The following is a 72,089-nucleotide window of genomic DNA, read 5'->3' on the forward strand; positions in this document are numbered from 1 at the left end:
CCGCACTTATGGTGACACTTTTCCCACCCTGTGGTTATACAGAAGTATGAGTCCTCCATATTCTGCCCAAGCACCAGCTGTGTGAATACCTCTGTGATCATTGACCAATATCTTTATTTGTTATGTCCACATTAAAAGCTCAAGTGCTGCTGAGTTTGAGACAGTCGTCAGTGTCAAAGCCAAGGTCTCTACATTTCATGAAATGGCGACTTCCCTGGCCCGAAACCTCGGACATGATCTCAAAATTGAAGGTCGGTAGAAAACATGATACAAAAAAGTTATCACAATATTTTTCTTTCTTTTTTTGCATAATCACTGTCATTATATCGCTGTGTATCTATGTTGCCATCTTCAACAGGACTTGCCGAAATAGAATCCCCACCAAAAATACTACAACACTACAACAGCACTGTACATTTTAGTTGTTCAATTGACACGGACACAGCGAGGGAGGACAGGACCTGGCACTTGTATAAAAACCTTACCGCAACTATTCTCAACAACGGCAGTGTGGTGACATTGGACGACCACTGTGCCACACAGGGAAACTATTGTACTGCACTTAATCTCAAAGCGGTGACAGGTGTCTGGGCAGGCAAGTAGAAAAACCTCACCTTGCTATGTTGAATGGAAGTTAAATCCTGTACTTATTTAGTTGTTAGCTGTTAGCAAAAAATAAAACTTTCATTATTCTGCAGTCATACCATCACTTGCATAATTGTCCTGTATTTATCCTTTTTAGACGTCATGAATTCAGTTTCAGATAGTCAGAAGGAAGTTGTAGATATCTCGAAACTTGAATTGTGACAACGTCACTGACACGTGACGAAACTGAATTATAGATATCTATAATGACAGACCTCATACACATGAATGGTAAAAGTTGTTTGAATCTTAATAGTAAAACCTGAATTACAGATATCTGTAACTGTAGTTTTGACAAATAAGAATGATGTCTCAGATATCTACAATTACAATTCATACTAGTCACAATGAACTTAGGACTAGACAAAATGACGTCACAGAAATCTGTAATTCCAGACAGTCAAACTTGGCAATTTAATGTTAATGATGATGCAATGATGTCTTGATGGTAACAACTTTCCCTCCGGAATTCCTTTATAAGCCTCTGCATCAATGGAACCTTCACATATAGTGAAGCTAGTGTTGCACCTTTCTTTGAAAACTGTACAACAGTGGTTCCTAAAAACTGTGTTGTGGCCAATTTGACATCATTGCCGACATTTTTACCCCAAAAAAAACTGAAACATGGAATGGTTTCCGATCTCTTTCAGTCCACCCCTAATAAGTTTAGGCCCAGAGAACTTAATTACATTTTGTCGACACCAAAAAGCACAACAGAGTCATAAATCAATTAAAAGGAGTGTTCAGTGATACTTTACTAGTCAGGTTCTCTTTTTAAATACATTTACAAAATACAAATACAAAGAATCCCAACTTTGCTAGTAATGGGGTTTTATAGGGTTAGACAATTGATCCAAAACATGATCAAGAAAACGTTATACCCAGTGCTTTACAGATGTAGCATGTTATTTACATACATTTTTCCTGCAGGCACATATGAGTGCCATTTTGTGATTGGACCAGTCATGTACACTGCCAAGGCAAAAATTGATGTTGCCCTCTTGCCTGATGAGATCAACATGGAGATAAATCCTATTACAGTCGACTGTGCCAAAAGCTCTAATGTTAGCGTCAAGGCAACCATCGCAAGCACCTCAGAGCCTTATGTTGTTACTTGGGACTCAAATTCACTGACCGAATTGACTGACCGAAAGAACACAAGTAAGACAAGCCTACACTACTTCTCAAATTATGTCTGTCCACTGTCCTTCTGCTTCACGACCACTGATGATATTAACACAAACGTCACGTCAAAAGTCACAAAGTGGTAGTAGTATGACCATCAAACTAACACTGACATTCATTTTTATTACAGCTTCTCCTGAGTTCATTGTCTATTCTGTCATGGCTCACATCAACTGCGATCAAACAACAACTGAAGCACAATTTGTCAACATCAGCTTCAAAAACCAAGTGAAACAAGAAAAAACTGAACAATACACTATCCCTGTCATTTATGGTACCTAATAATGAGATAAATTGTTTACAATTTAACCTGTTTTGAGTTCAAAAGTAAAGCTACAGTAGAGACGGTTGCTGGAAAAATAAATTAGTTGATTGTTGAGTTTAAATCCACTGGTTATTAAAAATTAGAACGGTTTTTACTCTTTTATTGTCCAATTGTCAACTCTTATATCACCCTGTAGCATAGGAGGTTCTGGTGCTGGGGTAGTAATTATTCCACTGATGGTACCTGTATGTAAGAAGTTGTATTAGAACAGCCGATAAGAGCATCTCTAAACTGCCCCATTATTGGTCAGTCTCCCCGCATGCTAGTTTTGAGGCTGTAAACAGAGCACAGAGGAGGTATTCTTTCTCAGATCAGTTGATTTACATTATACTGAAAGGTTATTCGGATATATTGATTGATAATGACAAAAAATCTCCTGCCTACTGAACCTTTCATATATATAGTTTTTTTGTTTGCAGAAATACATTTCATTCATTAATTTGCATTGTCTTCTCTCGGATTATCTATTGACTCGTGTCCTGTTTTTACAGAGACTTCAAAGTTTTGCACCGAGGACAAATCAAATGGCCAGATTTGGCCAAAAACCCCAGATGGAACTACGTTGATTAATCGGATATGTGAAGATAACAATACAGTTGGTTATACGTCTCGCACTTGTGAGCATAGTAAATGGCAGCCAGTTTACGACTACTGTGTGAAGAAAGAGTTGTCCGAAATTTTAACAGCAGCAGATGTGAGTATGGCAGTATAGCTCAGCACTGCGTGGCCTTAGAATAATAAATTACTGATTAAGTTTGTTCCAAGAGATACAGATAGCAAAAAAAATATGCTTGCCTCTTTTTTTGCTGTTAAAAAAACCTTTAGACTTCTTCAGTTCTTCTTTCAGCTTCTCCCTTTAGGTGCCGCCACAGCAGGTCATCAGCCTCCATCTTTTCATATCCCTTGTGTCCTCTTCTTTTACACCAACTGTTCTCATGCCCTCCTTCACAACATCCATGAACCTTCTCTGTGGTCTTCCTCTTTTCCTCCTGCCCCGCAGCTCCATCTTCAGTATAGTCTCCAGTATTGTATCCAGTATAATCACTATCCCTCGTCTGCACGTGACCAAACTATCTCAACCTTACTTTATCTACAAACCATTCAACCTGATCTCTCCCAACGGAATTCTCAGCATCTTCATCTCTGCCAACTCCAGTTCCACCTCATAGCTGGTCTCACTACCATCTTGTAGAACTTCCCTTCAGACTATTTTCAAATGCGCACAGATAAATGATGGAACCTCACTTTTTTGTGAAGTGGGGTTATCTGTATTTTGGTACACTAACTGTTTTCTGTTTTTGTTTTTAGAACTTCAAAAAAGGACTGGGTTCTTCACAGGATATGGCGAAACATGTGTTTGAAGGACTAAAAAATAACACAGATTCTGAAACCACTAAATCTACAGCCAATGTTTTTGCTGTTGTCGATGTTCTAGATGTGCTTTCCACTGCATCAGACACTTTTGAGATAACAGAGGAGGTCTTGCCTGTAAGCCCCAAATGTTGTTATTTGAGTTCCATGAAGTTTTCTTAGCCTCGTTATAGTTTCCAAAGCTTCAGATCAGCAGTTCTTCAAACCAAATGAATTGTCTTTAATGACTCTCTGTTACACTGTCTTTGGGAACCAGTCACAAACAAACACAATGGATGTCAAATATTCCAAGCTAATCAAAAGAGTCAAGGTTAGATGAACTTGAATCCTCATTGTTTACTTCTTTATCCTCCACATGAGGGTCTCAGTAGCTAACATAGGTAGCGAAATGCAGGGTACACTCTAAAAAGGTCGTCAGTCCATTGCAGGACCAACATATAGAGACGAACAACCATTCACATTCACCCTCACACCTACAGTCAGTTTGGACTGCATGTTTTTGGACTGTGGGAGGAAACCGGAGAACCTGGTGAAAACCCGCACACATGGGCAGAACATGCAAACTCAACACTCAAGGGCCCTTGGTCAAAGCAGGATTCAAACCAGCATCCTTCTTGCAGTGAGGCAACTGTGTTTGCCATAAAACACCTGAATTGATTGATTTATCAGCTGAAGTAAATCTAACAATAAATATACAGTAAAAAAAAAAAATCCTCTGGAAATACATGAAGGGGTCACCAGAATATTTTTTTTTATGTAGTGGGGTTGGCTGAGAAAAGATTTAGAACATTTTGTCTTTTCTTTCCACAAAATCTACCCACTGGAGATGGTTTATAGCCATGACATGAGCCGTGGACTGGTGCTGGGCTTGGGTTGCTTTGAGACAAACATAACTTGTGCAAAACTAATATATACACAAATATGTACTTGAGCATTGATTTTTTTTTTTTTTCATTTAATCTGTTTCAGAACTTTGTTGAATCAGCAAGCAACATACTGACCAACAAATGGCAAAATGTCAAGGATTCTGATATTCAAAAAATGTCATCAACATTTCTCCAGTCTGTGGAGGGTCTGGTAAAGAATATCAAAGTGAAGACGACCAGGGATATCAGCGAAACAAACATAAAATTTCAAATCTGCTCGGATGACTGTGACACGATGGTGCTTGGCATCAATGTGAATCTGTACAATGGCACCAAAGTTGTGAAAACTGTTGGTGTGAAAAATCTAATCGACAAATTGCAAAACAACTACCGCGATTCACAACAACTCAGTGACAAAATAATCATAGTCACACAAGAGGACGACAGTAGCTCAAATTTCAAAATTTTGTTAGATTTCCCCAACAAGCCGCCTGAACTCTTTGAACCATTGTGCGTCTACTGGGACACCAATAAAAAGCAATGGTCACGTGAAGGATGCGATGTTAGTTCATCTATTAATAATGACGGCACACTCTGCGTATGCGACCACCTCACTGCATTCTCCATCCTCATGGGCAAACGTAATACACCTGACCCCAACCTAGATGTCATTACCTATGTGGGCCTTGCTGTTTCCATCTGCTCCTTGATCATCTTCCTCATCATAGAGTATCTTGTGTGGTCTGTTGTGGTCAAGAGTAATCTTTCACATTTTCGTCACACAGCAATGGTGAACATTGCCACGTTCCGTTTGCTTGCTGACTGCAGTTTTTTGGCCTCCAGCTCTCCTGACATTCTCCCAGATGAATGGTGCCTTATTTTGACCATTTGCAAGCACGTGTTTTACTTGGCCATGTTCAGCTGGATGCTGTGCTTGAGTGGGATGCTTGTCCACCAGCTCATCTTTGTCTTCAGTCCACTACGGAAAAGAGTCTTCATGTTCTTCTCCAGCATTGTGGGCTATGTTTGCCCAATTCTCCTCGTGGGAGCCAGCTACTTGTTTTGCAAATACACCAAAACTCAATACTATGATCCAAAAAGCTGCTGGCTGGTATATGACGGGCTTTTGCAGGGATCTTTGTATGCTTTCCTTCTGCCTATTGGAACTATTACTCTTACAAATTTGTTTTCCATGGTGGTTGTCATTCTCACTCTGATGAAGACCTCAGTCCCAGGTGGCGACAAGGCAAAGGACAAGGAGACAGCAAAAAGCATCTTCAAAGTGGTGCTCTATCTAACACCTGTTTTTGGAATAACATGGGCTTTTGGCTTCCTTCTGCGAATATTGGGGCTTGACGATCCTGTGTATCCTTTTGCGGAGTACATTTTCACCATCCTCAATACCTTCCAGGTAAATTGAAGCCACACACCACAACTCAATGTTGACATTGGTGATGCATCAAACTAACTTTTCTGTCCTATTTATAGACTGAGCTGCAGATATACCTTATATATCTAATTCATTTTAGCTTGTCAACAATACAAGAGACACCAAGTCTTCAAAATGCCTTTAACATTGTGACTTGCGCATATTCAACACTTTTAAAAAGAAACACATCAAGCCTTTTTGGACAGGATTGACTATGACCATGCCATGATATTCAATGGAGTTTTCCATGACTGAGAAGTTTGTTGGATTTGAAACACGTGAATGTTAAAGCAATGCTATGCAGGATTTTGACCCTAATTTAACAACTTCAGAGTCGCGTGATGGTTAAATGGCTTGTTGTGGGGAGATTGGGGGCTGTCTCCACTCCTACTGTCTGTTAGTGGAAAACCAGCCTTGCAAGTTCAGGGCCCGCAGACACAGAGTCCTCAGAATCAGGAGGTTTCGCAAAGGCTCGGGTCTCATGGGAAACTCAAATCACTTCCCCGCACTGTACACACACACACACACACACACACACACACACACACACACACACACACACAGCCCAGCCAGGTATAAACTTCAAGATCAAGGCAGTGAAAGTGTTTTTTATGCATGCAAGAGCCGGCGAAAAACAAGCAGAGAAAAATTATTGTTATATCATTGCAAAGTTCCACTTTGAGCACCTAACATGTAGTGCATGTATCAGAGTAAACATTATTGTTCGCAGTACAAATAGATAAATAAATGAAAATTCTGTTGAAGAATGAAAAGTGTTTGGAACAGATTACACTTGTTTTCCCCTCTAGGGCCTGTTCATTTTGGTAACTGGATGTTTCACAGAGCCAAAGGTAGGCTTTTAATTTCATCAACGTACAGATATCCAGTGTCATTATGTTCACATATTAATTATGTTACACTAATTATCTACATGACTGCATGAAATCTAAACAAATATTTGTGGCACAATCCACTCAATTTATACATGCAATCCTTTTGTATTGTTATCAACAGGTTAGAGAAGAACTGATTGCGCGCATTACGGTAGGTTTGCCAAGAAGAGAAATGACATCATAGCATAATGGATATGTTCATCATCATCATCATGTTTTTCTTTCTACCCTCAGGGCAAAAAAAAAAAGGCTAACATCACCCAGAATCAGACTTCAAACTCATGCGCAAATACCAAATGAAGGCAAGAGGTCAGTATGATATAAACATCATTATCATTGGTGACGCACTTGCATAATGTATGTGCTGATTCTGAAACACTTGAGCTTTTTTCTTCAGAAAGGAACCTTTGCTGTAGCAGATTTTATTTGCCAGGTGGAGGAGAGTTTGAATTGAACTGAATTGAAATGTTGGATTTATGTATCCTTTACACTGGTATGGCTATTATAGGTGTAAGGTTTTTAAATATCTTTTTTCTGCATTTCAGATGGTGTCAACACAGAGGACAATGCACATGTACACAAATGCAGCTCCACCTGTAGCCTACAAAAAACCATGTCTGAGAGTTTGGTGTGTATTAGAATATAGTTCCTCAATAAAGCTCAGAAAATGGAGCAGTGATGTTTCTGTATGTTTTACACCCTAATTGCAAGTGCTTATTGTATAGAAATATAACCATAATAGGCGAAGTCAGTTGTATTTACAAGGGAAGTCTATAAATGTACAATATTTGACTTGAACTATAATTTGAATGATTTGTTTGTAGATCAACAACATGTATGTCCACATATAAGAAAAAAGCCAAGGACTGTAGAAGTATTTTATTGTTTTTCACATGTGTGTGCATGATTTAAATATCCATTTCTCATGATAAGAATTATTTAAGAAAACCACATATGATTGATTTTGTCATACAAATAAACCTGTGTAATAAAAGTGTTTTGACTCCGTTTTCTATTATTTCTACATGCTGAATGGATTGTTTTTTTAAAAGTGACCCTTGAATTATTTACATCTCTAGGAGGAGTGTGGGTCTAGAGTTGGAAAATCACAAAAAAAAAATTTTACAGAGCAAAAAATGGATATCCTGAGGATGGACCATAGATATGCCCAGGATATTATGCTCATACATGTATTTCCTTACTGTACTTGTGCCACGTTTACTGTGACTAAATACAGAGAACAAACTCTAAAATCACTTATCACTGAGCTCTCCTGATGACAGTGAAAATGGCCAACGTCAGAACTACGGTCCCAGCAGCACCACCAATCAGAGCTCCTAGAATGCCATTGTTCATGTTGGATTCCTGACATTTTTCGCCAGTGTAGTAGGTGGTCTGGCTTGCTGCGCACCTGAAAAAGCAGCACATTTTCACTGATGAAAAAAAGCAAGAGATAGTAATGTTATTTCACTCCTGGCAAAGAAGTGAATTGTATACCAATGATGCCATGTTGATAACTGCAAACAAAGGGATCCGTTGTCTGTTGCCTCACAGCAGATCTGCAGGTACAGACACAGATCATGCACATGCACACAGCTTCCATTGTCTGTGTTTCTTTTAATAGACATCTAACCTGTTTAGTTTGTCAGTGACAGTCACAGAGTGGCTGAAACATGGTGATAAATATTTTCCAGTGCAGAGCCGTAGCCATATTAGTCACCAATATACCTCAGCATGAAACATTTTTAATTTCATATTCCTTATGTGTCTCTTTATGTGTGTTTGGCTTGTTCTGAATTTTAGGATATTATTATTTAGTAGAGTATGACCCTCAGCTACTATGACCATAATTTTAAATTTTGGGCCCCCTCTGTGTTTTTCTTTGACAGCATTGTCAACATTGTCCACAGTGAAGCTGTGTTTCCATCATGGTACGGTTCGGTTTGGTACAGCACAGTATGGTTTGGAATGGTAAAAGCTTGCGTTTCAACTGAAAACGGTACCTTTACTTGTTAGGCGGGGTGTTGGTTGTCCCTGATGGTGTCAGAGAGATAAGTAATGTGAAATCGTAAGTATTAAGTTAAAGTTTTACTTTTAAATGAATAATAGGTAATGTAACTTATTATTTATTATCATTAGGGTCCTAGCACCGAGGGTGACGGCAGACTATGACATTTACTGTGCAGCAGTAAAACAAACTTTGCAAACCCCGTTCCGATCTGAACCAAACTTCCATGGATTCATGATAGTCCAACCCTGAATAGGTCTATATGAATATATTCAATTTGCTTGAGATAACATTACGTTTCACACTTTTCCATGATGCTCTAACATGGATTGTTGTCGTATCCACCTAAAACTTGATATGTGAGACCACAGACCCGCCCTGAACCTTTCTGCAAATTGTGACTTCCCAATAGGAAGTGGAACGCACTAAACATGAAGTAAAACATTACTCTAACCTCCACAGCCTGATATGCGCTGGGACGGCGCTGATAATATCTAGTACTGCGGACAGTGAATAAATCGTGACTAAATGACGTGCACACACAAACCTGCATGAGGCTTGTCCTCCTCTTTCCACGCACACGCCACCATTAAAACAGGGGTTGGGGTGACAGGGGTCGGCGGCCCGTGCTTCTCTGTGTTTCGGAGTCTGCGCTTTCATGTCCATCTCACTGACTGGGCTCTCATCTGTGATGTCTTCAACTGATATAGCGGGTTTGACAGGGACCTCGCTTTTGATCAGGTGGGTCAAGTCTAACAAAACAAGAGGACGATAATATTTATATAATATTTATACAAAACTAAAAAAAACTGTCATGAGATAATGTATGTTGTGACGCTGCACTGTATAAAACTTGAAGTCTGTGTTTCACCGTTGAAGTCAGCAGTAATGATGAGGTCATCGTTCTTGAGGAAGCTCCTTCTCTGCAGATGCTTGTGAGAGATGAATGTGCTCCAGCCAGTGTCGTGACTGCGGAAGCAGCGGCATTTTTCATCCCACACTGTTATTGTAGTGGCCATGGGCCTGTTCCAGCGGGTGCTATTGTCTTGGGAGGAAGGCAGCCAAGAAAACACTTACTCATGGTTTATCCATCATCCACTTGATCTTCATGTAACATAATTATGACCTGTGGTTACTGATGACCAACAACGTATAATTTTACAAACCGCAGTCAGTGTCTACTAAAATATGGAATTAGATTTGGGTGAATATTTTCAACACTGTTGAAGAATCAAGCAACACTATTTAAAAAGAAAATATTGATTGGATCATTCAAAAATATTGTATTTTATTGTTGAAAATAAATGTGTTCTTTGTTCTCCCTCACTTGTTCTTTGCGCCGTGATTTTTTGTTTGCGCCTTAGGAAGCTGCCTGCTGATTGGCAGAAGTTTTGGAGTGACAGCTCAATAGACCGAAAGTCGCCACAGGCCTCTAGTCACTGTCTGTCTGGAATTAATTCCCGAAGTTTTCCACGTCAACATCTGACAAAATAATTGTTAATATATAACATTTTTCACTGAGGTTACCAAACCAATTATGAGTTCCAATAATTAGTGCTCAAGGGATTGAAATCAATAAAATGACAAGGGTGCCAACATTTATGCACATGCCTTATTTTGTTTAAAGAGCCCATATAATACCCTATTAACCCAAGTTAAACTAGTTCCTGATGCCCTAATGAACATGTCTATGTCATGCTTTAGTCAAAATATCATAAGCACAATAGCAATCAATAACCTCTGCCAAAACAGCTTTTTTCAGAATGCTCGATTTTGTGCCTGGTCATTTACATGTGAATGAGATCCAGGTAAACACACACCCACTGCTTCCAGGGGAGTGTCGATCTAATTTACTATCCACAGCCATACTGTCGCCACTTATCACCTATTGTCATGCAGCGTCGTCCCAACCCCCGCTCTGTATACCCCATAGTAATGTCCGTTTACCCGTTGTTACTGCTTTTCACCATAATGCATAGAGTGACCACGATTATAGCTTCTCGCGATCATAAAAACATTAGAATCGAAGAAAAACTATTAATGCGCCGCACGGCGCGGCATGTATGTAAATTCCTATGCTAGAAAAAGACCTTGAATGCACCAGTGTTACGGCAGCTGCAAGTGTGACGTGTGTGGATCAATAATGAGGAGAGAACGTGGAAACACGACAGAAAGGTAGCCTTTGGTTGAGAAGAAATGTAGGACAACATCTACATCTTTCTGCAGTGCTTTCAAACGCATGCTCTTCATATCGATCCACACATGTCACTCGCTAACTGCAGGCACGTAACTGGTGCGTTCATGGTGTTTTTCTAGCATAGGAAATTACATACACGATCAACAACAAAGGTCTTGTGAAGCTTGTGAACATTTTTTTCATGAATAAAATATATCCACTGGGCACACAAGTCCTCTCAGGCTAGAAGTTTGTGTAAAACACTGTGCTCCGCTGTGCAGCCACTCTTCCTCCCTCGCCTGCACTCTCATATTTCACAGGGTAAAGGAGGAGCTACGGTGGAGCTGTGAAGTACTCTGCCTGGCGGGGTGCCAACATTCACGGTGAAATGTGTCGCTATGTCGTAACTGCGAGGGGGGTTTAAACATCGCATGTTTTATCGCCTATACTTACACTAAGTGGAACCACTAAAACTTTTTTTCACATTTTGGGGACTGGTATGGCCCTCTGAGTCCCAAATATCAGTACCAAAATGATTAAAAAGTTGATTTTGCACAATATGGGCCCTTTAAATAGTTATTGCACACTTTCTGTAAATCATATAAACTTTATATAAAATCATAAAAATCACTGTGTTTGTCTCCTATATGATATATTTAACTGCAATTTCTTATCCAAACAACCAATGATTTATAAAGGAAAACCATGAATATGTACAGGGGTGCCCAAACTTTTTGCACACCACTGTAATTGCTGCCTTATTATGCTTTTATACATGGTCTAAATCAGCGTTCAGCGAAGTCACTGCTGATCACTGCTGCCTCCATCAATAAAATCAAATGGGTTATTTTGAGACTTTAATTTTTTCTTTCAGATTTACCTGTGAAACACAAACTTACCAAATAAGGCAGCAGTAAACCAGCAGCTCCAATGTCACCACAGGCTAAAAATGCGGAGTTTTTTCATGGATTTTTGGTGGAGAGGAGTGGGCAGATTACATTTAGTTGGAGAAGTCTTGCACTTGTCAATATAACCACCCAAATGGGGTGAAGTCTGCCATCTCTGATTGCCTTGCTTATGCTGTTCTGTGGCTGTGATGTTGACCTACCTGTGGTGAAGCTTCTTGTATTAGACATCCTCAGTTTAACATCAGGGTCCTGATCCATGGCAACGATTGTCACCTGTCTGTTTTGAGCTGGCCACTGCATCACTGCATCATTTTCCCCGCTGCAGAGGTGCATGGTAATGCCAACATAATCTTTGTAATTCGGTGCTTTTGGGTAAACGCTGATACCAAATGAGTAGCCCTCTAGGTTGTAGAAGCACTCGCTCCTGAGCGGAATATCATTTCCTGTGGTGAGGAGCCTGCTAAAATTATGAATCTGCCAGACCGCACTGGGGCAACTGGTCTCTGTGAGAGCGATATCATCAATTAAAATGGCTCCCGAAGAGTTGGATGATCCTCTTATGCCTTGGAAGACATAGCGGAACTTGTCCGTCACCTTGAGAGTCACATGGGCTATTTTCCAAACGTCGTTTCCATCACCTGAGAGACAAAACAGCAGGTAATTATGTTTTTTAATGGAAAAAAAGAGGACAGTGTATTTAGATGTTGGTGTAGGAACCACAAAATACCAATGATGGTGTGGATCTTCCTGACACTGCGCACAGTTCCTGTCCCATCATCACTCCTGATCCATATGACCAGTTTGTCGCCAGCCGCTCCACTCATCTTGTAAAAGAACTGCAGGCACTGCTCATCTCTTTTGGGGTACAGAATGCGTGACTCTAGCAAGGCACTGTTGCCAACCACACCAGAAGATGTGTGAAACTTCATGAAGTAGCCAGAATCTACAAAAGACAAGGGGGTTTAGGTACAGTTGCTCCCTGTCACGCTGTCAGGTCGTAATAAGGAGAAAGAGCTTTTAGAGGTCAATGGTGTCATCTTTATGGGTAACTCTTTACATTGTATGTCATATGTTTTTATTGTGAAGTCTGAATGTCAGCACTGTAAAACTGTGTACAAATATGTATGCTTCCCAGTCCTCCAGGTCATAGTCATCTTCAGACATTAGCTGTTATAGGCAACTGCCAACTTTTTCTCAAGTCCAATAAATAATTGCAAGTCTATATTAGCTGTAGTGTATGAGAGGCCGTTTGAGAAATAATTCAGTCTTGCGTTACATCATACTCTCTCACAAACACTAGTATAGTCGCACACACTTAGTATTATACTCTCTCACAAACACTAATATAGTCACGCACACTTACTATTATACTCTCTCACAAACACTACTATACTCTCTTACAAACACTATCATAGTCTCTCACAAACACTATCATAGTCTCTCACAAACACTAATATTGTCACGTACATGTACTATCATACTCTCTTTCACGCTATTATGGATGCAACAACATGATAGTGAATGTATGAGAGAATGATATGCGGTGTATGCGAGTATACTAGTATGTGTGAGAGAGCGTATGATAGTAAATGTACGCGACTATAGTAGTGTTTGTGAGAGACTATGATAGTGTTTGTGAGAGAGTATGACAGTAAGTGTGCTCGACTATAATAGTGTTTGTGAGAGACTATGATAGTGTTTGTGAGAGATTATGATAGTGTTTGTGAGAGAGTATAATAGTAAGTGTACGCGACTATATTAGTGTTTGTGAGAGACTATGATAGTGTTTGTGAGAGAGTATAATAGTAAGTGTGCACGACTATACTAGTGTTTGGGAGAGTATGATGTAACATGTGAGCGCAAGACTGAATTATTTCTCAAACGGCCTCTCATAGTAGTGTGTGACACAAGCTTTGTTAGTGGATGTTTTTCACCAAGTGAGGCCCTGTAATGGACTGGCGATCTACCCTGCCTTTTACCCTATGTCAGCAGCACTCACCATGACCCTCAAGTGGTGGATAAAGCGGTAGAAGATGGATGGGTGGGGTTTCTTTTTCAGAATTTCGTAAAGATTTACAGTAAGTTTGATGTGGTTTTGTTTACTAGTCAGATAGAACTTTACCTCTGCAGCGGCCCACCAGGGTGTGGTCAGGATCAGCTGGACTGCTCAACGTCTGCACCCAGTCTGCGTTGTCGTTCTCATTCTGGATCATTCCACAGATGTTGATCAGCTCAAATGAGCACTGGTCAAGGAGTGCGTGTGTGTTGGCTGCAAACAGATGGCTGCAAACAGTCAGCTTCGTAGCTCAAAGCATCAGCTGTCTCTAAAGGTGTGACTGCACTACTGGTATGACGAGACACTCAGCTCTGCTCACCAGATCAAGACAGGACAAGATTTTAACACTTTCCTTAAAAAGTAAACTTCAATGATATATGCATTTTAAAAAGGTCTATAATTTTCTTGGCCTGAAATTCAAACATAGCTGTGCATTACTATCTGAAATGCTGCCACACAGATGGCTTCATAGTGTTGGTAGTCTTTATCTTCCACATCTTCTCTTATAACTTCAGGTTAACACAAGGTCATGCACGCTGCTGATCAAGCATTATACTCTTTTGTGGGTTGTGAATTCTACTGGCAGTTGGTAAACTAGTTAAGTGGTACATTATAGCCAAATACTAGAGGGTGTGAATATTAAGGCCAGAAAAATGAGAATCAAAATGTACTCCCATTCGGAAGCCTCAAGTTTTGTGGTTTGATTGTCACCATGTCTGTTTTTTTGTGAAAACTGGAAATTCACAGACATTGAGTTCAACAAATCATGTATTGGACAATACTAGGCACTCACATGTGCCATGCTTTATAATCTAGTTTCCTCTAAATGGGAACATTTACAAAATGACCAAATTAACATCATGTTTTTCTAAGGGGAACCCAAAACTAGCAATTGAAACCATTAACTCCTTAGGAAAATGTTTACTGACATCGTAAAGTTCATCATAGAGTTATTTTTGCAACTTTCATAGTGGGTATTCAATAAATTGTTACCTCCTGGTTGGACTCACTCTGCAAAGTCTAGTCTATGGTTAACACATTCATATATGCAGCTATACTTCTAAGATGATTATGTTAGGAGACACTTTTGATAAGTGGCTGCACAGTCAGAGCCATGTTTTCCCTGAGCTCACTCACCCACACATGTGTGAAGAGGGCAGTCACCTGTTTATAATACACTGTACCATGTACCTGATATAACCTGACGTTAGAAATCCAAAACTATCCCTTTAACATTTACACCAATTCACACCTGGAAGCACTTCAGCTACAAAGACAAAAATGTTGCTGTGGTACCCATGTGACCATTCTTTAGCGAGGTGACACTCACCACAGTCGTACATGCGGTTGAGCCTGGTGATGTCAACAGCACTGAAGTCCAGCCGCTGACCAATGATGTCATTAAAGTATGGTATGGTGGTCGTGATTGTGGGGATGCTTGCATTCTTGTTGAAAGACAGCGGCCTGTAGTGCATGATGGACTCATAGTCATATGGTGTGTTCAGATCAGTGATGAAGTCATCTTCATACTTATTGAAATTGTGCCCCATGCCTGTGAAGAGAGAGAGAGCAACGGTATGTATGTATGTAGGTTGGTAGGTTTGTTTTTCGGAATGCATACTTGTTACAGCGAAATGGAAATATCTCCACATTTTGGAAAGCAGGGAGCATTTTCAGTGCATTTTGTGGCAGGCCAAAGTGATCATTATTGACTGAGAAATAAGCTTCAGTGAAGGACAGGATGCTGTGAGGGTAAGCTATTGTTTTTGATGCATTCATTAATTAATTCAGTGAACAGCAGCAACCAAGTTTTTGTAATGTAATGGTGCCTGTAGCTTCACCTCACACTTCCATGTGTTTTCCCAAGGTTTTTTGAAGCGAAAATTTAGAAAAAAAGTCGATATGGGCATTTGAAAATGGCAGAGAGTTTCCAAGGATGCCACTGTGAGATGGTTGATGACTGCATCTTGGCACTCTGCACTGCCCTCAGGGGTGTCAAACTCATTTTCACGGAGGGCCACATCAGCATAATCGTTACCCTCAAAGGGCCAGATAACTGTCATACAGAATAAATGTAACCAAATATAATGTAAAATAAAGGTAACATATTGCTAAATAACTTTCTGTATTTATTACTTATTCAAGTTACAAATATTATGCATTATAGATAGTAACCCGGTACGCGATGGTGTTTCGCCATGCATTGTGGGAAATGTAGTTTATGGTCAACGAATGTCTTAAGATTTAAGGCACAAATTTTTAAGGCCAATTAATCACTCGCGGGCCACATAAAATGACATGGCGGGCCACATCTGGCCCCCGGGCCTTGAGTTTGACACGTGCTCTAGAGGAAGTATTGCATAACACCCATACTAACGCACGGGGTATGTAGGGTAGTGATGGAGATAACGTTTGGGACGGACAGAATTTTGTCTAAATGGGGAGTATTTATGTGCGACTGTTTGAAACAAAGATGAAATGCTTTGACCCACCTTCTTCAATCTGGTCCCACCAGATATTCACATAGTTGTCTCTGTCCGAGCGAGACTGCTCATGGTAAAAGCCCAAAGCATGAAGGAGCTCATGCTCCACGATGGCCTTGGTGTCACACCTCGCCCCAATGGAGACATTCTGTCCTTTTTTATCATCACCGACATATGACCAGCATCTGAATGGGTAAAATGGAAATGTTGCACCATAGCCTTACAATGTAATGAGCTTTTGAAAGCTCAGCAATTCCTCAAGTTTTAAGACTTAACAGTGTAGGCAGTAAAGTTGTGCAACAAGCAGAGAAGACTGCAGCTCACCCAGACAGCTTGGTGAAGGAAATGTACGTGGACTCTCCCTCGTATGGCTTGAAATCCACACAGGATCTCAAACGGTATTCCTCAAACGCCTGTAGGATCACACCTTTGGCATTCAGTTCTACAATAAGAGAATATAAATCCCCCCAGTCAGTAAATGTTTTACCTATTCTTCAGATTGTACCGTGAGAGAAAGTGTACACAGCCTACCTAAAGAATCAGTTAAGATGTAAGGGATTGGAAACTTCCACCTCCTTGTTTGGTCGAGGATTGCGTTCCTGCTGGGCTATAAGACACTGAACACGCTGAGAATATTTTCTTTTATATTCTTGACAAGCATTATCTCTATAGACCAGGGGTCACCAACGTGGTGCCCGCGGGCACCTGGTAGCCCGCAGGCAGCCAATAAGGTGCCCGCGGGCTCACTTCACTTCACCTCACTTGCATGTATCCATATGATCGCTCAGTAAAATATCTTTGATATTGTTTATAAAAACTGGTAATCGTTAGGAGTAAGCACTGGAATTAATGTGTATGCAGTTGAATGCATAATATTAATCATTTAAATGGTAAACAAACAAAAAAATGTTAACGTGGTAGCCCTCCATATTATTTTTTACCCTTAAGGTAGCTCTCATCTCAAAAAGGTTGGTGACCCCTGCTATAGACGCTACTGAATACTTACATTCCCAGCGATGTCTCCCTCAAACAGGTGATTTAAACCTTAAAATGTGGGAAACAACACGGTTTTAGAAATTCTGATATCAATTCAACGAAGTGCATTATCACAATCTTTAAGAGGCTTTAAGAGCTCTACCTCTGTTGATGTCAGGTATGTCATCCCGAAGTTCACCTGCATCTACATTATCACCTGGAGGACACATGTTTTTGTTAGAGCTAAAAAGTGACAAACAAAAATCTTCTTTTCTGTGCACGTGACCAATAAATTTAAGGAGAACCAACCAGTAAATGTCGGCACAGCTTGCACCTAGCACAAAAAAAAAGACATACTTTCAATCATTCACTGAGACATTTTTTTCTTCAATTTTCTGGTTTTAAAAAACCTTTGGTTGAAATATTTCAGAAAATGATCTACCGTCAAAACCACAAAGAGGCCGATCAGTACAGCAGTTCTCCTCAAACAGTCTCCAGAGGCCATGTTGTTCTCCCTGTTGCAGCCGCCAGCATGCCCATGAAGGCAGCTGGAGCCGAAGAGGAACTTTGATCGGGATTATTGTGTTTAATGAGTAACAAGAATTTCACGTGTCTTCACTGTCACTCCTGAAGCTTACATGTTGTCATTCTATATGCAGATACAAGCACTAAACTGCTGACCCTGTGCTCATGCAACAGGATCAACAACAAGGTTTTAAATCCATAAAACAAGGTTTTATATCCATGTGGGCAAAGGGTTACATTCGGGGCTGACAATATAGGTCCCAGGCTGTTTTGTCTTTTGGTTTCCATGGTGGCATCCATCCAAATGTCATACTGTAGTTTAGTGTCTTCCAAAATCACACCAAAATTTTATAGTTTAGTAAGAAGTCTGAGATGTGACAAAAAATGACATCTGACAGGGACAATGAGCCCCAGTGGCCAAATGGATCCATTTGGGAACTTTCTTGGGGCCATCCCAATTTCCCAAATGTGACAAAAAGTATTTTATTATGTCGTCAAAAATGTCACAGTTTAGTATGTCTTCCAAAAAGTAAAATAAATGTCATAGTTTTGTATGTCGTCCAAAAAGTCACAAAAGTCATTGTTTCCTTCACTGTCACTCAGCTTACATGTTGTCATTTGCGGATACAAGCAATAAACTGGATCGACAACAAGGTTTGAAATCCATGAAAAGATATGCAGTTTATTGGTCATGTAAATGCCCTTGTGTTGCAGTCAAATCTGTATCAAATGTCAACAAAACGTATTTAGATGATATTCAATGAGACCTTTATCAGTGTATTGCACTGTGGTAAAACTATTTAAGAGCTGTATTGCTTTGTTTTATAGCCTACGTGTTTGTTCATGTTGTTATTGATGGTGGATGATTTTGTTTTACCACTACGTCGATTTAATATGAGCAGTTATTTTCAAATCTTTTTAAACAGTAACCTATGGTATTATTGTTGGAAATGAGCTTTGACTACAGACACAAGTTCACATGTATACTGGCTAAATTTCTTCTGCAAGTGTAACTTAACCTTGAATCCATGTCAAGCCTCAAGTCCCCAGGTTCATAGATCAGGTTTTTTAAAGTGTAAGCACTGACTGTGCTGTGTGCAAGTTCAAGTCCATGCAAGTCACAAGTTGTAAAAACCAGGACGTGAGTCGAGCTCCAGTCTGAGTTCTGGACACAGCTGCAAAACACTGGCTGCTACAAGTGTCATTGAGGTGGTAAAGCAAAGTTAATACTTACATGAAAAGTCATTGTTTAGTATGTTGTCCAAATTTTGACAAAAAAGTCATAGTTTCCTATGTCCTCCAAAATGTAACAAAGAAGTCATAGTTTAGTATGTCCTCCAAAATGTAACAAAAAAGTTATAGTTTAGTATGTCGTCCAAATTTTGAGAAAATTCATAGTTTCGTGTCCTACAAAAGGTCACCAAAATGTCATAGTTTAGTATGTCGTCCAAAATGTGATAAAATGTCATAGTTTAGTATGTCGCCCAAAATGTGATAACATGTCATAGTTTAGTATTTCGTCCAAAATGTGACAAAAAGTCACAGTTTAGTAAGTCGCCCAAAATGTGACAAAAAAGTTGTAGTTTAGTATGTCGTACAAATGTTGACAAAAAAGTCACAATTTAGTATGATGTCCAAATCTTGACAAAAAAAAGTCATAGTTTAGTATTTTGTTCAAATGTTGACAAAAAACTCATAGCTCAGTATGTCGTCCAAATTTTGACAAAAAGTAATAGTTTAGTATATCGTCCAAATTTTGACAAAAAAGTCCTTGTCCAAAAAGTGACAAAAAAGTCATAGTTTAGTATGTCCTCCAAAATGTGACAAACATTTTTTGTTTAGTATGTCGTCCAAAGTCAAAACATGTCATAGTTTAGTATGTCGTCCAAAGTCAAAATCATCCAAAACAGTGAGAATTTTAACAGTAAACTGAGGTCAGCCCTGGACTCGGTGGCTCCACTTTCCACAAAAACAATATCAATCAAACCTACACCATCTTGGATAAATACTGAAATAAAACAACTGAAAAGTAATTGCAGGAGCGCAGAGAGAAAATTGAGGCAGACAAAGTTAAACAGGCATAACTTCCCATTTTTCAAATCTCATCTAAGATAAACAGAACAACCATATATTTCTCTTCTCCACAATCGCACGTTTAATTAATATTGATTTTAAGAAGTCCTCCACAGTTCCAACAAACAATCAATGTGAGGACTTTGTAGACCACTTCAGAGGTTAAATCGTTGTCATTAGATCCACTCTTTTAGAACAAAACAATGTTGCTTTTAGGTTTTAATTATTGGTCCTGAAGGCAAAAGAGAGAAACTTTTATCAAAACTAAATGCTATTAAACATTCACAGTGTGTGAAAAACTTTGGCGTTCTTTTTGACTCAGAGCTCGATTTTATTCCACACATCAGAAATATCACAAAGATTGCATGGTTTCCATCTTAAGAATATAGCCAGAGTTCGCCCGTTTCTCTCTCTTGCCAGCACAGAGGTGCTAATGCATGCTTTTATCTCTAGCTGGTTAGATTACTGTAATGCCCTGCTCTCTGGTCTTCCAAAAAAAGAGCATCTCACACCTTCAACTGCTCCAGAACTCAGCTGCATGTGTGCTGACGAAGACCAGAAGGAGGGCTCACATTACACCAATTTTAGAATCGCTGCATTGGCTCCCTGTGCGCTTCAGATTTTAATGTTAATTTATTCGTTTTTAAGTGTCTTAACAGCCTTGGGCCTTCTTATCTGTCTGACCTGCTTTTACTGTATCTGCCCTCCCGGATCCTGAGGTCCTCCGGTAGTGATCTTTTATCTGTTATAAAAGTCATAGTTTATTATGTCATCCAAAAAATCAAAAAAAGTCATAGTTTTGTATGTCCTCCAAAAAGTCACAAAAAAGTAAAAACCTGAACTCTCCCTCCAATATGCCCATTTCTAATCTAATTTCTAGAGTGCGCATGCGTCAACCAGCGTGCAGCCTTTTACAGTCGCTCCTGTTCAGTCTTCTACTTTTTTATACTATGACCCCTCGAGCCTTTATACTTCTCCGTCGTGGTGACAGATACGCACTGCAATTTCCCACCTGATCAGTAGGGGTCGTCACGGAAGGTTGTTGTGCTTCTGGCTACAGTGAGCAATGGCGTCCGAGAGAGAAAGACTGTTGTTGTTGTTGCAGCTGAATAACAGTGGCCGTTTATCACTTTTCTGTGACACGGAACGGCGTTTTAAGATAATTTGAGGGGAGAAATTAGCCATTTAGAGTCTAAACATGTGCTGTATGTATTTAGATAAAACGTATTTATAGTTTGGCAGCGACGTTGTCACAGTGATCAGCTCCGCCTCTGTGGACGCTCGGTGCGCACTGTGGCCGGCATAGAGCAGCTTTGCTTGGCCTGTCCTGAGGACCAATCACAACCCTTGCCATCTCCGTTGTCCCTTGACGGAGTGACGGACACTTAAAAGATATTTAGTGCAGCCGGAGACGATGCAGAGGGCTCTGCGTAACCTACGTAGAGCACTTTACTCAGGAGTATAAATTGGGCTTAACACTAAAGAGGCATACAGTTCCTCCCCCCTCCTCCCACTGTGCAGGTCAGATCACAACCTGGTGCACATCACCCCTGCTATGTGCCTCTCGTGAAGAGGCAGCCTGCGACCACATGGACTGTGAGGAGATGGTCGGAGGACACCTAGTAGACATTGCAGGGCTGTTCTGAGGTGACAGACTGGCAAGTACTCTGTGAGCTCCATGCTGACGACTTGAATGGCCTTACAGAGTACAAAACGGATTATATCACCTTCTGCACTGAATCCATTGTTCCAGTTCAGACCGTCCATTGTTATCCAAATAACAAGCTGTGGGTAGCTAAGCACATAAAGGCACTCCTCAATGATAAGAAGAGGGCCTTCAGAGCTTGAAACAGGGAGGAGGTACGAATGACACAGGGACTACTGAGGGTCAAGATCAAAAAGGCAAATGAATACAGGAGGAAGCTGAAGATTAAACTCCAGCAAAACAACATGAGAGAGGTTTGGAGTGGTATGAAGACCATTACTGGTTTCAGGCCATCAAACAGCAAGGGAGCTGAAGGTGGGGAGGACAGGGCCAACAAGCTGAATTTGTTCTTCAACAGATTCTAGACTGCAGTAGTATGTCACCAAAAATGGTCAAAAACGTCATAGTATAGTATGTCGTCCAAAAATGTCATAGTATAGTATGTTGTCCAAAAATGGTTAAAAACGTCATAGTATAGTATGTCGTCCAAAAATGGTCAAAAACGTCATACTATAGTATGTCGTCCAAAAACATACTATCCTATTACTTTTTTGACCATTTTTGGACGACATACTATAGTATGACGTTTTTGACCATTTTTGGACGACATACTATTGTATGAAGTTTTTGACCATTTTTGAACGACATATTATACTATGACGTTATTGACCATTTTTGGACGACATACCATAGTATGACGATTTTTGACCATTTCTGGACGACATACTGTACTATGACGTTTTTTACCATTTTTGGACGACATACTATATTATGATGTTTTGACCATTTTTGGAGGACATACTATACTATGACGTTTTTGACCATTTTTGGACGACATTAAAGTATGACATTTTTTACAATTTTATACCATTTTTGGACGACATACTATAGTATGAAGTTTTTTACCATTTTTGGACGACATACTGTAGTACGATGTTTTTGACCATTTTGGACAACATACTATACTATGACGTTTTTGACCCTTTTTGGACAACATACTATACTATGACGTTTTTGACCATTTTTGGACGACATACTATAGTATGACATTTTTGACCATTTTTGGACGACATACTTATAGTATGACGTTTTTGACCATTTTGGACATAATACTATACTATGAAATTTCGGACTATTTTTGACCATTTTTGGACGACATACTATACTATGACGTTTTTGACCATTTTTGGACGACATACTATAGTATGATGTTTTTGACCATTTTGGACAACATACTATACTATGACGTTTTTGACCCTTTTTGGACAATATACTATAATATGACGTTTTTGACCATTTTTGGACGACATACTATACTATGACGTTTTTGACCATTTTTGGACGACATACTATAGTATGACATTTTTGACAATTTTTGGACATTATACTATACTATGACATTTCTGACCATTTTTGACCATTTTTGGACGACATACTATACAATGACGTTTTTGACCATTTTTGGACAACATACTATACTATGACCATTTTTGGACGACATACTATAGTTTGATGTTTTTGACCATTTTTGATCATTTTTGGCGACATAATATACTATGACATTTTTAACCATTTTTGGACAACATACTATACTATGACTTTTTTGACTATTTTTGGACGACCTACTATAGTATGACGTTTTTGTCCATTTTTGGACTACATACTATACTATGACGCTTTTGACCATTTTTGGACGACATACTATACTATGACGTTTTTGACCCTTTTTGGACAACATACTATAATATGACGTTTTTGACCATTTTTGGACAACATACTTTACTATGACGTTTTTTACCATTTTTGGACGACATACTATACTATGAAGTTTTTGACCATTTTTGACCATTTTTGGACGACATATTATAGTATGACATGTTTGACCATTCTTGGACGACATACTATACTATGAAGTTTTTGACCATTTTTGACCATTTTTGGACGACATATTATAGTATGACATGTTTGAACATTCTTGGACGACATAGTATACTATGACGTTTTTGACCATTTTTGGTCGACAAACTATACTATGACTTTTTTGACCATTTTTGGACTACATACTATACTATGACGCTTTTGATAATTTTTGGACGACATACTATACTATGACTTTTTTGACCATTTTTGGACTACATACCATGCTATGACGTTTTTGACAATTTTTGGACGACATACTATACTATGACTTTTTTGACCATTTTTGGACGACATACTATAGTATGACCTATTTGACCATTTTTTGTCTACATACTTTACTATGACGCTTTTGATCATTTTTGGACGACATACTATAGTATGACGTTTTTGACCATTTTTGGACTACATACTATACTATGACCTTTTTGACCATTTTTGGACTACATACTATACTATGACCTTTTTGACCATTTTTGGACTACATACTATACTATGACGCTTTTGACCATTTTTGGACGACATACTATATTATGTCGTTTTTGACCATTTTTGGACTACATACTATACTATGACGCTTTTGACCATTTTTGGACTACAAACTATAGTATGACGTTTTTGACCATTTTTGGACGACATACTATATTATGACGTTTTTTGACCATTTTTTGACAACATACTATACTATGACTTTTTTGAGCATTTTTGGACAACATACTATAGTATGAAGTTTTTGACCATTTTTGAGCATTTTTCGACGACATATAGTTTGACATTTTTTACCATTTTTGACCATTTTTGGACGACATTAAAGTATGACATTTTTCACCATTCTATACCATTTTTGGACGACATACTATACTATGACGTTTTTGACCATTTTTGGACAACATACTATATTATGACGTTTTTGACCATTTTTGAACGACATACTATAGTATGAAGTTTTTGAACATTTTTGAACATTTTTGGACGACATATTATAGTATGACATTTTTGACCATTTTTGACCATTTTTGGACGACATACTATACTATGACATTTTTGACAATTTTTGGATGACATACTTCAGCATGACTTTTTTGACCATTTTTGGACGACATACTATACTATGACTTCTTCGACTATTTTTGGAGGACAAACTATACTATGACGTTTTTGGACAACATACTATAGTATGATGTTTTTGACAATTTTTGACCATTTTTAGACAACATACTTTCCTATGACTTTTTTGACCATTTTTGGACAACATACTATATTATGACGTTTTTGACCATTTTTGAACGACATACTATACTATGACGTTTTTGACAATTTTTGGACATTATACTATACTATGACATTTCTGACCATTTTTGACTATTTTTGGACGACATACTATACTATGACGTTTTTTACCATTTTTGTACGACATACTATACTATGACCATTTTTGGACGACATACTATAGTCTGACGTTTTTGACAATTTTTGACAATTTTTGGCGACATACTATACTATGACTTTTTTGAGCATTTTTGGACAACATACTATAGTATGAAGTTTTTGAACATTTTTGAGCATTTTTCGACGACATATAGTTTGACATTTTTTACCATTTTTGACCATTTTTGGACGACATTAAAGTATGACATTTTTCACCATTTTATACCATTTTTGGACGACATACTATACTATGACGTTTTTGACCATTTTTGGACAACATACTATACTATGACGTTTTTGACCATTTTTGAACAACATACTATAGTATGAAGTTTTTGAACATTTTTGAACATTTTTGGACGACATATTATAGTATGACATTTTTGACCATTTTTGGACGACATACTATACTATGACTTTTTCGACTATTTTTGGAGGACATACTATACTATGACGTTTTTGACCATTTTTGGACGACATACTATAGTATGACATTTTTGACCATTTTTGGACATTATACTATACTATGACATTTCTGACCATTTTTGACTATTTTTGGACGACATACTATACTATGACGTTTTTTACCATTTTTGTACGACATGCTATACTATGACCATTTTTGGACGACATACTATATAGTCTGACGTTTTTGACAATTTTTGACAATTTTTGGCGACATACTATACTATGACATTTTTGACCATTTTTGGACAACATACTATACTATGACTTTTTTGACCATTTTTGACTATTTTTGGACAACCTACTATAGTATGACGTTTTTGTCCATTTTTGGACTACATACTATACTATGACGCTTTTGACCATTATTGGACGACATACTATACTATGACGTTTTTGACCCTTTTTGGACAACATACTTTACTATGACGTTTTTGACCATTTTTGACCATTTTTGGACGACATATTATAGTATGACATGTTTGACCATTTTTGGACGACATACTATACTATGACATTTTTGACCATTTTTGACCATTTTTGGATGACATATTATAGTATGACATGTTTGACCATTTTTGGACGACATACTATAGTATGACATTTTTGACAATTTTTGACCATTTTTGGATGACAGTATAGTATGAAGTTTTTGACCATTTTTGGACGACATACTATACTATGACGTTTTTGACAATTTTTGGACAACATACTATACTATGACGTTTTTGACCATTTTTGGTCGACATACTATAGTATGACCTTTTTGACCATTTTTGGACTACATACTATACTATGACGCTTTTGACCATTTTTGGACGACATACTATAGTATGACGTTTTTGACCATTTTTGGACTACATACTATGCTATGACGCTTTTGAACATTTTTGGACTACAAACTATAGTATGACGTTTTTGACCATTTTTGGACGACATACTATATTATGACGTTTTTGACCATTTTTTGACAACATACTATACTATGACTTTTTTGACCATTTTTGGACAACATACTATACTATGACTTTTTTGACCATTTTTGACTATTTTTGGACAACCTACTATAGTATGACGTTTTTGTCCATTTTTGGACTACATACTATACTATGACGCTTTTGACCATTTTTGGACGACATACTATACTATGACGTTTTTGACCCTTTTTGGACAACATACTATGATATGACGTTTTTGACCATTTTTTGACAACATACTATACTTTGACTTTTTTGACCATTTTTGGACAACATACTATAGTATGACGCTTTTGACCATTTTTGGAGTACAAACTATAGTATGACGTTTTTGACCATTTTTGGACGACATACTATATTATGACGTTTTTGACCATTTTTTGACAACATACTATACTTTGATTTTTTTGACCATTTTTGGACAACATACTATAGTATTAAGTTTTTGAACATTTTTGAACATTTTTGGACGACATATTATAGTATGACATTTTTGACCATTTTTGGACGACATACTATACTATGACAGTTTTTGACAATTTTTGGATGACATACTTTAGCATGACTTTTTTGACCATTTTTGGAGGACATACTATACTATGACTTTTTCGACTATTTTTGGAGGACATACTATACTATGACGTTTTTGGACCATAACTGTAGTATGATGTTTTTGACAATTTTTGACCATTTTTAGACAACATACTTTCCTATGACTTTTTTGACCATTTTTGGAAGACATACTATAGTATGACGTTTTTGACCATTTTTGGACAACATACTATATTATGACGTTTTTGACCATTTTTGAACGACATACTATACTATGACGTTTTTGACCATTTTTGGACGACATACTATAGTATGACATTTTTGACCATTTTTGGACATTATACTATACTATGACATTTCTGACCATTTTTGACTATTTTTGGACGACATACTATACTATGACGTTTTTTACCATTTTTGTACGACATACTATACTATGACCATTTTTGGCCATTTTTGACTATTTTTGGACGACATACTATACTATGACATTTTTGACAATTTTTGGATGACATACTTTAGCATGACTTTTTTGACCATTTTTGGACAACATACTTTACTATGACGTTTTTGACCATTTTTGGACGACATATTATAGTATGACACGTTTGACCATTTTTGGACGACATACTATACTATGACGTTTTTGACCATTTTTGACCATTTTTGGACGACATATTATAGTATGACATGTTTGACCATTTTTGGAGGACATACTATAGTATGACATTTTTGACCATTTTTTACCATTTTTGGATGACAGTATAGTATGAAGTTTTTGACCATTTTTGGACGACATACTATACTATGGCGTTTTTGACAATTTTTGGACAACATACTATACTATGACGTTTTTGACCATTTTTGGTCGACATACTATAGTATGACCTTTTTGACCATTTTTGGACTACATACTATACTATGACGCTTTTGACCATTTTTGGACTACAAACTATAGTATGACGTTTTTGACCATTTTTGGACGACATACTATATTATGACGTTTTTGACCATTTTTTGACAACATACTATACTATGACTTTTTTGACCATTTTTGGACAACATACTATACTATGACTTTTTTGACCATTTTTGACTATTTTTGGACAACCTACTATAGTATGACGTTTTTGTCCATTTTTGGACTACATACTATACTATGACGCTTTTGACCATTTTTGGACGACATACTATACTATGACGTTTTTGACCCTTTTTGGACAACATACTATGATATGACGTTTTTGACCATTTTTGGACAACATACTTTACTATGAAGTTTTTGACCATTTTTGACCATTTTTGGACGACATATTATAGTATGACATGTTTGACCATTTTTGGACGACATATTATAGTATGACATGTTTGACCATTTTTGGACGACATACTATAGTATGACATTTCTGACCATTTTTGACCATTTTTGGATGACAGTATAGTATGAAGTTTTTGACCATTTTTGGACGACATACTATACTATGACGTTTTTGACAATTTTTGGACAACATACTATACTATGACGTTTTTGACCATTTTTGACTATTTTTGGACAACCTACTATAGTATGACGTTTTTGTCCATTTTTGGACTACATACTATACTATGACGCTTTTGACCATTTTTGGACGACATACTATACTATGACGTTTTTGACCCTTTTTGGACAACATACTATGATATGACGTTTTTGACCATTTTTGGACAACATACTTTACTATGAAGTTTTTGACCATTTTTGACCATTTTTGGACGACATATTATAGTATGACATGTTTGACCATTTTTGGACGACATACTATAGTATGACATTTCTGACCATTTTTGACCATTTTTGGAGGACATACTATAGTATGACATTTTTGACCATTTTTTACCATTTTTGGATGACAGTATAGTATGAAGTTTTTAACCATTTTTGGACGACATACTATACTATGGCGTTTTTGACAATTTTTGGACAACATACTATACTATGACGTTTTTGACCATTTTTGGTCGACATACTATAGTATGACCTTTTTGACCATTTTTGGACTACATACTATACTATGACGCTTTTGACCATTTTTGGACTACAAACTATAGTATGACGTTTTTGACCATTTTTGGACGACATACTATATTATGACGTTTTTGACCATTTTTTGACAACATACTATACTATGACTTTTTTGACCATTTTTGGACAACATACTATACTATGACTTTTTTGACCATTTTTGACTATTTTTGGACAACCTACTATAGTATGACGTTTTTGTCCATTTTTGGACTACATACTATACTATGACGCTTTTGACCATTTTTGGACGACATACTATACTATGACGTTTTTGACCCTTTTTGGACAACATACTATGATATGACGTTTTTGACCATTTTTGGACAACATACTTTACTATGAAGTTTTTGACCATTTTTGACCATTTTTGGACGACATATTATAGTATGACATGTTTGACCATTTTTGGACGACATACTATAGTATGACATTTCTGACCATTTTTGACCATTTTTGGATGACAGTATAGTATGAAGTTTTTGACCATTTTTGGACGACATACTATACTATGACGTTTTTGACAATTTTTGGACAACATACTATACTATGACGTTTTTGACCATTTTTGGTCGACATACTATAGTATGACCTTTTTGACCATTTTTGGACTACATACTATACTATGACGCTTTTGACCATTTTTGGACGACATACTATAGTATGACGTTTTTGACCATTTTTGGACTACATACTATACTCTGACGCTTTTGACCATTTTTGGACTACAAACTATAGTATGACGTTTTTGACCATTTTTGGACGACATACTATATTATGACGTTTTTGACCATTTTTGAACATTTTTGGACGACATATTATAGTATGACATTTTTGACCATTTTTGACCATTTTTGGACGACATACTATACTATGACATTTTTGACAATTTTTGGATGACATACTTTAGCATGACTTTTTTGACCATTTTTGGACAACATACTTTACTATGACTTTTTCGACCATTTTTGGAGGACATACTATACTATGACGTTTTTAGACAACATACTTTCCTATGACGTTTTTGACCATATTTGGACGACATACTGTACTATGATGTTTTTGACCATTTTTGGACGACATACTATTGTTTGACGTTATTGACCATTTTTGGACGACATAACATAGTATGACATGTTTGACCATTTTTGGACGACATACTATACTATGACGTTTTTTACCATTTTTGACCATTTTTGGACGACATATTATAGTATGACATGTTTGACCATTTTTGGACGACATACTATAGTATGACTTTTTTTTACCATTTTTTACCATTTTTTACCATTTTTGGATGACAGTATAGTATGAAGTTTTTGACCATTTTTGGACGACATACTACTATGGCGTTTTTGACAATTTTTGGACAACATACTATACTATGACGTTTTTGACCATTTTTGGTTGACATACTATAGTATGACCTTTTTGACCATTTTTGGTCGACATACTATAGTATGACCTTTTTGACCATTTTTGGACTACATACTATACTATGACGCTTTTGACCATTTTTGGACGACATACTATAGTATGACGTTTTTGACCATTTTTGGACTACATACTATACTATGACGCTTTTGACCATTTTTGGACTACAAACTATAGTATGATGTTTTTGACCATTTTTGGACGACATACTATATTATGACGTTTTTGACCATTTTTTGACAACATACTATACTATGACTTTTTTGACCATTTTTGGACGACATATTATCGTATGACATTTTTGACCATTTTTGACCATTTTTGGACGACATACTATACTATGACATTTTTGACAATTTTTGGATGACATACTTTAGCATGACTTTTTTGACCATTTTTGGACAACATACTTTACTATGACTTTTTTGACCATTTTTGGACGACATACTATACTATGACGTTTTTAGACAACATACTTTCCTATGACGTTTTTGACCATATTTGGACGACATACTGTACTATGATGTTTTTGACCATTTTTGGACGACATACTATAGTTTGACGTTATTGACCATTTTTGGACGACATAACATAGTATGACGTTTTTGACCATTTTTGGAAGACATACTATAGTATGACATTTTTGACCATTTTTGGACGACATACTTTAGTATGACGTTATTGACCATTTTTGGACGACAAAACATAGTATGACGTTTTTGACCATTTTCGGACGCAATACTATAGTATGACGTTTTTGACCATTTTTGGACGACATACTATACTATGACGTTTTTTACAATTTTTAGCCATTTTTGGCGACAATGGTCAAAAACTTCATAGTATAGTATGTCGTACAAAAATGGTCAAAAACATCATACTATAGTATGTCGTACAAAAAAGGTCAAAAACGTCATACTATAATATGTTGTCCAAAAATGGTTAAAAACGTCATAGTATAGTATGTCGTCCAAAAATGGTCAAGAACGTCATAGTAAAGTATGTCGTCCAAAAATGGTCAAAAACATCATAGTATAGTATGTCATCCAAAAATGGTTAAAAACGTCATAGTTTAGTATATCGTCCAAAAATGGTCAAAAACGTCATAGTATAGTATGTCGTCCAAAAATGGTCAAAAACGTCATAGTATAGTATGTCGTCCATAAATGGTCAAATACGTCATAGTATATAGTATGTCGTCCAAAAATGGTAAAAAACGTCATAGTATAGTATGTCGTCCAAAAATGGTCAAAAATGTCATAGTATAGAATGTCGTCCATAAATGGTCAAATATGTCATAGTATATAGTATGTCGTCCAAAAATGGTAAAAAACGTCATAGTATAGTATGTTGTCCAAAATTGGTCAAAAAAGGTCAAAAACTTCATACTTTCGTATGTCGTCCAAAAATAACGTCATAGTATAGTATGTCGTCCAAAAATGGTCAAAAACGTCATCCTCTAGAATGTTGTCCAAAAATTGTCAAAAAAGTCATAGTATGTCGTCCAAAAATGGTCAAAAACGTCATACAGGTTTACCTGTAGTTGGCCTGCAACCCCCAGCTACTCCACTCTCTCTCCCTCCCCCTCCTCCTCTCTTCAACATTGCCTCCTATGTGAGACCTGACAGCCCTCAACTTCACTGACAATCAGGTCCAGAGACAACTGATGAAACTCCACTCAGGCAAACCTCAGTATCTTCAGGTTTTCAACCTTCAGCTCCACCTCCTGTCTTTTAGACAGTGCCACTGTCTCCAACCCATACATCATGCATTAAAAGGAACCTGCCACATGGTTGCTTTTGTAGCTTTCTTTATTACAACAGTTCAGTGAGACAAGCTTTATCACACATACATATTCCTTTTACATTTCATATATTCCGTGTATTATTCTGAGTTTGAGTTTACTTAAAGCAGGGACAATACATATTAATGAACATGTTACAGATTATAGCCAAACGCCTAATTTCCATCTTTAGTCCCTTTGGCAGGTTGATGTCAACAACATAGGATAGTAAAAATCAATTAAAAACAATAGTAACAACAAATAGAACAGTTAGCCTTCATGGCTAGTATGAGTAGGGGCAATAATTACAGAGAGAGAAAAAACACATTCTGATATTGTTTGTCAGAGCAGGGATCTTCCATCATGTCTTCTTTCTTTTTATTCTTGTCATCCCAACTCCAAATGTTAAATCTGGTTTCATCAGACACAAGAAAACAAGCATTTTATGTAGTTTCACATTATCATGACGTGTATATATAACGTTCAGCGGTAAAACAAAATATCTTACCTCCAATTCCTAAAATCCCCCATGACCTCACTCCTTTGGTTGAATGGGTACTTCTGTTTTAATCAGTGATGTTATGTCTGTGGACAAATACATGATCATGTCTGTTTCCTGACATGCTTCATTTTAAAATTTTTAATACACACAATTAAGGAGTTTTACAAACCCTCAAAGTCGATGAAGATGATGAGGTCATCATTCTTGAGGTAATTACGTCGCCGGAGGTCAAAGTGCTTGACAAAGTTCCTCCAGCCCCACGATGGACCTCTGTAGCATTCACAGGATAGGTCAAACTTCCCCACCTTAGAGGGATTGTCCCACATTAAATGTCCATCCTGTGCTAAGAGACAGAGAAGGACATGGTTGGTTCAGATTAAACTTTATCGTCCTCAATATGGACACATATTTGGCTTCACGCAAAAAAATAACCCTCATGAATTACAAATACAAACAACAACAAAAAGCAATTACATTTCGTTCAGCAGTTTCATAATTAAACTATTTGATTGCACATGATTTCTTATAAACATTTAAGGATCTTGGGAGTCTAAAACAGGCCACACAGTAGAACATGTGGTTCGTGTCCAGGCTCTTTCTGTGTGGAGTTTGCATGTTCTCCCCATGTGTGCGTGGGTTTTCTCTGGTTTCACTACCACAGTCCAAAGACATGTAGAGGTTAATTGGACTGCAAACCTGTGACCTCATTTGGAGGATAAAGTGGTAGATAATGAACAGGAGGCAGTCATAAATGCCTATAAATTGGGAGTGCAATGAATGAGACATCATGGTATTACTGAATAGAGAGGACATAGAATGCGTTCAGCGTTCATGCGTTTTGTTTTTCTTTCTTAAAGCTTGAATTCTCTGAGCTGTTGTCTCTAGTGTATCTATTCTTTCTGGAGGATTCTATTCCTCCTACTACTAAAATAAAGTAAAGGTCGTTATACAGATGATTATATGCATCTTCGGGTAGCATCAGGCTGTGTACATGCCTGTCTTGACGTTGCCTCAGTTCTTCTTGGCCAAATACATTCAAATAAACTCCTTAAAATGAACTCATCACAGAGTCCAGGGCCTTTTTCACGGTACTCCAAAACCTCAATGGTACACAACAAAAACGGTCTGTTTTGCTGTCTGATAATGCTATTTGAATTTGTCCTGGCAGCGTATGATCTTGTCCAGGTGTATTTCAGAGAATGTTGGGGGTCCCAGGAAAAAAAGGGATGCATAGGGCACCATATCAAATCAACTCAAAGCAGAGTAGGCAGCGGGCGTACAGTAGATAGGCAGTCTCCTGTACATAGCCAGACTGAAGATTTAATAGGATTCTCAAAATAATTTTTGCTGTAGACTAAAATGATTAGCTGCTCCTGGTGGGGGAACAGCCTTGATGCAACACCCCTACCTTTGTTTTAATCCCTGTGGTGATAATAGATAAGGAGAACTTACTCTTTCTCATATCAGTTGTGACGCTGCGAGCAGTGGACATCCTCAGCTGAATGTCAGGGTCTTGGTCCATCACCACCAACGTGGCCTGTCTGTTAACAGCTGGCCACTGCATCACCACGTCGTTCTCGCCGCTGGCCAGGTGGAAGTACAGCCCAGTGTAGTTCCCTGTGTAATCAGAGTAGGATGACCGAGGAATGACGCTGACGCCGTACCCGTAGCCTTCAGGGCTGTAGAAGCGAGGACTGTGAATTTCTGTATCGTTATCCATGACATTTGAAAAGTTCTGGATCCTCCACACAGCATTGGGGCAGCGCGTTTCCGTCAGGCTGACGTCGTCAATGTAGATGCCGCCAGTGGACGCCGAGGGGTCAGCGCGCATGGCCTGGAAAGCATAGCGGAATTTTACACCTATTTCCATTGGGACGTGGGCGATCTTCCATGTGTGGTCAGAATCCCCTAGGGAACACAGGCAGAAACAAGATGACAGATATTCCTATGGGAGGTAAAAGTCATATTAAGATATTAGATTAATATTTCAATCACAAGATCTGAGAAAGAACAATAATGCGTCACTGTAGGACTTGACAAATCAAGTCGAGGCGAGCTGGGACCACAGGTGGAAAAGGGGCTTAAAAAATGTTTTTCCACCGATCCTGTCTACTGCTAAGATAAGATGCAGTGGCGGATGATTAGCATAGTTTAGCTTAGCATTATAGGCCACATTATACTTCTCCCTAATGCGTTTTCCGACTGCGTAACCACGGAGACCCCTCGAGCCTTCATACTTCTGCGTCGTGGACGGATACGCACTGCAATTTCCCGCCCGATCAGTAGGGGTCGCTGCGCAAGGTTCTTGTGCTTTAGGCTATAGTGAGCAATGACGTCCGAAAGAGAAAGAATGTTGTTTTTGGAACAGTGGCTGTTTCTCACTTTTCTGTGTCACGGAACGCAGTTTTAAGATAATTTGAGGCGAGATATTGACCATTTAGAGTCTAAACTTGTGCTGTGTGTATTAAGATATGACGTATTTATAGTTTGGCAGCGAAGAGCAGCTTTGCTCGGGCCTGTCCTGAGGACCAATCACAGCTCTAGCCGTCTCTGTTGTCCCTTGACGGAGTGACGGACACTTAAAAAATATTTTGTGCAGTCGGAGACGACGCAGAGGCTCCTTGCGACAGGCTCTGCGTCAAAGCAGAGGGCTCTGCGTGACCTACGTAGAGCACACAGGATTATAAATTGGGCTTAAGTCTGGAAGCAGCGCAAATAAATTGCTGCCTTAATGCAAATGCAGGACATGTGGAATTTTAATGTTAGCTGCTGTAAGTCCCTACCATGGAAGGTGTGAATTTTCTTCATTTTACGAACTGTGCCTGTGCCGTCATCCGTCTTGACCCAGATCACCAGCCTGTCCTCGGGGTTTCCAGTCATCTTGTAGAAGAACTGCAGACACTGGAGCTTTCTCTTGGGGTAGAGGATACGGGATTCCAGCAGAGCAGACTCCTGTGGCCTCCCAGCCTTTGTATTGAAGTGCATAAAGTAGCCACTGTCTATAAAATCAAAGTAAAACAAGTGGGCAGATTTTTATTTTATTTTTTTTAAATTGAAACTGACAACAAACTGTGGTTGATATATATTTTTTTTTTCTTAAGAAATACTATGCAGCTCTGACCTCTGCATTTCCCCAGGAGTGTGTGATCCTCGTCACCGACTGTGCTCTTCACATGAGACCAGTCTGCATCATCATGGGAAGCCTGGATCATCCCACAGATGCTGGCTTTCTCAAAAGCGCACTGGTCCAGCAGCGTGAGAGGCCCAGCTGAAGTGAAGGATTCAGGCAGTCAAATGAAAAGCCTTTTCATTCTAATAAACTAAGAAATCTCACACAAATTCACTCATACATACAGCAGTTGTACATGCGGTTGAGCCTCAGGGTGTCCATCTTGCTGAAGTCCAGGTACTGGCCAATGATGTTGTAGAACTCTGGGATTTTGGTGGTGATGGTGGGAAAGGATTCATTCTTATTAAAGGAGAATGGCCTGTAATGCATGATGGACTCATAGTCGTATGCCGTGTTTTGATCAGTGATAAAGTCGTCACTGTATTTGTTGAAGTTGTGTTCAAGTCCTGCAGGGGAATTTCAAGATCCTTCAGTTATTGCCGCCATAGAAAATAGCATTAATAAGCACTGACACGTTATATCTCAATTCATTTAGAAATCCTAGAATCATGGAACATGACATCATACCCGGAGTCACCTGATTGAGCCAGATGTCAACATAATCATCCCTGTCTGTGCGAGACTGCTCGTGGTAAAACCCCAGAGCGTGCAGGAGCTCGTGCTCTATCACCGCCTTGTGGTCACAGCCTGACCCCAGTGATAGAATCTGACCTTTCTGTTGGTCACCAACGCTGGAGAAACACCTATGACAAACCAAAGTGTACACATTTAAAGGCAACATTATAACATTATTCCAACAACTATCAGTGTTCACATCAAAACACAAAGTTTCAAGTCCTGTTGCCAGTAGATGGTGCTGTTAGTACGCCTGAATATTGTCATGTGTCTTCTGGCCAAGTCTCTTATTAAATATGTGTAGTTTAGGCCGCAGTGGAAATTGTACAGTACATGAGAAAGGACAATGGTCTGTGTTTATATAGCGCTTTTTTGAAATCCAGCATTCTACGAAGCAGAGCCGGCCCAAGTGAACTAATAATGGCGCATTTCCACTAACTCGCCAGTGACTGTCAGAGTCTGTGCTCCTTTCACGGCGGAAGTACTGAACAAATACTTTTAATTAACTGATTCTAATGATTCAGTGACACTGAAAACAACTGCTTTACAATTCACTAGTCGCGTGTAAAAACGAAGACACGTCAGTTTCATGCAGCCGTGCAGTGATGACTCCACCCACTTTGTGGAAAACCGACCTAAACCATGCGTGACGAGTTTAAGTTATTTGGTTTGAATTTGGAGTTGACGATTGCTCATTTGATGCACATCAGTTTTTTTAAAAAAACAATCTGGTGTCTACAATAGTCAAGCACCAGTGACTCCAAGGTGGTGGGAGGGGGGGCGCAAATCAGTCCCCATAAAGGTTTGGACCGGTCCTGCTACAAATGTAATACACAGGAATTTAACTTTTCCCCTTGTTTTAAAATTATTCCACAATTCATTTTGTGTTTGTTTGAATTGAGGTTATTGCGGCTGATACGTTTGTCGACTGTATCATTTGCATTTGCTCTGAACTCCGTGGCCATTGTTTTCAATTCAGTGGATTAAGGTGGATTTAAATGAATAGCAGCCAAGCAGAACCTGAATGCATGACTAAAACTAATTTCAATAAACAGAGTCAACAAGTAAGAAAAGCGGATTATTATGTGGTTACGGTTTTAGCCTTTGTTTAATTTTTTTGCCTATTATTAAATTGTATTCAGTTCAGCGTCTGAGCACCGACTTGTGCAAAAGCTCTATTGCACTTGTGTCAAACACAAAGTCTTACACTTTTATTTGTATACCACGTCTTTACCTGTCTTAACGTGTCTTTACAAGTTACTTCCCCTGTACAAGAAATAAGCAAATGAAATGTGGACTTTGAAAACACAGAGCCGGAATCAGAGGGGGGTTATAAGGGGGCTCAGCCACTCTTTTGTATTTTGTTCCCTCTCTTTCAGCTATTAGCGTCCAGTAAAAGCAAATTATTTGCTTCTGTATATGCTGTTCCAGTGAAATACATCAGAGAAAATCAGATAAGACGGATGAAAATACTGTTGATTACAATGGAAAAACATTCAGAAGTGTTTTAATCTGATCTGGCCCTCGACTTGAACACAGTTTTGAATTTCAAACCACCTCTCTTACCAATTTTGACACCGCTGCTCTGTTTTATTTGCTCTCATTATCCTTGTTTTTTTCATCATCTTTTACTTTGTGTGCACTTCTGAGGGCCTTGCCATGAACGAAACCTCACCAAACTTGACGTCCACATGAGGACCTGCGAAAATTGCGATTTTAACAAGTTTTAGAGCAATCTGGGGACTTTTGCACACAGCAGGCTTCCACCCCCATCTCTATTCTTTTTAATTGGTCCGAAGTAACCTGCAAAGTTAGTCATTTCGCCACCTACTGACATCAGGAAGTACGTCTTCAGTAACAAATGATTATAGGTGGCCTCTCTTGTAGTCATTTTTCCTTATTTACTGACTTTCTGTCTTTTTTTACGCATAACGTGTCAGTGACCCAGTGAACACAAATGTAGAGTCATACCCCCCTCTCTTCTCAAACTTGATATAGGTCTTCTCTCCCTCATAAGGCTTGAAGTCAATGCAAGACTTGAGGCGATACATTTCAAAAGCCTGGTGGACGCAGCCCTTGGCGTTCAGATCTGACGAATGAGACAATTAGACAGCGTTCTGTAATAAAATAACATATACAAGCTTTCCAACAGTCTGAATTATATTCCGTGAATTAAAAAAAAAACTTACCCAAATCATCACCCAGAATGTAAGGGATTGGAAATTTCCATCTGTAGCTTTTGTCAACCAGGGCATTCCTTCCTTCCTTTTTATCATAAAAAAGACCATTAAATGAAACACATAATTAAAACCCAATAATAATAATTAAAAAAAACGATCACATGCCATAATAAAGAAATAATTCACAATATTGTTGTCTTACTGGAAGTAAAATGTCCCCTTCAAACAGGTTGGCATCTGAACCTAGAGCACAGTTACAAAAATCAAATGTTTATTCCAAAAAAGGTGGTCAACCTCAATCTTAAATTATTCCTTATTTCTTTTTTTTTTTACAAACAATTCTGTAAACACAACATTACTGTGTTGATTTGTAAGTTATGACGGAATAAACGACTGTAAAGCGATGCGTCTCACCCAGATTTAAGATGGGGTTCTCATCCTCGCCGTTCTCATATACCTCTGTTAAACAAACACAGACGTGATCTGGTATTTTCTCATACATATTAACATTTAATTGACAACAACTTCAATATATTCAACTGTAGGCAGTTGTTTCACACACCATGTAAGTGTTGGTGAACTGGTATCTGCATGAAAGAAAATCAACATACAAGTCATTTCAAGGTTAAGGTTTTTTTAAAGAAATTGTGCTCATGTCAATAATGAAGGCATAAACACTTACAGCATATGATGTGGCCAGAGCCACAAATCCAAACAGCAAAATCCCTCGCTCCATCATTGTGACTGCTGAGTGTAGCTGAACTCACTTAAACATGCACAATAAGGTACAACCTTTGGCCCTCGCTGAAGTTTATACCAACCATGAAGAGTTACTAAAGGACTTTGACTCAAAATTGTTACTGATTGATGCATGTTTTGTTCTTTTTTTACATTACCCTTGTGCTTGTTATCTGTCTTATTATCTGGTTTTCCTACAGCATCAGATAGCAGCCCTTTATTCAGAGCTTATCAGTAAGAAAACAACCAATTAAATGGCTCCAAACTTAAATGTCAAATGTCAAACATAACTGACACGTCACTGCACCTGTGGTGAATCATAGTTTAACATTTAAAGGCAATAATTCTTTTGAGAAAAGGCATACATGTGCTTTGCAAAACAACCACTTGATGGCGCCAAATACCAACTGTTCCTGTGTGAGCGCGACTTTGTATCATTCATTGGCCAGGCACCATGGATGCCCCGCCCCCTCTGCCTTGAAGACATTTTTGTCATGGCCACTCTGGGTACTGCAACAAAAAACACTCATGAAGCCCAAAAAAACAGTTTTCCCATTGACCACAATAGTAAAAGAGACGCATGACACCTCGACACATGGATCTTCCCAAATGCCATAAAAAGTTCAGGAAAATATTTCTACATTATTTCTATATTTTTGTGTTTATTTATTTATTTATTTATGTATGTACTCATTTATTCCGATATAAAATAATTTCTGCGCCGTGCGTTGGTGTGAAGTAGCCGTCCACGAACGAACATGGCGGTTACAGAAACATAGGACCCGGGGAACATAGGCACGGTCCTCTGGCTAACTAGCATATTAGCACGGTCTGCTAGTAAAGCCTGTTCCTCAGATGCTAACGCTAGGTAAGGAAGCGTTTGTAATGTTACGCTGTACGTTGTGGAGGAAATTCTGCCGAAAAAAACTTGAAAACATTTGTCTCGTCTCGTACATAATTGTGTTTAGGATGCAGAGGCGCACAGACGAGGTGGCCGAGTGGTTAAGGCGATGGACTGCTAATCCATTGTGCTCTGCACGCGTGGGTTCGAATCCCATCCTCGTCGGAATTTATTTAAATTTTTTTTCTGGATAATTTCTTTAAACTAGTTTCATCATTGCAATGTTGCACTCTTTTGTACACAATTTGTCATATTGTAAGCTACAAACAGCCCCACAAAGGCTTGCACAACAAATCATAATAATAATAACAATCTTGAGTCTATGCTTTATTCTCTATGTTTTACTTCAAACAGTCCTCGTCTCTTTGATAGCTTCTGTTGTGGTAGCCATCTTTTCTGTTTGTGTGGTTATCTGAGAATCTTGCTTCGCCCGTAGCTCCATACTGACTCCGATCTTGTCGAGCAGAGAGCTGGATCATCTCTCCACGACCCTCCGTGAGGCCACCTGTGGCTTTGCTGCTTGGTTTCTGACCGAGACAAATGATAAACAAGTTAATATGCATACTTATCAGAGTTATCTGTTGTTTTTCCGATCAACTTTAATGGGGACAATTTGCTGAAAATAAGCTGCTTGAAAAGTTGTACAGCAACTGCAAAAGGATGTTGTTTTTCATTTGCATAATAAGCTCATGCTCTGACTGGTTTGTGACAGACATGCCCTATATTCAATATCTGCCATAAACCCTCCTAAATGTTACGCACTGATAGACTGACATTTGATAATATAGTATTTAGGGCTGTCAAAAGATTAACATTTTTCATCAGATTAATCACAGGGTAGCTGTGGATTAATCACAATTAATCATTATTAATTACCATTCATAAATATGCCAGAACAATCCAAATTTTCTCTTTATATTGTAGGAACGGAAAGATAAATAAAGTATGTGAAAATATAAATGTAAAGAACAATAAAACAGTAAATAACTTAAAAAAAAAACTTAGAGAAAGTAACGGTTCAATAACAGCAACTACAATTGACCCCACTTACAACTGTCTTTCTTTCATTCTTCCTCTTCTCACTACCTGATTGATAACTCCTCTTCATTTTCCTTCAGCTTCATTTACAACTTGCAGTATTAGTATTATAGTCATCATGTAACAGTGCACTTCAGTTTTCCAGCTTCTACTTTACCTTGCGATCATGCTGATATTGATCTATAGCGTACTGGTATTTGGCAGCATTCAGTCCAAGTGCACCAGCAAGTCTTTCTCCAAGGAAATCACAAGCTAATTTTGGATACAAAAGATGAAAACTCAAATGAGATTTTTATACAGTTTGGCCCCAGTGTTTATTTAGTGATCCTCGAGTGTGTTTGTCATATTACATACTCAGCAGTGAAATCCTCCCAATGAGAAAGGCCATCTTTCTGAACGAGATCCTAGTCTGACAAAGAAAAACACATGATGTGACTGCTGCTAAATGCACATATACTGTAAGCTCAACGCTTGCTGTCAGTAACTGTTCCACTTTATTTTCAGTCTAAAAACAGAAACATCTACTTATTCTTGTCTCGAGTATTTTTCTGTAGACAGTCTGCCTCCTGTGTACATAAAACAAACTACATGTTTGAAACCCCTGATGTGGTTCGTCTTGGCTTCTAAACGTGATTTTAAAGCGGACCTAGACCGGAAGTTCCAATTAACGCTGTTGTTTAGTGTGTATCTGCGTCCTTACCTTGTTTAAGAAGCCCTGAAGGTTCTAAACAAACATTTCAGCCACTGCTGAGAACGCTGTGTTGTATTGTAATCTCGGGCTCAGCGAGATCTCTGAAAAAACCCTGTCCGGTTACGTAAACACCAGTTCTCCTGAACAGCTGATGGTCCTGCTCCGGGCACTAGTCCGGGGACATCCGGTTGCGTACATTGAACCGCAGAAGAAGAATAACGTCCGTTGTGGAGGTGTTTCACGAGCAACAGTGTCTTCTGACTCTGGGTCTGACTCCGGGTCAAAGTCATAAAAGGGACTGTGGCGGGGAGTCGTGAAGAAGCTATTTTTAAACATTGTTAAAACAATGTTTTGATAATGAGTAGCAGTGCATCCACCGTTCCAGAGGGGGGAGCTGCGCTTCTGAGAGCGGGTGTGCTGAATATGTCACTTCCACGTACTGGCCAATCACAAGACTCTTTGTCTTCTGGGTGAGAGAGTTGAGTCTCAAATCTCGCGGCTGGGAAACACCGTCAGAAAAGGGGATTTCTATCGGCTCGTTTACAGCAACTAGGAGGTTTTTGACCATAAAAACAAGTTAATGTATGTAAGTAGACCTCCATAACTAACATATACAGTATGTGCAACAGGACCACTCTATGTGAGCTTTAAAATGAAAATGCATGTGTGGAAGTACTTGAAAAGTATCTCACCTTTTCTGCAGGTTCCCTGAAAGGGTCTGTGTTTAAGGACTGCTCCTCCTCTTCCTCACTGTCCTCCTCCATGGTTTCACCACTGGAGAAGTAAATAATCTTCTTCTCTTTGGACGACACAGGTCCGGCGAACTCTGGCGTTTCCTGGCTGCATATTACCTGACATAGTTGACATTACATTTTTATTTCATCCCCATCAATCTTTGTCAAGCATGTTGCAATTTCAAAAACTGTTGGTGTTAGAATACACCAGACTCACAAACAGCTGCCGAGTGTTACTAAACACAACCTGAGCTAACATGACTGTTTCTCTTCCTTCACTGTTACAACACTTACTTCCTCCTGGTGGCTGCTGTTCATTCTTCAAAAACTACGTTTGGTGCTCCAATGCGACAGTTGAAGATTCTTTTGCTTTATGTTAAAGCTGCACAGCATGTCCATCCACGCTGACTCAGCTCCGTGGAGGAAAAACAACTACAGGATACAGGATGAGTGGTGAAACCTGAGACTCCAGACACAGCAGTGCAAACCTTGTCACAGGCGGGCGGTTTTGAGAGCTGCCACTGTCATGGAATCAGTTTCATTATCGGTCTAAAGGGGGCTGGACTTGTAACACAGTGTAGAATGTTAAGGGTTATTGTCAAGTAAATTATTCATGAATGTTACACGCAGTGTAAAACTGCATTTAATTACAGTGTATATTGTACTGTCTCATACTTGGATAAACATGAGGCCAGTGCCATAAAAAAGAAAAATTGTGCTAAAACAAAAGGAAAAAAATGGCATATCCACATCAAAGGACATTAAACAATTAATACCACTTAAGAAGCTCTATTGTGTACCATTTACACTGTCACGGCAGCAGGGTGTGTAGATTTTATTGTATACTAAGTGCCAAAGTTCTACTACTGTGATTGATTCATAGTGTGGAACACACACACACTGTTCAGCAATCATATAATCAACATCACAGGCTCCCTGTCACACATCTGTGTCCAAACACAAGCTAGATGTACTAGCTATAATGTATAATAGTACAACCGTGTGTTAATTATACTGTCTGTGAAATGCTTTAGGTAAAAAATATGTGTGCTATCAATGACCACCAATTGCCAGGCCATTATAACACGTGTAGTGGCGAATGTACACTTAATTCCAAAGCCACTGAAAGTCTTCAGCTGTGGTAAGGTTCTAATAGGCTTGACTCGTAGGCACTGTTTGAATTTAAAAATCATGAAGGCAAGAGAAAGTCATATGAAGGGTTTGCACATTTGTTTCCACTTGCCGTACTTCCAAGTTACATTCCTGTTCGCATGTATCAAAGCCTGTTCCGCCCATCCTTGAAATAGAAGGCCGGCCCCTCCAACGTTGACACTCAGCACAGGCTCGTTGATGCTTGAGGACTGCCTCTCGCCCTCTGGTGATCCAGAATGATCTCTGCAGCTCAGAAAAAAACGCGTTCAGGAACCTGAGTGGAGCAGATCACTATCATATTTCTGGATAAGCAGATGGGTCACTGGATGATTGGCATCAAGGACGACAGGATGCAGGAGGATGTCAACACCTTCTCGCCGTCTGAGCCGACTAGGGCTGTAATCAATCAAAGAAACTCTTGATCGACTAAAGCCCTGAAATTTCGACTAAAAATCCACTAATCGGGGGGGGGGGTGTTCTTGAAAAGAGCTGCACCCGCAAAGTACCTTAATCTTAATTTGAAAAGACCTGCAGCCGCGGCTGGAGTTCAACAGAGTCTGACGGCCCTGACAGCGTTTTGCATTACGTTCATATGGCAATACCATAGCCCGTGATATCCGAAGATAATGTAAAAAATGTCAAGTAGTAATATCAGCACAATAACTATTGAGGAATCCAGAGCGAGACTGAACACAGGAGCTCAGCTTCGCGGCTGAGACACAAATAGGCCGCGGGACGCTGCCGCCGTTGCGTGCAGGTGCGTCTGCTGTTATAAAACCAATCAATGATTATTAGACTACAACATTGAAATATGCTAATAATGCTGATATGTTCATACTCAAAACGGATGAAGCAACCTTAGCTTACCGTTTTTAAATGATATGTCATATTTGTAGTAGAGCTGTGAAAAGCAAACTGTTGCTTGCAGAGTTTGCATTCCTCAGGGGCGGAACGTCCTAGGACACCAGCCTGTGCTTATAACTCAGGGAGTCTCTCTCCCAGTGCCAACTGAGACCCAGGGTCGACTCTTGAGGGATGGTCTTGTCTTGTGCCAACCACAGGTCTAGGCTCTCCGATCGGGCCTCTTGTAGCAGGTGATTCAGGACACTCTGCTTATGGCAGGCCCACTGCCGCAGCTCGAAACCTGCTGAAGACAGAATATCTAAGACGATCCACCACCTGCTTGGCCTCCGCTGTGTTACGCACACTCTGTAGGCAGTTATCGACGTAGAAGCAATGGTCAACTGAAAACTTCAGGCTGGGTTCAGCTTGGCAATATGGCGCTGCAGTGCATACGTAGCACAACAGGGGCTGCAGGTTGTGCCGAAGGGAAGGACCTGCCACTCAAATACTCTTGGGGGCTCATCCACTTTCACGTTGCGCCACAGGAACCTCAGTAGAGGGCGATCTTCAGGGAGGAGGCGGACCTGATGAAACATCCCCTTGATGTAGGTATTTTTCGGTGTTTGCCCCAGGTATTGGTACCGTGTAGGACCGACACCATGGGCTTCCTTGAGCGCATATCTGGTCTAGGAGGCGGTCTTTCCCTTTGGCTGTCAAAGGTTATGCACCAGGACTCATAGCTGAGCCATTCTGACAGATCATGCAGGGTGTGTGAGCTCCCAGGCTGTTTGAAGTGATGGCGGTGGAAGTCAGCTCTCTGTTCCGCTGGAAGCTTGGTCAGGAGACGAGCTACATGGGAGCCGCAGTTCAGTTCAATCTCTCCCTCTGGGCCTAAGGTCTTAAGTAAGCCCACTAAGGGTTGAATCTGCAAAGAGAACCTCTGAAATGCTGCAGAGTCACCACGTCTAACTTCTGGGGCTTCTAGGACACTAGCTATCTTCTTTAAAGCTAGCTGATGGGGCTGTCCATATCTGTCATACAGAGCTCTCATGGTGTCAGTGTAGGGGGTTGGTGAATTGAGATAAGCGTCAGCTATTAGCTTAGCTTCCTCCAACTTTAGGTGATCACAAAGCAAGCCAATCCACTTATCTATGTTGATAAGAGTATTAAAATGAGGGAAAATAATGGTACAAAAAGAAATCAAGGGACATTTAGAATTGATAAAAATGTGCAATTAATTGCGATTAATCGCAAGTTAACTATGACATTAATGCGATTAATCGCGATTAAATACTTTAATGTTTGACAGCACTAATTATTAATAATATAATAACGATATAACAATATCATTATTATTATAATGCCATTTTCAACGGCATTCACATGACAGCGAACATAAAACCATGCACGTGTATATTCTGTGTATTCTTCCACACTTTAGTCAAACTACTAAATTGCACGTGTAAATATAAAAGGTATAGTATATAATATAGACATGGAACACGTAATTCACCCCCGCCCTCCGCTGCAGGTGGGTACAGAAACGAGCGCTCCCCACAGACGCGCATGTCGGTTCTCAACGAGCAATTCACTTCTAAACACGACTGAACATCCTCAAAACACGCAGCTACACAGGAACAACGTCAAACTTGTCAGAAGACACACTGTACACACACCAAAACAACATGAGACACGGCAGTGAAAACACTCACATCACCGCCGACGGCATTAACGAGCCGACAGGGCAATTAGGCGCGTCAACAACAGGAGCGGCACTTACGCGTCTCTTCATCCATTACGCACGGAGTGTGGAAGAACAAGCACAGCTGCGGACCACAGGTCAAAGTACAGCAACAAACTGAGAGCGGCAAATCTCCAACAGGAAAAAGGACAAAAAAAAGGGGGGAGTAAAAGGAGGAGAGTCCGCTGATGACTGCTGCTGCTGCTGCTGCTGGGTTCTCTTCCTCCAGCGCTCCTGTTCTCACTTCCCGCTATGTGCGTTTTGTGCCTTTTATACAGCGCAAGATATTCTCAGTACATATAATCTCAATGCCTCTTTATATCATAGCCAGCAAAGACATCAAAGTGCCCGTGGTAGCCTTTATCCTAAGGACAAGACACATATTCTATAAAAAGCTTAAGGCCAACAGTTGACATTAACTATTTACAAACAATGTAAATGAAGATTTAATTTACATCTGAAGTGGCAGCTTACTTTGCAAATTAAGAATAGCTCCAACCCACATAAATCTGATGCATAAACCAACATAGTAAAATGATGATACAGCAGAAAGTGATAGAGTGGAGATACTTTCAATAGTGTTTAAAAAAAACCTTTCCGGTACATGAAGGCCACTGTGGTTTCTCACCATCACTTATTCTTACACACGGAAACTATAAAATAACAATTCCTGAATCATTTTTGATGGCTCACTGACTTGTAACAGAGATAATTGAGCATCTTTTATTCCTAATCTGCACTCATTAAAAACATATCCTTCTAGAATGGTAGCCCAACACGGGAAAATAGAGTTTAAATGAATGATTTAATACCATTTGAAATACATTATACATGAGCGACACCATGAGAGGGAGAATACAGAACTACAGGAGTGTGTACATTGTTTATGATCATTTGGACACGCCATTTTTAATAAACATTTGGAGCTAGCACTTGTCTGATTAATGCTTCTCAATTAACATCCATCTGTCACAACTAAATCAGAAAAGGGTCTTAACCAACGGAAATACCTGCACAACTGGATAAAATATGCAAGCTTATATACACGTAGAGACATGAAATAGAACATGTGACCTGTATATTACAGTTTATACATTTTCCCAGCAATTGATAGTTATGCTTCGTCTTATACGGCCATATTAAGTGGGGGAGCAGCTTTGTAGCTGCAGCTTTGAAGTTCTCCCATTACCATTATGTTGACTGTTGACGTAAATATATACTAGTGCTAGCCCAACCTTTACCTTTTAAGGTCCAATATGCAACATTCAAATACAAGTACACCAATATTATGTTTGTAAATACAGACACAAAAAATAGGTGTTAGGTTCAGGCAAGCCGACAGTATCACACAAGCGTGTGCCCACTTAGTACAAGGCTACCTGGATACTTTGTGGGCAAGTTATGCAGGTCCCATATGGTTTTAGTAACATGGATCTTACATGTGGGTAAACACGGGTGGGGCCACCATAGAAACCATTTTGCGTGGGCCGAATATAACCCCACACAATGTCTTGAGCAAAGAGTGACGTCCCACTCCTTTGTGTGCTGTTATTGGAGCCTCTGTTTTGGCAGCCACTCTGGCAGTTGTATTCGAGGGCCCATCAGGAACACTAGACCCAGTATATAAACACGCTGCATTCAAGTGAGGTTGTTCAAGATGATTACAGGACGCGCCAAGTTGAATACTCCCTCTATCATATTCACAACCTCCTTTTTGAAAGCTCAGAGTCCTGTATGTGATGTAAAAATATGACCCCCGACAGTAAACACCGGTGGTAACAAACCACGCACAGCACAAATACGAATCGTGTTAGTGAAAGTGAGATGGCAGAAAGGAGGTCAAAGTGTCCAGGTGAAGGCGAATCTCTGGAGTAACTTATAAAGAAAGCTTGTTCTTTTGCTATAAATGCTTCAGTCAAAGAAAGAGTAACTTGGAGCTAGCCCTTCTCCTCCTGGACTCGTACGTAACTTGATGCATACATGAATATACGCATCTGTCTTCGTTGACGACGGGCTTTTGTTTGACAGGCATGCTCAACTAAAACACGTAGCGGCACATGAATATTGCATATTAGACCTTTAAGAAAAAGGGCAACAGTAAATGCACTTAAGTGCATGCACATTGTGTCAGTGACTGACAACAGCTCCCTCAGCAACTGACAGCTATAGAAGGGGTGAGCATCGTATACATCTGTGACTCTGATGTATTTACCAATACATAATGAAAATCAACATCACCACAAACATATGATTCAAGATAAATAGAACCAATTACTGCTGTTAAGTGTTTTTTTACGTTGTCAACGAAACTATCATTACATAACAATAGAAATGAAGTGAGACCTATCAGAGATGAACTCCCTGACTGGCTGCACTCATGTTAAAGAATGATTCAACATTATGCATTAATGAAAAGTCAAAGTAGAAAAAACAGCTGTCATCTAATGAATGAAAAAAATAAAAACTACTGTCATGTGATCTAAATTAAATATAGTGATTGTAAACTGCTACAGCTATAACAAACTTGCACCAGCAATAACACATGCACATCTTGTTCATTTAGTCACTGAATTCATCTCATGTGGAAAGTATTTCTGAACGTGAATCTTATTTACTCTTTGCAGATTGTTTTATCATCATCTACAGACGGGTAAGCATCTAATAAGAAACAAGTGTATGTTTTCATTCCAAATGTGGCTTTTTAAGTCAACAGGCTGATTGTTGTCTTTTAAAATCATCTCATGGGGCTGAAGAAAAGAAAAGGATTTAGGTTTACCCTGCAGCCAAAGGCACCATTAATAAAACTACATTGCCTAAAAGGCTTATTCATGATCAAGACCAAATCTAAAGCAAACATTTCAGTTGACATGTAGCCTAACTTAACCCAGGATGTCCTGTCACCGCCCTGTGACTGTTTCATGCTGCTCGTGACAAATGTCATAGACATGATGCATAACTGGCGCTGGCTAAATGCAATGATAATGTATGTTGTTTGCAAGTACAATGCAAGTGTCTTGGCGTAAATGTGAAATAACGTGGATTAATTTAAAAATACATTTTCCTATGGAGGTGTACATTGAAGGAAATATGGATGCCATCTTTACGATCAATGGTGGTGAGGCAAGAGGCTGGAAGTGATGTCTGTGGAAGGTTTAGGAGACGCTGCAGCCTGTGTCCTTCTGAGACTTCAGATCTGGCTCCTTCATCGGTTTCACCTCCTCCTCCTTGGGTTTCGCCTGGAGTTGGAGTATCAACGACACAAGAGTGAAACAACAATCCTCAGGACATTCAGCTCAACTTATTTTTGCTTCTGTTGGATGGGTGTGTTGTGTGTGTTGTCACTACACCTTATCGTTTTTGGCTCCCTTGGTCAGGTCAAAGGTGGCATAGACCTCAGGGGTGCACTGCTCTGTGAGAGGGGGCAGCTCGAACGGGATTGGTTCAGCCAGGCCGTAACTCGCCTTTAATTCCAGCACGGGTGCCTCAGCCGGTACCTTATGGAAGTATCTGAGGAAATATGTCCAGATTTACAATTTAGATGGTCCAATAGAGTTGTGGTCGCTGATGTCACATAAACTACACTTTTATATACTTTATACTAGCCAACACATAAATCAGGCAATATTTATGTTTATGTATTATGTTCTACAACTTGTCTCTTTGACCTGCTGTTCGCATCATAAAAGTGAAAATTGTGGATAGCTGTTGTTCCAAAACAGTTGGAAACTGGCTAACGGGGGAACATTTTACCAGATCCTCACAGATCCAGAGAGATGGTAGAGGTCAAAAGGTCATAAAGCGGTAGATAATGGATGGATGGATGGATGGAAGTATTATTTTCCAGTAAAACCGCAAACTAGTGTTTCATTTGAGTTGTTTGATGAGTTGACATTTATCTTGGCATTATAATGCTATATGTCTCACTGGTATCTTTTGGTTTAGTGTATTTTCAGAAAACTATAAAGATGATCAAACTGTCCAGGGTGGACCCCGCCTATCGCCCTATGTCAGCTGAGTTAGGCACAGCACGCCCTGCGAACCTCTGGTGGAGGATAAAGCGGTTGCTGGATACAGATCCAGTTTCGAGGCTACTACTACTTTCTGCTGCCACCAGCGAACTGGATGAGGCCAGGACGGAAACGAGGACTCTGTCATCCCCAAGTCTCTGACCACAACAGCCTTCGCTACAGGCTGCGACAAACCAAGTGATCCAGATGGATCCTGGCATTTAAACACTTTTTAGTCCTTATTTTTTGTAATTGTGTATTGTATGTTTTGGGTAAGGTCTACTGCACGTATGTCCATCCAGGGAGTGAATCCCTCACCTGTGGTTCTCCCTAAGGTTTCAACTTCTTTCTTTTCCCCTGTTATAAGGGTTTTTTCCCTGGTAGTTTTTCCTTACCCTGGTCAAGGGTCTAAGGGCAGAGGATGTTACCAATCCTGTGAAGCCCCGTGAGACAAACTGTTTTGTAATTGTGGGCTAGGCCATCATTTATAACCTGTACTGCAGCCAACCACCAGGGGGAGATATGGGCATATTGGCTTCATGTAACTGCATGTGGATCTATGAAAGTCTATCTATGAAATCACCTTATCTGAACTGTGCAAAATAAAAGCTTTGGCTAACACTTGATGGAGGTTTCCATTAAAGAACGACGACACAAGCACTCTCTCACTGCATGTGTGTGTTGGTCCCAACAAACTCACATGAATCCATTTTCCCTCTCACATTTCTCCAGCGTGTTTTTAATGAGGCCGCCGAGTTTGAGGAAGAACAGCTGCTCCGATGGTTTGGCTGTGGAGCCCGGGCCTTTTGTCTGTCGATACTCTTTACACAACGCCTCAGCACGGGAGTAACCTAAACAGAAACATGTCCATGTTGATAAGCTAAGAAATGCTGGCTGTTGAGGCATGCGGGCAAGCTAGACAAACTAGAATGTCTTGCAAATACATTCAAAAAATAGTCACACAAGAAACATAATGTATACAGAGGAAACACCTGCATCATGACCTACGTATGCATGCAACTCATTGTGCTCCAGTTACACACATACTTACACCTTTCAGCTTCCTGGAGAGATTTTATAGCCTCACCACACTTGTCACTTGCCAGCAGTGTCTGTCCATGGTAGCAGTAAGCCTGTAAAAGCACATGTGTGTTCACTTTTTTTTGACTGTGTATTAACTGTGTCTCAATTCAGGGGCCGTCTCTTTTTGAGGGTGGATTTGAAATATGGCTGCCATGGTTATTGCAATAATGTGGTTAAACCACACGCCTAACCAGTGAGACTCATTACAGCCTCACACCCTCTTAAAAAACAAAACAAACAAATCAGACGCACTCTCAATGAAAATGATGGCAGGCTCCTAGTGGAGTGAATAACCTGTGGTGATAGCTGCTACTTCACACTCTTTTCCTGATTTTTAGTGGTAAATATGGAGGCAACGGTGTCAACAAGAGCGGACTTCTGTCTGATCGGCTGCTAAAGTTGGGATGTCAAATGTGCATAATTCAGTCATGATAAGTCATGATGTGACTCTACGCAGCTTTGACTGTTTTTTTTTATATTGCAGGATTCATTGGGCTCCTGAGACAGATGTTTTGAAAGAGATAACGGCAGCCAACAACAAAACAGAAAAAAGCACACATACTTTCCAGGCTTCAAATTAAATAACTAACTGTAGACGTTAAAAATAACTGGCCACTTTTTTGTCATCTAAGCCTCATGCAGCTGGAGATTTATTGTTCAGGGACAGCAGTAACAAATCCTCCTCCATAGACCAGACTGTCTCATTTCAGTTCAGCCTCCTTAAACTGCATGGCCAACAAAAGGGCCACATAGGCCACTTCCTCTGAGGGAGATGGCCCCTAAATTATGAAATGGCTTCAAAAGGCTTAATATACATAAAAAGAGCCCTTAGTATGGTTTTCAAATCCCCAATGTAGGTTTGTGAAGTGCATGAAAATAAACAGGAACTTACATAAGCCATGTAAAATAGCTGCTTCAGTTGAAGATACTTCCTCCACTTGCTGCTGTACTCTGGGTCCAACGTGTTCAGTGTGTGATCTGCAAACAGAAACACTAACACTGTTTGGCCAGATATGTATTTCTTGTTTTATCTATAAACTAAAATTAAAAACTGATGTAAAAACAAATGCCAAAATAGAATGTCTTTCTGAAAAAACACCAGCTGACCAGCTTTTTGATAAAAGTTTGCCGTTTCATAAGCCAGCGCTGCAACAATTGTGGCGTTGTGCTTCAGTTCAATAGCCCTGGCAATCGTCACTGTAAAAAAAAAAGAGGTGAGATGGTAAATAATTGAAATAACACTTCATTTGGACAAATGGAACATAACATGAAAGGACAGTGCTATCCTAAGAATGTGTTCATCATTTGAAACAGATATTTGTAAACTGCTTACTTTCATTCACAAAAGCTCACAGAGAAAACAAGCTTTTTTTTTTTTTACTTGCAGGTTAACAGTCGCTGCTGGTCTACTGTTGCTTTATTTGGCAAGTTTCTTTCCCTGAGGTAAATGTGAATGAAGGCTTTCAAATGAAATGACAACGTCCTGTTTTTCATGCATTTTGACTTACACCTTGTTTGACTGAGACCCGCCAAACTGTCTGCTTTGACAAAGGCCTATAATATAAATAATTTGAATGAATATGGTCACAGATTATGATTTATATTGAGTCACATAAGTAAATGCTGCCTCTCTTTCATCTTTTAATTAGAGGTATATATATTTAGTTAGATTATCCTATAGGTTTAGCTGAATGACACTACAGAGGACATCAAGAGGACATTCTATGCAAATGTCATGTTTGCACAGTATGTGAAGAGAAATACACATTGTCTATGCAGAGAAGTTAAGAAGTCCAAAAAAAAGTGAACAGTTTCATGAGGACAGTGGGTTCTCTACCTTCTTGTGCTTCTGCTTGGCACTGGATGATATATGCGTCGATAACTCTGGGCTCCAGGTCTCTGCCCTTTTCAGCTGGGGTGATGAGACGGGGGATGTGTGTATCCTGTTTTTTGAAATATTCCAGAGAAGAATTGTTGTTTGAATTATTAATTTATTACTAAAATGCAACAATTAGCATCTGTTTTGTGTTTTTGAGTCTGAGGATTGTGAGCTGCAGTAGAAGAAAATTTGGTGCTCTTGTTGCAGTTTTTTTTTTTTTTTAATTAAACTACTAAATTGAAAAACGGTCTAATTAGAGTTAAAGATACAGTAGTAGCTTACTAAACAATAATTTGATAAAAATAAAATAATTCTGTATCCCCCAGGCAAACGTCCTTAGAAACCATTACTAGATCGACATCACTCCTAGTAAACTACAACAAACAGGTTTGTTGACACGTTTTCCGTTGCTCTGCATACATCATCCGGATCACTGGTCTAAGTGGTTGCAGGTCTATTTAATTGCGTACAGAGGCATTGCGTCTGTTGGTCACACCTCTTGGAAGCGGGAAACAACTAGGCTGTTCTACAAAGCAGATTCATAAACAGCCCTCCCAGGATACAGGTCGCTATTTTACCATAGGTAAGGACTGAAAGTACGTAGCTTGCACAGTTGCCTCGCAGGAAGAAAAGTGTTGTTTGTTTCTATATGTTGACAGAGTAGAACTCGACAATCTCTAGCAGTCCTGCAAACTACATTTTAACTCGGAATTCTCCAGAACTTTTTAATTCTCCAGCAGCCAAATATATACTATTAATGTGTACAGACCACACATATCAGAAGAAAGCAAGAGTACTCCACTGTGTCCCGCAGCTCTACAATAATTTAGTGTGACGATGTGTTGTTGTTAATTTTCTGTTGGAGCTCACCTTGAGGGTTTTGAATATTCCAGCAGCAGCCTTCAGGCTCCGGTGAACATCTTTTGCTTCAGGCTCTGTTATGCTGTTGAGCAGACACAAATATGACAAATGTATGAAATAGGGACAAATCTAGATTAATTCAAATACAAGTCATTTTATATAAATGAAGTCAACAGTATAAACAAAATAACAAAATAACCACTTACTTTTCTTTGCCTGCTAGTCTAGAGGCAAACTTTGTGTACCACATGGCTACATTGAAGGCCATGGAGATGAGTTCAAAGACTGCGTCCTGCTGGGCACTGGGAGGAGAACAGTGAGGAAAAGTAATTATAGACTGATACATTCAGTATCAAAATAAATCAATTGTTTTGATTAAATAAAGTAAATAACACATTTTAGCATTGAGGTCATAGTTACTCATAGTTTTGTGCTGAAGCACAATTTTTTGAGGTGTCTCTAATATTTGGAAGCCCTTATGTGTGTAAAATTTGAAAACACCCTCAGTACAATATCATCTTTGTCTCTTATTTATGACAGTACTAAACACAGCTGAATGTACACATTTTTGGTAAATTCAACACAAGTCAAATATAATCACAGAGGTATCTAATTTGATTTGAGTGTTTTTGTGGTTAAACGTTGATGAAGTGCTTTAGTACATATCATGACAACTATTCCTTTTGTTATTTTGCTTTTCTAATTCTTCACAACACCCAAAGTAAAGAGATAAATGACTTTGTTAAGAGCAGTGGTATAATTCAGCTTGTGCATCACGCCATCATTTCAGTACAAAAAAACGATCTTCAAGTGATGGGTCCTTTCAACGACTATGGGACTGGAAGTACTGTTTTTGCATCTTTCTACCTTGGTGTGTTTCCTTGTAAGGTGTCGGTCCACTTGAAGTTCTGGATGAACCTGAGTTTGTTCTCCTGTGTAGTTCCATCCAAGGATGAGATGAAGCCTTGCATGAGTTAAATTGAAGTTTTTTAAAAAAAAAAGACAAGCAGCTGGTTAGGTGCAAAGCAAAATGAAATAAATAAAATCAATCCAATGTCCGAAGACTAGCAAAGAGAAACATTTACACAATTTTATCAAATGTGTCAGTACAATACATGTTCACAATGCAATCAAGTGTAAAAAAAAAAATAACTCAGAAGAACATGAAATATAAGCATAACTAACTAGTTTCCTCCTAATTTATTAACAACATTTGGTATTCTACTTATTATTTGTTGAGGCAATGCAAGGTTTTCACTGAGTCAAACAGTCATACTAAAAGCACACACTGTTCCATCATGTAGTAAAGTAAGCCTTTTAGATAATCTTGATAATCTTGAAAGTGGTCAAGCTGAAATTTCAAGATTTAATCTTGAAATTTCAGCTTGACCACTTGTTTCTGGAAACTTATGGATCTCCACTATAATTAGATCAAATTTCTGTTGACTGACTGCATAAATATGACGTGATTATATGTATGGTATGATATGATTATTGCTTCTATACTACACACAACTAGGACCCAACCAAGCACACCCTAAATCAAATACACACAGGGACAATGGCTTTTTCACAAGTGTGTGTCCAAAGGTTGACATGGAACACAGTAGACATTTTCTCACTTAGCTCACTACTTTGGCAAAGGCAGACAAAATTAAAGCATAAAGTGAATGTTGTCCAACATGTCCATGCCTCAGTGATTGTTATAGAACCAACTAAATCATACTTACTGCCGTCAGTGTACTGATGGTAAAGAATTACTGATATCTGTATTAACAAAGCATGTACAAACACTGCACCTCTGTGAGGTCAGCTCCTCATATAAGCTGATAATTAACTATAATATAGTTAATTATCAGCTTTGATAATTTGTAATTTGCATAATGTAAATATTATTTACATTATGCATGACAAATGGATAACTGCACATAGATTAAAAGCTTGATTTGACACATTTTCTAAAGGAATACAAGTCAGGTGTAAACCTGATGCATTTCTGGCACAAATTTGCATAATGGTTTAACTGTTATCCTGATAATACAGAGGCCAAACTTAAAGAATCTTAAACTAACATTGCCACTGTCCACTTTCTATCATTTGCGAGTCAAATTATTTTTGAGCAGGGGAAATTCTTGCTGCATTATATATTTAGTATATCTCAATGAACTTCCCAACATTCGTTTACATTAACTCAGGGTTTCCCCCAGAAAAACTGCTAAACCCGGTGGTACGGGCTCTCGGGCAGCCCACTGGCAGCACACAGTGTTTTTGAAAAAAAAAGATTACAGGAAATTTGAAAGTATGACTATTATGTGTTATTGTAAGATATTTATTAACAATACTTAAACATCAATTATTGAGTCTTACAAAAAGACACTCTTGAAATTAAAATAAATAATGTATTTTTTTTTCCACTTAAGTTAAATACTAATTAACAACTGGCCAGTGAATCTTAAAACAAGCCATGCAAAGGTCACATTTAAAAGTAAAATAAATCAACATAAATAAATAAGTGGTAGTGCCCCCTCATCTGCCTCATCTGGTCCTTCGCACTGCCCCTGCGCCGTTCTCTTCTCCCTCTCCTGTGCCATTCGTCGCTCCGTAACCCGCCGTATGCAGCCAAGATTCGCTTTTGCGCAAAGAGACTTTCCAGCATTTAATAGGTGCTGTTCCACAGTGTACTCGCTGTGTTTCGGCCGCTGAATTATCGGTGCATCCCTAAATATAACATCTTTATTGACAAGAGCAATGTAACCGTAATAAAGACGCATTTGATGGTGCGACTCGAGTTTCAATCTGCACCTGGGCGCTGCACCGATTACATGGGGTCGCAGCGCCCTTGTTCCCCAGCTTAGAAAAATCTGTGGTGTACAAAAAAAAAATGTAAATAAACAAACAGTCAACGCTAAGCCTGGCGGGGGGCAAGTAAAGCTGGCGGCCCGACAGGCTTATAATACACTGGGGGACCCTGTAACTTATTTATTTATTTATTATTGTATTATTAATTTGTTTTTTTAATTAGTATTACTATAGCTATTGGCAAATAAACACATGAAGCATGGTGTGATAAGATAAATAACATGGGACTGCACACTTGAGCATGCAGAATGGCACTGGTGCATATAAAATGTCCTTGGGGAATCACTGGTGTTATGCAAGACAGGTGGAGGATAATAGATTCAGGAGAATGAGTGTAAATGTACCTTGTAAGAGGGAGAAGTAAGCATCTGTGGCATTTTTCATGATCTCAGGGTTGCAGGTGACATCAGTGAACATCTCCAGCAGTCTCGCTCTGGTTGTCCTCAGGTCACTGAATGTGTCAGGCAAAGAAATATCAACTCATATTAAAATGTTACCACACCATTAGGATGAGTTAAATGCAGAGATCAAATTCACTATCAGTAATTGGTGTGTGAGCAAAAATAACTAATTCTAATTCTAATTCAACTACCTGATGAGTCAAAGGCTATGTTCAGACAGGCATTTTTTTATTATTGTTATTATTATTATTGTTTTTTAAATCAAATATTTTCAGGCAGACTGTGCTCACTGTTGATTGCTAGGGGTATAAAAACAAACTACATACACTAAACTACTGAGATATTTCATGCGACAACTCTCTGATCCTTCGAAATAGCTGCATCTAAATGGAAACATTCTTGACAATGGTTTTCTGATATTGTTCTTGTATTGTATTTAAAAACTGATACACTAGCTGGCTGCAGACATTTGACTCACTCCCCCACCGTCCACTTATCTCACTAAACAAAGGAGAATATATATTTGTTTTTGCATATGACATTGTTTTATTGCAATTACAAAATGTTTTTCTAAAAACCTGACCATTTTTGGAAGGTAAAATGTATCACCTTGCTTATAGTTTCCCTATATATAGTAGTGTATTATATCATCACCCTGTTTGTGACATGGCTTTCAAGAACAGATGCAGGAAAAATTCAAATACTATGATATTCGTTTTGAGCTGCCACACTGGCCCCCTTTACCATTAAAATGCATTTTCTGTGATGAGATTGCAATTGGATAGTGCCTGACAACTTGTAAGTATAGGTGTAAATACACCCGAGAACGGATTGTTATTCGATCTGCCAAACCACTTTGGAAGGTGGTCAGAAATGTGACCACACTGAACAAAGTGTAAATGCAAAGAGCCTCAGATGCATCTCCACGCTTCTTCCGCTGCTTCAAAAAAGCAAATAGGAGTCCATACAATAGTGCGACTAAATGTACGGCCGTTCTTTGTTGTTGTTGTTGTTAAGGCAGCATCACAGAAAAGACATTCTAATGCCAGGTATACTGGACGGTAGAAATTTCGGACTGAGATGCGTCTGTTGGAGTGAGTGTCATTATAATCCCCTCAAAATGTGGCAAGGGTGAGTTTTGGAGAAAGAAAGACAAATCTGATTTATAAGTTTGGGGTTTGTTTGCTTGCTATCCACATTTTCACAAACAAATATGTTTATGTCAATCTGAACAAGTTGCAGGTGTTTATGTAACTATGACAGGAGCATGCCATCGGTTATATTATCAGGACAATGGCTAAGAAGACCATAGAAACGGAAGAGTCAGAGTCATAGTCAAAGTCCATGCCAATGCCACTCATCACAGTGTATTATATGATAAGACTTACTTGCATATCTTATTGGCAGCGGGGCTCCCTGCCACGCCATACAAATTAAAGGACACAGGCGCAGTTGCCTTCAGTGGGTTTCTGTGAAACCAATGTGCCATCCTGTCGATGAGGACACACCTACAGAGAGTGACACACACAGCAATATTCCTGATGTTAACACACATGAGCTACAGTGTAAAAAGGCGTCTCTCTAAAAAGCTAATACGTATTAGTGAGGTATTTATTAAGTGGACATCATAAACCAGCTAGCTAATGCATCACCTTTGCTAACACCTATTTTACGATAAGGTGGCTACAACCGGGTGGCGGCCGTGTTGAAACGTTACCAAAACAAAGTTACTGAAATATTGAAACCAAGCCTCTGGCGTTACATTTGACTGCCATTAATGTTGTCTTAATTATGTAATTTTCGACGAAAAACCCGTTACGTAGGCTACAGAAAGCAGCAGCTAGCGGCTAACACGAGCTACATGTACATCACGTAAACATGACTCGCTGAATAGATGTCACGACTGGCTAAGCACTCAAACAGCAAAACAAACGCACCGAAACCATTTGAATATGGCATACTAATAACTTGTACCTGTCGTTACGGTGTTGAAGATGCGAGGTTTAACAAATCCCGACGTGAAGTCTGACACTGATAACTTACTTCCGGAAATAAACACGGAGCAGATGTTGACCAATGAACAGGCGCGCTTTGGTCACATGACGTGTGCCAGGAAAATACCTTAGATCTTCCATCATGTTTCTTTTGTTTCATGGTTCAGATGCTTTATGTCAGTCTCTGACTTAAAAGCATGGAATGTTTTATTTATGTACCATATTTTTTGTAATTTCCTTAAAGACTATAGAATTATCCCCTTGCTATGAATTATATTATGAAGTGATAATTATATTATCATGTTTTGACATTTTTCATCCATTTTATACACTCAAATATTTTACACATAATTCCGAAAACGTGAAGCTCATGTATCAACAACATCACTCTGGACTATAATAATAATTATCTGTATTTATTGGCACTTTTCTTAACAAATAATAATAATAATGCATTTTATTTGGAGGCGCCTTTCATGATGCTCAAAGGTCACCTTACAACAACAAAATAATACTAACAATAACAATAATAACAACAACGAGTCGAGAGTTAGAGGGAGTAGGCCTGTTTAAAAAGGTAGGTTTTCAGATGGGATTTGAAGATGGGGAATGAGACAATATGCCACAAAGTGCTCGACAGACCAATGAGCCTAATCAAATATTATAAGGCATCTTGCCTGGTAAAGAAAGAAGACCAACAGTTCACACAATGAGCAAACACAAGGCAACAGTAGAGAGAGAAAAAAACTTGACAGGACCAGACTCAAAGATGTGCAGATTGGCTGGTTGTGGTGAAAAGAACATAGGGGACGGATATGAGGTGGGGGATAAAAAGGGGGAGAGGAAAAAATAAAGAGTAACAAGCAGAGATGAGCGACGGAGACAACAAATCAACAAACAATACAACAATAACGTTAAACTAAAGCCAACAAGAGGAACGTGAACCAAGAGGCACAATAACAAAACAACAATAAAACAAACATGTCATGTGACTTATACTAAATATTTATTTCTTTTTTGTTGTGTTTCTCATTGTACTTGCAAAAGTAAAACAAAAATACTTCATACTAAATAGGTGATATTTGTGCTGCAAATACTGTACGTCATAGTATTGTAAATGCTATATCTGGACAAAAAAAGAAAACACTTCACCAGAACAATATGCTGCATTTATGCAGTATATACTGTGGCCTCGTGAAGCCCAAATACATGAGCTATTCTAATAGTTAGAGTTCTGTATTTGACATAAGTTTTGAGAACAGTGAACGTGGTTTTAAGTCAACATTTGTTTTGTTTTTTTTACAAAAGAAAGAAAAGTAAATTAAAGACAAGACAAACATTCACCATCTTTTTATTTCCCCGTTTGGCAGACATTATGTGACGACAAAAACAAACACCTACTTCAAGTGATGCCGGAAAAGAACAAAGGAGCAAGTAAAAATTACAAAAACAATCAAACAGACATTGGACTCATAAACCTCACCTACCAAAGGAACTGTTAAACATCCCACATACAGACAAAACAATATATATTTCTGTGTATTTGGTCATCTTTTCCATGTTCTTTTAAAAAAAATGCATTGTGCTTGTCAACATAAATTAGAAGATAATTCATCTTCTATAATCACATTCATATACATATATATATATATATGACATCCCTTGAATCTTAATAGAGATGCACTAATCTCAGTTAAAGGCACTGTTTCAGGAGCCACTGCCATCTGTACAACCAAGATGCCACAGTGAGGCAATCAATTTTTTTTTTGTGAAATTATCTTAATTTTGTTTCCCCTCAACATCTTGTGAATAAAAACATGTATAGAGAAAAAAAAGAAGTTGAGCCCCCTGCATTGTCAAAGCAGCCACATGCAAGTGCTGTCATCAGTGCACTTTCAAACATCTCTAACAGGCATTGGAAAACAGGAACTATGAAAAGGCACTTTTGGTCAGTGTTTTTTTTTTTACATTTCTCATTGTTTTAAACTGTAAAATATGGAAGTTCAATTGTGATATTTTTAACTTCTGAATGCCAGAAAAGGAAACATCTGTGTTTCCTTTCACAAAATCCCAATGTAATTCTTTTTATTTTCCTTTTCAATTTTGGATGTTAACATTGGTAAGTCATCTAGCAGTGCAGAAGCAGTCAACCAGGACTCAAAAGGTCACTTCTCTCAGCAAATATGAACTGACAACCAAGAAAAACAAACACTAGATCAATATCAAGACCTTGCTGTTGCGATCAATACAATGAGTAGTAACTGATGAAGTGGCGTCTCCTTAGGAAAATGTGACATCTGGCTTTAGAAATGAACAACACACTCAAAGACAGTGCCTGCTCTGATAACCTGAGCTTCCCATTGAATTAAAGATTGTCATATAAATTTTGATTACACTTAAATGTACATAAATACATGTTTTTTTTCTGTTACTGTTGCTATGGCTGTGAATTAAATTGTACCATAAAAAGCAAATGTTAAAAACTCAGTGAAAATTAATTACCCATAAAAAGCTTTTCAAGCCATTAGAAATAAAAAATACACCTGCAAATATAATCAAGTTATAAGTGTACATGTATGTGCACTCTTGTTATACGTGTTTACTCCGACTTCCCTTTGCTGAGCAATACATCTAACCTACCTGCTGTTTTACAGTCTGAGACACCACCAGATAAAGGGACATTGGGAACTGAAATTAAACAGCACGCATGACTGAGCTTGAGAGCGTTACAGACAACAAAGCTATTAGGAAGATCTTTGGCAACTGTGCACCAAACATTTTATGTCAAGGGGAACTCCAAGTTTGGAACGTGCAACATGTTTGGACTTGATTTGGTTCTTTACTTCTGCCTGTAAAATCCTGAGGCGCTGCATTAGATGGCACGTCACAACGACGAATACTTGTGATTTCAGAGTCGTTGGGAGTAGCTAAGGCATAGACTATGATCTCGAACGTCTCCCCATCCTCCGTTCAACACGTGTGCTTTGTGCTCAACTGGTTCTGCGCCACTCAGGACAAGGGATTGAGGATAGAGGCTGTCCTTGATCTTTATAAGCCCTTCCACAACTCTCTGAAAAGCCCACTCCGGCCTGCAGTCCTCCTTCTGGTGAAGACCACAGTCTCCTGTGTGAAGGACCCTGGATCCCTGTGCTGTGAGGACTTTGAGTGGCTTTGGTATGCAGGTGCCAGACAGTTGCTGCAGAGTCCAGTCCCAGTTATAGTCGTCATAGGTGCAGAACTCACTGCAGCAGCTCATCAGTTTATAGTATACCTCCTTGGAGATGGCCATGCCTATGTTGTGTTTAGTGGACATCCACCCAGTGGTCAAAACCTTATTGGACAATTTGCTAAAATCAGTTATGCCATTGTGGTTGCCCAAAGCCAGCATGTCACACTCCGGGCAGTTGTTCTTCCTGAACTCTATCATTGACTTGTAGAAATGGAAAAAGTCCGGGAGGATGTAGTTGTCCTCCTCGAGGAAGATTACAAAGCCACTGTATCCCTGCATGACCTGCACTCGCTCCCACATAAAGTGCAGTTTCCACCACCAGTGGTGTTTGGTTTGAGTGATGAAGGCTTCCCTGTAATGCCCATAGGCGTCGGGATGTTCTGCATTAAGGCATCCTGTTTTCACAGCGTTCTCCTTAGTGATGTCCCGGGGGCAGTCTCGACGATCCTGTCCCGGAAACTCCGTGGGATACAGCTGAATGCTGAAGGGGTAATAGATTTGCAGTACCTTGCAGAACGTTATCTCTTGCACTATGTTATTTATTTCCTCTGTAAAATAGTCATGGCTGAAGATCAGAAGGATACTGTGGACCTCAGCAGCATTCTGCAGGGACTTGATGAGCAGCTTGAGGTATTCAGGCCTGTTGTGAACCTGCACAATCAACACCAACTGAGGCTCCTCTGGAAACTTGTCCGAGTTGTGCACATACTGCCTGAAATTTGCACCGTAAACGGACTGACTCAACTCTGGCAGCGAGGCAAAGTTCAACTTCTGGTGCAACTTCTGACCTCCCTGAGCCACGTCTCTGCTATCGAGGCTGTCATTTTCTGAAACTAATAAAGCACGTGTTGAAAACAGGAGAGTCACAACTACACAGGAAACAACCAGCAGGCCGATTAGATTCCTCTTGAGCAGCCTACACCTCATTTTGTGTAAGGACATGAGGACAAACTCGACGACAGAAGGACTTGGCGGCTTTTCCTTATCGTGCGTAACGTCGTCGCAACATCGTGTCCTCTTCGTGTCCCATCAAAGGAGCAGCTCCACGTCACGTGACCCGCGTCTTGAAAAGGACCGACGATGGTTTATCCCAGTGACGGCTCGTCTTCCTCTGTTCCCCCGCCTGTGTACCGTGTCATCTGCCGGGCAGCAGCCGCGTCCTGCACCGCTTGTTTGCAGCACCTGTGGAGAGTGGAGTGGGGGGAAAAGAAGGCAGAACAAATGGAACGGAGTCAGTGTCAACACTGACGCTAAAAACACGGCTTTAAAAAGTCAGTTAGCTTAGTTTTGACTCACCCGAACTAGGTGTCGGCTAATGTGTCAACACACCAGGAAGAGGACGACGACGGCACTGTGTGAAACACGCTGAGTGGAACTTCTGAACGCTGACGTGTACACTTTTAAACCAACGACAGCGAGAGAGAGAGTTCCTGCTCAGCGAGTCGGTTGTGTAACATGAGAAGGAAACGTAAACACAGCAGTGAACAGGGATCGGGGGAAAAAAAAAACTCGTATAGAAATAAACTACACGAGCGAAAACGGTGTTTTTACGCCAATAAACAGCGCGTCTTTTCATATAGTGTGTAAGTCGCGGCAAGGGGCGTTGCTAGAAAAGTTGAGGAAGAATATACTCTGGGCCCCCCCAAATGTAAGATATATGACATAAAACACGAGCTTTTATGTCTGTGTGATAAGTTAAAAGTAGGTGTGTTTGCAATGGAGAATATTATGCAATATATATATTTTAACTTTATTTTCCATATCAAATATATTTATACAAGCATGTATTACACTATTTATTACACAACTCTACCCCCCCCCCCCCCCCCCCCCCCCCCCCCCAGCACAGAAAAAACAACAACAACGAACAAACAAACAAAAAACAAATAGATATATACAAATAATGTTTTTGGTTTTTTTTAATGCTTTTTATGCTGCACTCTCACCGAATGCGAAGTTGTGTGTCGATCCACAACATTCTTGTGGTGTGTCTGCATTTATTGCAAGCATCAAGAAGGACTAAAGTTCTACAAACTCAACTCGACTCAACTCAACTTTATTTATAGAGCGCTTTAGGCAGCTATAGCTGGTACAAAGTGCTTAACAATACAATAAATAAAACATGGCACATAAAACATAGGAGACAAAATAAAAATAAATATATATATATATAAACAATAAAACTATAAAACAATAACTATGTTTAAACAATAAAAAACTATAAAACAAACAGTGTGTTTTACAAATACTAAATGTACTTCTTGTAGAGCACTGGGAGTGAACACACACAGGTATTGTTTTCTTTCATTGCATCCATCTGAGTCTGGCTGGCCACAGTTGGAGCATCTCGACAGCGATTGGTTTGGGCATCATTGTATGAGGCAACATTTTTGCCAAAGCAATGGTGCAAAAATGCAAATGATTGCGCGTCTACTGGCATCTTTTGCATTTACTTTTCTATGTAAACCTGCTGCACAAATACGGTGTGACCGCAGCTTTAAAATGTCCAAAACACACTAATAACAATATACCTTCGGCATAGCATTACATGACAGAGAGAATATTGTTTTTAATTTAATATTATGAGTGAGCGGGAGTTTCAAGATTTGGTTAAGATCCCGAATATGGGAGGTATTGATCAAATATCATATATATAGCTAATATAGCTATGAAGCAGTGAAACACAAGATGACAAGATGAAGGCACAGCATAAAAAAATTAAAAAAGAAAGTCTCTTATTCAGTTTTAAAAAAGGATTGGACAGGAAAAACTGACTGACTACTAACAAGGATATGGGAAAACAAATGGTGGCAAGTAAAATCCAACAAGTGGAAGTGAGAAAAGGAACATTCTGAGTTTCATGGCAGGTGCTATACATGTGAGTGTTCTTTATCTGGTCATGAGAGATATAAACGGCAATTAAGACATGAGATGAATATCCACGTTTGCCAAGATAAAATCAAACCATTGAAGGTGTTAAATGTTAGAAATAGGTTATAAATCTTTTACTCAAATTCTGTTGACATATCCCCCTAAAATTCCACACATGGAATTTCATCAATAAAATAAAGTAGGCAAAAACATGTTCTGTATGAAGAGTTAATTTATATTCTACTTTATTATTCTGTTGTTTCAGTGACTTTCCTGCAGTACTAAACTGTTATTGGTTCTTAAAGGTACAGTATGTAACATTTTAGTGATTTTTATTTTCATTTGACGGAATGATAAAATATGTATACTTTAGAAAGGTACAGTCACTTGATTGTATGAATCGTTGTTTTTCATTATCCCAAAGTTGTATGTTTTATGTAAGTTTTATGTGGAGCCATGTCAGCATTATGGAAGCCAGGGTTTTTGGACCAGCTTAGTGAGGGTTATTCACCTGCAACATGCAACTTCAACAGATATTTTACACACTGCACCTTTAAGTAAAGGAGTGGACTTCCGTCAATAATCCTTAGATCCACAGCAACAGGAACTTGGGTCTGATGATAAACAACCCACCCACTCTCTGATCTTTCCAGTTCAGGTTTGACAGGTTTAATTGGAACTATTTCTATTATTAGAGATCCTGCCCAAGCATAACAAAAGGACAAAGGGCGTTATTCCTGAAAAGCACCCTAGGTAGTAGGTGACTTTTTTGTGAGGGAGTAGATCTGGAATACTGCATCTGGTATCAAGTTAACGAGTTCTAATATTAAATAGGACACAGTGGTGTGTAAGGATACTGTGCTATTTGTTGACGTATAAAGACAGATTATTACAAGGCATTTAAGGTCAATACTGACGATATCTACAGCAGGAGTTTCTTTTAGTCCCCAAACCCCAAGATGAGGGGAGCATGCAGAGATCCTGACCCCTAGTTTGAGAATCACTGATATAACGAAAACCAAACATTTCCCACATGAGTAGAAGAGGTGGAGGGACTGGTGTTGATGAAACATAAAAACTAAGTTTTTGTATTATTTATTAATGAGGTCTCATAATGGTTGAGTCTTCTCAGTCATATTATTATACACATCCAGATACATGACACACTGACATAAACTCAGCTCTGCCTGGGCAGAGTGCGCCCCCTGCTGGCCCCTTGCACCAAGAACCGGCATAAAACAGGCATGCTAGTTCTCACACAAATTGCTGCCTACAGGGACACAGACAAAACAAATTATAACCACATGACAGAAGGGTCACCTAATGAAATCTATGCCTATATTAGACCATACGAAGTGCATGAATCAGGGTTAGTTGCAGGTTGTCATTGTCACCACTGGGTGGCAGCAGTCAACCACACAGAGATTTGTGGTGCCATTACAGACCTAATGTAATACATGGTCTCTTGTTGAAGTGATGTGTACACACACACATACTGTATATACACACACACACAGCACTGTCATTAAATTGTGTTTGGTAGTACCTTTTTTGTGAACACAGTTTACAGCAGAAGCAGACCAGAAAACTAAAGAAACAAAAGATGCTCAAAATGCAGAGGTACACTATTTATAATAGGAAGCAAAGACGGAAGGAACAAACAATAGTGACAAATATTATTTTTTCTTCTATCCTCTTCCTGTTCAACAAAGTTTCATGCTATCTCATAAGTTACCTATTAGATTTGGTACTTCATTATAAATATCACATTTCCCTTTAATAAATTGAATCATATGTTTTGCTGTGGTCTATGGTGTGTTTGTTGCCAACAGCAACATCATGTGTTTGCACAGTGAAACTACAGAATAGCAGGTGAGCTCTGTGTGGATGAAAAGAACAATCTGTAATGAAAGTTTTAGTTAAAGTTGTTGTTTTTTGAGTAGGGTTGTATGAGGTACTGGCATAATGTCAGCATTGTCATCACTGAGACAGGGATGCTCACAATGACTGAAAACAATGCTGCTAATGGAGACCTAAGAGGCTCACCTAATACAATCTATACCTGCTTAAGTCTACAGATTTTCAAGATGAAGAATTTATTAAAATATTCTGGACACTAGATTGTAAACTGCTCATTCCCCACACCAAATTCAATAGAGAAAATCAAAGTTTTTACCTTTTTTTCTTAATGGACTTTGGTGCAGGCAAGTGAGTTTTTCACAAACTAACACACACTTCAATTTCCTGTTAGAAAGGGCCAATTACAGGTGCGATAAAGCAGCAAACATATTCCTACAATATCATAGACATGGGCAGATATAGATTTGATTAGATGAGCCTTAATTCAATTCACAGATAGATAGGCACATATTTTAAATATAAATAAATGTTTTAAATATAATTTCTGCGTTTTTGTCTTTTAATATTGTGACTCTGCAAAACAAATCCAACTCAGCTACAGCTGCAGCAAAGAAGTTACATTTCATTCACATTTGGAAAACAACAGAGCAGAGAATATTACGGAGCCCCCTCAGTGACATGAGAAAAAAAAAAAAAAAAATCTTGAGTTTCCAAAAAAAATTTACATTTTTTTTTATTTTTCATATTTTTTTGGAAACTCGAAAAAAAATGACGAAAAAAAATAGAAATCTCGAGTTTCAAAGTCAAGATCTCGAGTTTTCTCGCCTTTTTTTTTTTTTCTCATGTCACTTCGGGGGCTCCGTAGAATATGACTTATCTGGTATGAGACTCTTTTTTTTATTATTGTTTCCTATTTTTGTAACAACACATACATATATACATATTATATTTGATGTGTGTCCATAGATATATATAATATGTTATTTACAGGTATCGTGTGATATGTGCATGGGAGGATGGGACAGTTATACAGACGGAGTCCAAACAAATATATAAATCAGTAAACCCTTGAAGACAGTATGGTTCACCATCGCCACATGTGGGCAGCTCAGTTTTAGATATAATCTGTTTTGACTTTCATATGAAACCGCTAAAAAAGCTCTCTTTCGACACAGTGTTGCATTCGAGGACTTCTTAAACCCATGGCTAAATGCAATATATACCGCAACTGTATCTAAACAACAATCGCAAGTACAAGCAGCATTCCTCCGTCTGCATCGTCCCAACATCTGGACTGAGAACGGTCTTACAGGCAACTTTTAAAATCAGAAGTTATTTCAGATCATGCAGCTATTGTGCAGTCATAGCTGCGTTATTAGTCACTGCTTATTTCACACTCAGCCAAGTATTACTCTATTTTTCCCCACATAGTTACACACACATCCTGCTGTAATTGTTACATGAGGAATAAGGAAATAAAGTTGAGAATGACTAAAATAAAGAAACAGAAGGATATATGTGGAAAAAAAATAAACTGCTTTCTTTACACCCCTCAGGCTCCATGTCCACACAGTCATGTGCATTATCATTATCATTATTATTATTATTATTGTTATTCTAATGGAAGAACAAAGATTTGCGTCTCTCATAGCTGAAGGAAACATGGGAAATATTGCCACATCCTGAACAGGCATTACAACCTGAACAGGCATTACAAAGAAGATAAAAATGTCATGATGTATTCTCCACTTGAGGATATTTTTTGAAACCCAGTACTAAAATATTCCCATGTGCACTGGAAGAACAAGACAACAACAACAAAAAAACTATGTGAAGTCTTGCAAACAGCAAACCAGGTTGTGGATTTACTTTGTCTCATGGTCTGCCTTTAAGAGTCCTGTGAATACGGTCATTAGTAAAATGTATATTTAAAACATTAAGACAGATTTAAAGGTGAAGTAAGTAGTTTATAGTGCCATCTAGAGGAGAAGCTGAAATTTACAAAATCGGCTCACCCCCTCCCTTCCCTGAGCGATACGGTATCCGCAGCCGGTCAAATGTCGTCCTCGTTGTCTTTCTCTGTGTCAGCAGATGAGGTTCGTGAGGTGAGGGAGAGGGCGAGCTACCACGGCAGTAGCAGACGAAGCGGAGCGAGAGGAGGCGGGACTTCTGCTACAAGTAAAGAGACGCTTGTTTTGTTCTCTCGCGTTTGTCCTTACAGGCTCCGGTAGAAACATGGCGTCTCGCTGCTAACAGTGGCTATGCAACCACGGCCCGCGACCATGTTATTTTACATGACTTTTTGAAACACTACGAAAAGGAAACAAAAACTATTATACAGCGACTAGACAATGCAGGAGCACATATGTATAAAAAAGTGGATTTTGGGTTATATAAACCCATAAATACTACACAGTGTCCCTTTAAGGCCGTGTTTAGACTGCAGCCCAAATCAGATTTTTAAGCATATCCAGATTGTATATAAGCTGGATGTTTTTGTCAGAAAAAGATAAAAAACACAAGAGTTTAAATCTGAATGTCTCCGTTGCTCAGATAGGATTTCAAAGTATCTTCTGTGACAATGATGTAGATCCGGAGAGATGGAAGTTGATTGGTGGTGAGTTCAACTGACACAGTGGAACAGTTCAAAAATCTGCACCACATAATCATTTAGGACAGACACAGACACAGATTTATGTCGTCCATTGGGTTTATCTTGAGTGTTTTTTTTTTAGTAAGAATTTGATAGAACGATGAAAATGTATTGATTGAAGAATATATTGCAAATGTGTGAACATACTTACATGAGGTAGTTTCTATGAAATTAAAGCGATAGGATCAAATTTCCGCAGCAAGATAAATAAATAAAATGAATTCATCATGTTTCACTCAGAAACCATACAAGAAAAAAAAAGTCAAAAGGTCATTTTTCATCCTTGTGTTCAACTTTAGCTGCAGTTGTTTGACTAAAAAGATTTAATGATAGAGACATTTACAATAAAAATCTACTCAAAGCTCCAACATTGATCCCAGTCTGATGACTTCCAAAGGGCTGTTTGCAGTTCATCATGATATGCGCAAGTGGTTTAAAAATATATTCTAAAATAAAGCAAGTTGAAGAAAAGACATACTAGGCTTAGACATGTTAGGAGGAGTTTACTTGAGTTACTGCAACCCTGCATTACATCATTAATGTCTTGTCTTCTTCATTCTTTAATTAATTTACACACAGAGGCCAGTGCTGAGGACCATAGAAGACCAGCTGAAACTCAGCCAACGACAATATTATACAATAACTTTATGTTTTTCAAATAAAACTTTTGCATCGCACCTTTAGAGTGGCATTAGTCTTCTTTTTGTATTAGTGGATCAAATTATTATGTGAAAGGTGATGATCAGACAACAAATCACCAGCTCAGCTTTTCTCACTTTATAGAGCTAGTTTTATAGCTCGTAAATTTGCATTTTGGTTTCTCAGTTTTAGAAACATGATCCACCACATCTGTTTTTATTTAACCAGCAGTGCGCTACATCACATACAATCTCAGAAACACTGGCATGTGACAATATTTTGCGGCTTCTCATGAAAACAGGGCGTATTTCTGCCAAGACTTCTGCTCATTGTTCATAGAGTGAGAGACAACATCTATGACAAGAATTTTTGCCATAACTGGGTTGTTTTTTGTGGTCTAATCTCTACTATCTGTACATGACTACAGATCCCACGGCACATACTTCAAGATCCACTGCCTTGGCTCTGTGCTACTCCTCTGCGGAATATGCATGCCCTGTCTGGGAGAGATCGACCCATGCCAAGAACCTAGACTCAGCGTAGAACAACACCTGCCGCTTGATCACTGGTTGCTTGAAACCTACCAATGTGAACAACTTGCATCTCCTCGCTGGCAACGCCCCTGCAGGTGTGAGACGGGAAGGTGCCAGCCGAGCAGAGATCAGAAAAGTTTCCAGCGATGCACGCCACACGCTTCATGCACATGAACCACCGGCCCAACGACGGAAGTCCAGGAGGAGCTTCCTCAGCCATGTCCAGCCCCTTTTAACATCTCGGGAAGAAACCAGACTCCAGCTATGGACACAAAGACTTGAGAAAGACCCCCCTCTGAAGACCTTCCCCCCCCTGGCTCGGAAGCTCCATGGGTCCAGTGGAAAACATTAAACCGCCTGAGAACAGGAACGGGGCGATCAAAAGCTGCTATGGTCAGATTGGGATATAAAACAGGCCTGATCATATGCGAATGTGGAGAAGAGGATCATACAATGCAGCACTGCCTTGTTTAACCCCCTCCTTCCCAACCAGTGCAGCCAAAAAGGTCTCGCAGAGTTCACCAACACTGCAAAAGACTGTGTAAAGCAATGGGAAACTGTCATATAACTGTATGCTTCAAAGACACGAAAAGAAGAAGAAGAAGAAGAAGAAGAAGACTACAGATCAGTTAAAATGCTTAATAGGTGATGCCTTCTGCCAAAATGTGATGAGTCATGTGCTCCACGTATATCATGTGGCATAGATTCCTGACA

General features: G+C 38.9%; 5 protein-coding genes across 6 annotated transcripts; 1 reads left to right on the plus strand and 4 right to left on the minus strand.

The window, feature by feature from the left end:
• Positions 1–4,687: 4,687 nt before the first annotated feature.
• Positions 4,688–7,168, plus strand: LOC310934700 (adhesion G-protein coupled receptor F3-like; the record flags this gene model as incomplete). The annotated part of the gene is made up of 4 exons (XM_083898495.1): positions 4,688–5,803; positions 6,631–6,672; positions 6,836–6,865; positions 7,112–7,168. 4 exons carry the CDS (start codon positions 4,688–4,690, stop codon positions 7,166–7,168), a joined length of 1,245 nt encoding a protein of 414 aa, XP_083754621.1.
• Positions 7,169–7,974: 806 nt separating this feature from the next.
• On the minus strand, positions 7,975–32,223 carry mep1a.2 (meprin A, alpha (PABA peptide hydrolase), tandem duplicate 2; the record flags this gene model as incomplete). The annotated part of the gene is made up of 17 exons (XM_083898496.1): positions 7,975–8,125; positions 9,270–9,474; positions 9,594–9,767; positions 12,007–12,444; positions 12,534–12,749; positions 13,929–14,075; positions 15,193–15,414; positions 16,355–16,530; positions 16,670–16,787; positions 16,877–16,952; positions 17,352–17,389; positions 17,484–17,537; positions 17,630–17,654; positions 17,763–17,868; positions 20,603–20,660; positions 21,646–21,761; positions 32,147–32,223. 17 exons carry the CDS (start codon positions 32,221–32,223, stop codon positions 7,975–7,977), a joined length of 2,397 nt encoding a protein of 798 aa, XP_083754622.1.
• Positions 32,224–32,776: 553 nt separating this feature from the next.
• On the minus strand, positions 32,777–39,407 carry mep1a.1 (meprin A, alpha (PABA peptide hydrolase), tandem duplicate 1; the record flags this gene model as incomplete). The annotated part of the gene is made up of 13 exons (XM_083898497.1): positions 32,777–32,826; positions 32,913–33,086; positions 34,196–34,651; positions 35,527–35,742; positions 35,865–36,011; positions 36,098–36,319; positions 36,441–36,616; positions 38,460–38,577; positions 38,678–38,753; positions 38,871–38,911; positions 39,083–39,127; positions 39,231–39,255; positions 39,351–39,407. 13 exons carry the CDS (start codon positions 39,405–39,407, stop codon positions 32,777–32,779), a joined length of 1,803 nt encoding a protein of 600 aa, XP_083754623.1.
• A 7,885-nt stretch (positions 39,408–47,292) lies between these two features.
• brox (BRO1 domain and CAAX motif containing) lies at positions 47,293–59,647 on the minus strand. Of its 2 annotated transcripts, XM_083899036.1 has the most exons (13): positions 59,571–59,647; positions 58,985–59,104; positions 57,540–57,646; positions 55,204–55,300; positions 54,543–54,638; positions 54,346–54,418; positions 53,434–53,539; positions 52,704–52,793; positions 52,489–52,574; positions 51,565–51,646; positions 51,214–51,364; positions 49,854–50,013; positions 47,293–49,742 (listed from the first exon to the last, which is right to left on the minus strand). In XM_083899036.1, exons 2-13 carry the CDS (start codon positions 59,083–59,085, stop codon positions 49,659–49,661), a joined length of 1,233 nt encoding a protein of 410 aa, XP_083755162.1. In that variant the 5' UTR covers positions 59,086–59,104; positions 59,571–59,647; the 3' UTR covers positions 47,293–49,658. The 2 variants fall into 2 exon arrangements, with proteins under 2 accessions (XP_083755162.1, XP_083755163.1); XM_083899037.1 differs by lacking the exons at positions 58,985–59,104; positions 59,571–59,647 and having other exon boundaries at positions 55,204–55,346; positions 57,540–57,652.
• A 2,851-nt stretch (positions 59,648–62,498) lies between these two features.
• On the minus strand, positions 62,499–63,996 carry LOC310935269 (alpha-1,6-mannosyl-glycoprotein 2-beta-N-acetylglucosaminyltransferase; the record flags this gene model as incomplete). Its single annotated transcript, XM_083899127.1, has 1 exon — positions 62,499–63,996. Exon 1 carries the CDS (start codon positions 63,759–63,761, stop codon positions 62,499–62,501), a length of 1,263 nt encoding a protein of 420 aa, XP_083755253.1. The 5' UTR covers positions 63,762–63,996.
• Between the last annotated feature and the right edge of the window lie 8,093 nt (positions 63,997–72,089).

Source organism: Microchirus variegatus (genome assembly GCF_963457635.1).
Source record: "Microchirus variegatus genome assembly, chromosome: 12".
Taxonomy (NCBI): domain Eukaryota; kingdom Metazoa; phylum Chordata; class Actinopteri; order Pleuronectiformes; family Soleidae; genus Microchirus; species Microchirus variegatus.

Coding starts and splice junctions, on each gene's coding strand:
- brox (XM_083899036.1), bottom strand. CDS start 59,085: ATGGCACATTGGTTTCACAGAAACCCACTGAAGGCAACTGCGCCTGTG. Junction 54,639..55,203: donor TTACAAGGAAACACACCAAG/GTAGAAAGATGC, acceptor TTCTCCTCCCAG/TGCCCAGCAGGACGCAGTCT. Junction 52,575..52,703: donor AAACTTTTATCAAAAAGCTG/GTCAGCTGGTGT, acceptor TTCTGTTTGCAG/ATCACACACTGAACACGTTG.